Here is a 72,089-nt window from a genome sequence, read left to right on the forward strand (position 1 = left end):
GATTCAACCCCTAGCCTGGGAACCTCCATATGCCGCGGGAGCGGCCCAAGAAATAGCAACAATAACAACAACAACAAAAAAGACAAAAAATAAATAAATAAATAAAATAAAGAACTCTAATCCCTATTTCATACTTAAAGAAACTTACTGCACAGGACATCTCATTAATTTTCCCAAGGTCATACGTTTTTAAGTGGTAAAACCAAAATTGAATCTAAATTTGATTTATTTTAAAGTAATTTACTTTCTTACCACACATCTGAAGCATGATTTCCATGATTTATTCTTAGTCTTAGCTGTGGAGGTGTGTTCACAATCTGAAGAATGAGTTTTTAACTCACTCATATGGATATGGAATTATTTTATCCAGTTTGACAACAGAGAGCAAAAGACTGCTTTATGACCTGAGGAAATAGTTTAATTCATTTGTATGTCTGCTCATTTTCTCCATGGATTTTCTGATTACTCAGAAGATTGTTTTTACTGTCACTATATCTTATTTAAAAGAAATGTCATGGTGCACACACAAAAAGACAGAAAAAATTACCATTTTAAAGGATTATTTATCAAAAAGACCAGTAAATCATGATTACATAGGAAGACAGTGAGACAGAGTATTAACTCAGGTAGTTAGTGTAGGAGCATGGGCTCCTATAAATCCTTTTTTTTTTTTTTTTTTTTGTCTTTTGTCGTTTGTTGTTTGTCGTTTGTTGTTGTTGTTGTTGTTGTTGCTATTTCTTGGGCCGCTCCTGCGGCATATGGAGGTTCCCAGGCCAAGGGTTGAATCGGAGCTGTAGCACCGGCCTACGCCAGAGCCACAGCAACGCGGGATCCGAGCCGCGTCTGCAACCTACACCACAGCTCACGGGGCAACGCCGGATCGTTAACCCACTGAGCAAGGGCAGGGACCGAACCCGCAACCTCATGATTCCTAGTCGGATTCGTTAACCACTGCGCCACGACGGGAACTCTGCTCCTATAAATTCTTTTGATATGGATATTGATTAGCCTTTGTGGCTTAAGGGCTCCAGGGAGTAACACCGCCAGAGGCCTTGTTTTATTTTAGGAAATGAGAATTCCCCATAGTCTTTGTTTAATATAGGAAATGCATAATTCTAGCCCACTCCTCAACTGATAAAAAGTGAATGAGAGGAAAGGTGACTTAATCTAAGGAAAGAAAAGGACAAAGAAACCATAAAACTTTGGGGACATTTCCAACCCTAACAGCCCTATCAGACAAGGACTAATATAGGTAGTTGAACAAGGCCAATGGAAGAAAACCACATCATTCTTGTACCCCCCTATCTTTAAGCAATAAAAATTCCTAAAGTAAAATAGAGAAAGGGGGCTCTTCTCCGCTCCTCCCAGCTGTCCTAGAGCTATTTTCTTTTCTTTAAAGACTTGCTTTCTGCCTGTGTGTTCACAGAGTTCATTCTTTGACTGCCATGAACAAGAACCTGGATTCTAGTATCATCTTTATGGTATTAATAGCAAACAGCTATTTCCCAAGAAAATGTGTCTCTAGTACCTTACTGTCTTAATAACATCAAAATAGAAAAATACCTTTCAATTGTTTAGTCCTTCTCATTCTATCATGTTGATGGAACCAGCATAGTTGACTAGATATTTTGAGAGAAATTCTTGTGGTTTTCTTTTCTCCATGCTATACTTTAAACCTAACTAAGGACCTCCTGAAGGTTTTATACCAGTTCTTAAAAGAATTTCATTTTTTCCTGATATTGGCAAAGATCACTGGGCTTTTTTTAATCCCTTCTGAGCATATTTATCATTGAGTCTAATATTGGAATGTTTGTAAAACTGAGTCATTCTTAACTAAATTAACTGGGATTTACCAGAAAATGTTAAAAGTATGCATACATGTAATAATATCCCAACTAGGTTAAATCACATAACTAGGGTGGGAAATATGTAATGCAGAGAAAAACATTGTTTTAGAACCATGATGAGACCATTGTCAGTAAAGGATGAAATGTCAGCCCAGTCACTTTGTTCCAGGTAGGTAAATTATTCAGACATTTCCCAACCTGCCACAGCAAGTGTTTCTTTCCTTTTATTTGATACTGTATTTATTCTGCCTTCACATTTGGTTAGATATACAAAATTTTATCAACACTTTAGAAGTAATAACTAATAGTTTAAACTATTAAATTATTATTTTTAAATTTTAAGTACATGTTCAATGGCAGAAACACTGTTATGAGTTAGAACACAGCAATTAATAAATGGGAGGATGGGTGGGGGAAGGGAAGGGGAGCATATAAAAGTTCCATTCTGTGTGAATCTCATATTCTTATAGTAAAACAGTAAAGGAAAAATTTTAATTTGGTATGTATAGATTATTCACTCTTTATAAGATAGCAGATTTCTGTTACAGAAATTGGAGGAAGAATCCTACTCTGAATAATGTAATCAGAGAAGGCCTTTCTTAAAATGTGGTGATTAGGCTGAGATACAAAAGATAGGAAATGACTACTCTTAAAACACTGTTACAGACAGTAAAATGAAGTAAAATTAAATTAATTAAATAAAATTATTTCACTTTAGAGATGATATGATCTATATGAGTAAATTATAATAATTCAAAGGAATTTCTTTTAGTAATGTATTAACAGAAAAAGTTGTAAGAGTGTGCCCTCTTGTCTTGTTCCTGATTTTTAATATGAAAGATTTCAGCATTTCATTATGGAGATAAATGTGAGCTATAGAACCATTACCTATGACCTTTATTATATTCAGGTAATTCCTTCTGTACCCAATTTTTGGAGAGATTTTTATCATTAAAGAATGATGAATCTCTATGCCTCCAATGGACAACACAAAGAGGAAATTAAGAAAAACATTTCCATTTATAACAGCACCAAAAACAATAATTATCATGACATTGTAAATTAACTACAGTAATAAAAAATTTAAAAAAATAAAATAATTAAGAGTAAACTAAAGCAAGAGGCAATAGTCTTCTTCAGGGAAAACTACAACACATTGCTGAAAGACATTACAGAAAAATACCTAAATAAAAAGAACTTCATGTGCTGGAACACATTTTTTAATTTTATTTTTAAATTGTTTTAAATTATTTTTGTAGAGTCATAGCTGCAGTATATGGGAGTCCCCATGTTAGGGGTCAAATTGGAGCTGCAACTGCCATCCTACACCAGAGCCACAGCAGCACAATTCCCAAGCCGTATTTGCTACTTACACCACAACTTATGCCTGATCCTTAAACAACTGAGAGGGGCCAGGGAAACAACTGGCATTCTGATGCAGGTTTATAACAAACTGAGAAAATATGGAAACTACCTTGGATACTTAATATTATTAAGATGCCAACACTAGCTAAAATGATCTACATATTCAATCAAATCCTATCAAAATTCAAAAAAATGTGGGTTTTTTTTGCAGAAATAGAAACATCCATCTTAAAATTCTTATTAAATCTCAAGGGAACTCAAATGCACAAATCAATCTCAAAAAATAACAAATTTGGGGTTTCCAATTCCTGAAACGAAAACATACTATAAAACTGTAGGAAACTCAGCAGTATGGTTTTGGCCTAGAGGCAGACATATAGAAAAGAGTGATCAAGAGTGCAGAGTAGGAGGACCCTGAGCTCACTTCCTCCCATGGGGAAACCAAAATTACAACCACATACATGGCAAATACTGATAATAATGACCAAATATGGGCAAAAAAGTTCAACACAACTTATGACACTACTATTAAAAACTACAACACAAATATAAAGAAGGAACTACAACAAAACAGGGAGCAGCAGACAATAGAGCCAAGACTCATACTCCCAAGTGCTGGACACACAAACAGGAAGGTAATAACAATTACAAGGATTCTCTGCAAAATGGGAATGATCTGAGCCCCACTGGGAGATACCTAGCCAAGGAATCCCTCACCAGGAAGATGAGGATCCAGAATAATTTGCCTTTGAAGGAGACAGAAGATGGCTATGGGAAGTGGGCAGAAGCAGTCACTTGAAAAGGGCTTGGGTCAGACTCACATGCTAATATTGCAGAGCCTCCCAGAGAGGCAGAGAGCAATTTAGACTCACTCTGGACTTCTTGATGCAGGTAGCAGCCCTTTGGGGGAGTTATCCTAGGATGACACTGGTGCTGGCAAGCTCCATTTTGGAACACTCCTTCCAGCTTTGTAGTGATAGGACCCAGCCCTACCCACCAGCCTGTGTATACCATCCACAGGAAACCCTAGACAAGGCAGTCATTTGGGCAGGAACACAACCCCACCTAATAGCAGACTGGCTACTGGAGTAAGTACTCAAGCCCGAGCTTCACATGACCATCTATATCCACACTGAGTGGGCACAACATCCAGGATCTTTTGTCCCTTGCCTCACCTATGCACAGGCCACCATTACAGTCTAGGACCTGCTGGCCATGTCATCAGAGACCTACCTAGTGTGTGGATAAGAATGTGCAGTTCTCTAAACATACAAATTCTTTCACAAACAAAGCTTATGCAAAATACCAAATTGATGCAGTTTTTACCATATTAGCCTATTGAAATTTAATTTTGAACCATGAATATGAAAAAAATAGTAATAGATCTCATAATGAATAATAATGGAGTCCTAGGTTTATGAGATCTCAAGGTATATTTTAAATCAAATGTAATTATACCCTTTGTTAAATAGCACATGAATAAAGAGATACATGTAAGGTGACAAAGGCATAAAATGGCTCCAAACATATGCCATATATTAAAACATAAAGTTGGTATAGCAAAGCAATGGGGAAAAATAACCATGCATCTATAAAATATCATTCTAGAAAAATAGTTAACATGTAATCCATTCTTGACTTGATGCCTTGCATCAAAGTGAACTGTAGATGGATGATTTACAGTTTTTAAATATAAAATGTAAAGAAATGAAAAGACATTAAAATTAAATTTTGAGAACGTGGGTAATAATAAATTGATAATGTTGAGACAGGGAAATTCTAAGTGATATGCTAAAGCCATAAAATATTTATCAATTTAATTACATATAGGTAAAAATATTCTTCAGGGCCCAAAAATATTATGCACAGTAAAAAAATAAGAAAAAACAAATCACAAGATAGAAAAATAATTGCATGTATGAGGTAAATTAGATAATTTATTCATGATATAATTAAATAATAAAAATCAGGATGGAAAATTACCAGTGATCAAATATAATACATAAAATCATTAATAGCCAATTCATTAAAAAGGAACACAAATCACTTTAAACAGTTAAATATATGCCAAAATTCAACTGCATTTATTTATTTGTAATTAAAATATACAATTGAAATAATTTCTTTAATCAAAATTTCATATATTATGCAGGTTCATTATGCAGGTTCATTAAGCATGTGTTGTTCAGAATGTGGTCACAAAATTATTTTCTAGCCTGAAGGAAGTAGTCAGTTTGGTCATAGCCATGAATGGTATTTTAGCAATGCTATGAACATGGGCAATGACAATACTTATACCAATTGACTAAACAATTCCACTTCTAGGTACTCAAACTTAGAAAATTTCAAAAAGATTTACTTGCAGAATTTTTTTCTCATAGAAAATGACTGAGGACAACATGAAGACGACTGGATACACCAATTTTAATATGTCTTTGTAGAAGAGCTAAACAGATGATGAAACAGAAAACGTTAGATCTATGTAGACCAGCATGTAAAGATTTTCAGGAGGCTGAAGAGTAAAATGCAAAAAATAGACAGGGTCATAAAGGCAAACACATATATGCAAGTGTACTTATTTTTGCAAAAATTATTACTTGAAGAATTTTAGCAACAGACTAGAGTGACTGACTCTGAAATAAGTGGGAGACTCTGGTAGGGGATAGGTAAGAGGTTTATTTTACAATATTGCATTTTGCATAAATTCAATTTTAACTGCCCTATTACCCATTATACTTTCAACACATTATTTAAAAAATTAAATGTAATGGCCACAATATAAAATCTAATGCAAATAGAACTGAACAAAAATTATTACGTGTATAATATTAAATATTTTAAAAATTATGATAGAGTGAAAGAAGCTAAAATAATAGAATATGCCTAAAATAAAACAGAATTAGAAAGTATTAAAAGGAAATAAGTAATTAAGCAAAAATGAGTGTGACTGTACAAAAATTTAATAAATTATATATTATTTATTGACTTCCTGTTTTAAATGAATTTCATTTTTCTAGATGCAGTGATAAACAAAACATTATAAACTTTAAAAATGGAAACCATTAGTAGCATAAACCCATAGCTATTTTTTTAGGTTATAATCATCTCAAATCCTGTAGTGAAAAGAAAAGTTTGCATCAAAGTTGTGAAAATTTTTACATTCTAAGAAGACCGACCCTGTTTCTAAATTATCCTGTTTTTATTTGTATAGTGCACTTATTTACCACTTAATATAATATGATTTTCTCCAGAGCTTCTTCATAGCATTAGTCAACTCAGAATTTCTTAGACTGTAAATTAATGGGTTCAGCATGGGGGATATGACTGTATAAAATATGCTCAATGATTTGTCAATGGGGAAGGTCTTAGCAGGTCTTGCATTTATGAAAATACAGGGAACAAAGAAGCAGACAACCACAGTGATGTGGGAACCACAGGTCTGGATGGCTTTCTGTCTCCCTGCCTGACTCAGGTTCTTTAGAGAGTGCAAGATGACTCCATAGGAGATGAGTAAGAGCAGAAACAAAATAATGCACATCAATCCTCCATTAGCCACCACTAAGATGCCAGTGACATAGGTATCAGTGCAGACAAGTTTCAATAAGGGGAACATGTCACAAATAAAGTGATCAATGACATTGGGGCCGCAGAATGGGAGCCCATAAATAGTGCTCAGTTGAATAATTGAATGCAGAAAACCTCCAATACAGGACAGCACAAGTAGCACAACACATACTCTTTGCCTCATGATAACCAAATAATGCAAGGGCTTGCAGATGGCCACATAGCGGTCATAGGCCATCACCAACAGAAGGGAAATCTCTGATCCAGCAAAAAAGTGCTCAGTAAAGAGCTGGGTCATGCAAGATTCAAAGGATATGGTATTGTCCCTGAATAACAAGTCTAAAATCAATCTAGGGGTAATAGATGAAGAGTAAATTAGATCAATAAATGATAAGCTAGCAAGAAAAAAGTACATAGGTGAGTTCAGGGTCTTACTGACAGTTATAGTCACAACAATCAGCAGGTTGCCCACCACAGTCAAAATGTAAAAGAGCAAGAATATAAAAAAAAGGACTTTTTGCTCCTTTGGATTCTGCGTGAGGCCCAGGAGGATAAAGAAAGTCACATTGTTCCTTGGTTCCATCTAGTCTGTACGGAAGCTCACTTCACATATTAGAAGAAGTTTACCTACAAAACAGTGGAACGATTTTTTAATATGTTTTAAGTTTCATCTTTTACTTATTCATTCAATTATAAGAATATGCATGAAATATCTTCTAATGTCAATATGTCATAGACATTGTGATTACCAAGATGAATAAGCATAGTTCCCTGTTCTCAGTGACATGATACAAGAGAAGGGATCAGACAATTCCAGGCCCATGTAATAAGTGTGGCTGTGAGAATATTCATGCAATACTAGATTCACAGTGTAGTAACATATCAATCAAAATGGAATCAAAGAAAATGTTCCAGAGGAAGCTTTTTTGTGGAGTTTTAAAGGAAAAGTGATAATCAAGAGAGATGAGAAGGTAATTCCATGAAAAGTTGCACCATGTATAAAGTCAAAAAGTGTAATAATGAAGACACATATGAGCAAATACCATATTCAGTGTGAGTGCATGAAACTATGAATAGAACATTACTGTTGTGGATTGTCTGAAACCACAATGAGACTTCTTTCCTAGGGTCTTGTATTGGATATACCTCCTTTTCCCAAACAATACATGCTGAAGCACTTTCACTTTCTACCTCAGCCCCTGTCTTTCCACTTATTTTCATTCTTACCGAGGCAACATCTCCAACTCAAATCTCTATAGTTGTATATCAATTTGGTATATATAAAAACAAAATTTAAATTTTCCACAATAAAAAGGGAGTTCCCCATCTCATTAAATAGTACCAGCTGCCATAAATTTTTTCAGACAAAAAGGAAAAAAAAATCACAAATTTTTCTTCACTCCTAATTGTTCTCACATTAGTTATTGATGTCTTTATGGCAACCTCTTGTCTTTTATTTATTTATTTATTTATTTATGTATTTGTTTATTTTATTACTGAATGAATTTATTACATTTATAGTTGTACAATCATCATCACAATCCAATTTTATACTTTCAATATATATCCCAAGTTTGATCACCCCCCTGGTCCTACATTTCCATCCTGGCCCAAGGCAATAGCCTCCTGCCATGTCTCTCTACTTTTATTCTGGGCTCCAACAATGTGCCCTCCTGAAGCAGCCCAGATGATTTTCAGAATGTTTTACATTCTCTGATTTATCACTAGACTTCTCAAAATTCCTACAGCAGATTCCAACTATACACACATGATTTAATATATGACCTTGATATTTACACTAACAAGAAATTAAAGCCCCATTTCATAGTTGAAGAAAATTAATGCACAGAATATCTCAATTTTCCAAAGTCACACTTTTTTATGTGGTAAAAGTAGAATTAAATCTAAATTCTATTTATTTAAAGTAATTTAATTTCTTGCAAGGTTAAGTCACACAACTCTGTAGCATTATTCCCATTATCAATCTTACCTGTGGAAGCTTAATCGTAATCTGAAGTATGAGTTTTTAACCCACTCATAGGAGTGTGGAATTATTCTTTCATTCAGTTTGACAACATAAGGGAAAAGTCTGTACTATTACATGAGGAAATAGTTTATTTTATTTGCATATCTGCTCATTTTCTCCACTGATTTTTCTGATTACTCAGAAGATTGTTTTTACTTGCACCATATCTTCTTTAAAAGAAATTTCATGGTGCACACAAAAAGAGAGGCAAAAAATACTATGTTATAGGATAATTTAACAAAAAGACATGCAAGTCCTATGTTTATACGGAAAGACCGTAACCCATCATTTCCCAAGGAAATGTGTTTCTAGTACCTTATTGTCCTACTAACTTCAAAATAGAAAAATTCCTTTCAACAGTGCAATCTTTCTCATTCTACCTTGTTGGTAGGTCCAGCATAGTTGACTTGAGATATTGAAATAAATTCTTATGCTTTTATTTTCCTCATGATATATGTTAAACCTAACAAAGGACATCCTGAAAGTTTTATATCAGTTCTGAAAAGGATATCATCTTTTTTTCCTGACATTGGCAAAGATCACTGAACATTTTATTCCTTGAAACCATATTTATCATTGAGTCTTAAATTTGGAATATGTCCAAGATGCATGATTAATTAAATTCACTGGGACTTTCTAGAAAAATTCAAATGTACACATGTTAAAACACTACTCAGATATATCACATAATTAGGATGAGAAAGAGGTAACATGGAGAAAAAAAAATTGCTTTAGAACCATGATGAGATCATTGTCAGTCAAGAATAAACTATCAGCTCAGTCATTTGGTTCCAGTTATATTAAATAACCAGAGATTCCAAACTTGCCACAACGAGTGTTTTTCCTTTTATTTGATACTAAGTTTATTCTACCTTCAGGTTTGTTTAGATATACAAAAATTTTATCACCAATTTAGATGTAATAACTAATTTTCTATCTATTAATTATGATTTTTTAAAACTTAAGGTACATATTCAATGGCAGAAACTGTGTTTTGAGTGAGATAACAACAATAAATAAAATGGAGGTTGGTGTGGAATCATGTAAAAGTTCCTTCCTGAGTGGATCTCATATTCTTATAACAAAGTAAAACAGTAAGTCAAAATATTAATAAGGTAAGTATAGAATTATTCACTGTTTATAATATAACAAATAGAGTAATGTTACAGATATTAGAGGGAGAATCCTACTATGGATAATGTTTTTTTTTTTTTTTTTAAGGCCTTTTTAAAATACGATTAGGCTGAGATCCAAAGGATAGGAAATGGGGAGTTCCTGTCATAGTTCAGAAGTAAGTAACCTGACTAGCATCCATGAAGGTGGGGGTTTGATCCCTAGCCTTACTCACTGGGTTAAGGCCTTGGCATTGCCATGATCTGGGGTGTCACAGAAGCAGCTCAGGATCCTGAGTTACTGTGGCTGTGCTGTAGGCCAGAAGCTGTAGCTCAGATCCAACACTGATCCTGGGAACTTTCATATGCCAAGGGTGCACCCTAAAAAGACACACACACACACACACACACACACACACAAAACCACTTGAAGCACTCTTACAGAGAGTAAAATAGAGTAAAACTTATTTAAATAAAATCATCTCACTTTAGAGATAAGTATATTTATACTAGTAAATTAGTAAAATATACCTATAGTAGTAAATCCTAAAATTTTAGGAGTTCCCACCATGGCTCAATGGAAAATTAATCTGACAATTACCAATGAGAATGCAGGTTCGATCCTTGGCCTTGTTCAGTGGGTTAAGTGAGCTATGGTGTGAGTCTCATATGTGGCTTGGATCTGGTGTTGCTGTGGCTGTGGTGTAGACCAGCAGCTACAGATCTGATTCAACCCCTAGCCTGGGAACTTCCACATGCAAATAAAGACAAAAAAATAAAATCAGAGAAATTCTTTTAGTAATGTGTTTACAAAAAAGTAGTGAGAATTCCTGATTTTTAGCATGAAAGATTTCAGCACTTCTATATTGAATCCAATCTGAGCTGTGAAACTATCATATAAGGTCTTTATAATGTTCAGGTGCATTCCTTCTATATTCTCTTTTGGACATTATTTTATGATTAAAGAATAAAAAAAATTCTATAACATAAATAAAAAATTCAAAGAGGAAATTAAGAAAAAATCCATTTATAATAGCATCAAATAAAATAGAGAATTCCTGTGGTGGCTCAGTGGTAACAAATCCAACTAGTACCTATGAGGATGTGGGTTCAATAAATCCCTGGCCTTGCTCAGTAGGTTAAGGATCCAGCCTTGATGTGGGCTGTGCTCCAGATCATAGATATGGCTTGTATCACGTGTTGCTGTGGCTGTGGCATAAGTTGGCAGCTACAGTTTTGATTAGACCCATGGCCTTGGACCTTCCATATGCCATTGTTTGGGCCCTAAAAGACAAAAAATAATAATTAATTTAAAAGAATGAATTATCACACCATTGTAAATCAACTATACTTTAATTACAATTTTTAAGGAATAAAATATTTAAGGATAAATATAGGCAAGAGGCAAAATCCTCTACAATCGAACCTAAAAGATATCACTGATAGATGTTACAGAAACATACATAAAAAGACATTCATGAGCTGATATAATTAATACTATTAAGATGTCAACACTAGCTAAGATGATCTATGTATTCAACCAATCCCTATTAAAATCACAAAATGCTTTTTGTGCAGAAATAGAAATATCCATCCTAAAATTCATATGCAATCTCAAGGGAACTCAAATAGCCAAGTGGTCTTTAAAAAGAACAAATTCCAGGGTTTCTTGTTCCTGATTCTAAAACATACTTCATAACTATGGGAATAATCTCAACAGTATGGTTTAGATATAAAGGCAGACATATAAGAAGCAGTGGTCAACATGGCAGAGTAGGAAGACCCTAGCTCACTTCCTCACATAGGAACACCAAAATACAGGGCAGCTACTGAGGAGTATGACCTGAAGACTAGTAAAAATTTTCCCCACAACAAAAGTATAAAGAAGGAAATAGGTAGGAGGAGACAGAGTATAGAAAAATGCCAAACTCCCAAGTGGGTGACCCACCAAAAAAAAAAAAAAAAAAGGATAAGTACAATTGCAGAGATTCTCTACAAAATGGGAGGGGTCTGAGCCCCACATTGAGATCCCTAGCCAAGGAATCCTTGCACCAGGAGCATGAGGACTCAGAAAATTTTGCATTGAAGGCCAGTGGGGTGACTTCTGGAAGAGCCAGAAGATGGCTATGGGAAGAGGGCTGAAGCAGTCATTTGAAAAGGGCTTGTGTCAGACTCACATGCTAATATTACAGAGCCTCCCAGAGAAGCAGAGAACAATTTAGACTCACTCTGGGGGTGTAGATGCATGCAGAAGCCCTCTGTGGAACTATATTAGGATGACACTGGTGCTGGCAAGCTTCATTTTGGAACCCCCCTTCAACTTTTGTAATGATAAGACCCAGCCCTGCCCACCAGCCAGTGTGCACCCTCCCTAGGAAACCCTAGTCCAGGCAGCTATCTTGGCACCATATCTGGGATCCCTTGGTCCCTGGCCCCACCTATGTATGGGCAGACCAAGACAATACTCTGGACCTACTGGCCTTGCTAGTAGAGATTTACGCAGTTTTTGGATAAGAATTTGCATTTCTCTAAACATACAAATTCTTTCTCAGTAAAATATTCAAATACTCACTGGATCCATCCATGTCACTGCAAATTGCATTATTTTGTTCTTTTTATGACTGAGTTCTATTCCATTGTGTATATATATGACATGTTCTTAATCCATTCCTCTGTTGATGGACATTTAGATTGTTTCCATGTCTTGGATATTGTGAGTAGTGATGCAATGTATATCACAGGGAACAATATCTATCCACTTGTAATAGAACATGATGAAAGATAATGTGAGGAGAATAATATATGTGTATATATGTATGATGGGGTCACTTTGCTTATAGTAGAAGTTGACACAACATTGTAAATCAACTACAATGGAAAGAATTAAAATCTAAAAAAATAAAAACACAAAATACTCACTACTTGCAGTTTTTATCAATACTAGCTTATTGAAATTTAATTTTAAAACATCCATATGCAAGAATAGCAATAGTCCTGATAAGGAATAGCAATAGTCCTGATAAGTAATGAAATTGCCCTAGGCTTATGAGATATCAAAGTTTATTTTAAATCAAATGAAATGCTATCTTGTGTTAAATGTCACATGAGTAAAGAGATCCATGGAAGATGATACAGGCCTGAAATGGCTCCAAACATATGCCATACATTAGAACACAAAGTTGGGGTATCAAAGCCATGAGGAAAAATAATCATGCAATTATAAAATGGCAATCTAGAAAAATAATGAAAGTGTAATCCATACTTTCTCCTTGATCAAAATGAAGTGTACTTGTTTTAAAGTTTTTAAATATAAAATATAAAGAAACAAAAAACATTAAAGTTAAATGTTGAAAACATGTGGAAGAATATTTTGGTAACATTGAAATGGGGAAACTCTAAGCAAGATGTCAAAGCCATAAAATATTTATTGATTTAAATATTTAATTATATTTAAATATTATATAACTATATATATATTATATAATTATATTTAAATATTATATAATTACATAACTGTAAAAATAATTCTTCGTGGCCAAAAATATTAAGCACATTATAAAAAATAAGGAAAACAAATCACAAGCTAGAAAACTAACAATTATACATACAAGGTCAATGAGATAATTCATTTATTAAAGAATTAAATCATAAAAATCTGTATAGAAAAAGATCAATGATTAAATGTATAAATAAATTTTTAATAGATAATTCATGAAAAAGGAATACATATCATTTTAAACATGTAGGTAGATGGCAAAATTCAACTATATTTTTTATTTGTAGTTAAAATAACATATGAAATATTTTTTTTAATTAAAACTTCATAAATCATAAAATTTCATCAATCATGTGTTGTTCAGAATGTGGTCAAAAACTGTTTGGAAGGTTTAGACGTAGGGGAGTAGTAAGTTTGGCCAGGCTCATGAGTGGCAATTTGGCAATGCTATGAACATGGACAATTTCAATATGTACACCAATTGACTCAACAATTCCACTTCTAGCAACTCACACTGAGAAATTTTCAAGATTTCCTTGCAGAATTATTTCTCATAGAAATAGACTGAGGACAACATGAAGAAGATTTAATACATCAATTTTAATATATTTTTGTTGAAAAGTTAAGCAATATGAGAAAACAGAACGAGTTAGGTCTATATAGCCTGGCACATAAAGATGTTCAGGAGGCTGAGAAGTAAAATGCAAAAAATGAAGTCATAAAGGCAAATATCTCCATGAAAGTATACTTATTATTGAAAAGGTTATTACTTAAAAAAATTTTGGAAGCAAACTAGAGTGACTGCCTCCAGAAGAAATGGGAGAGCCTGGTAGGAGATGGGTAGGATATTTATTCTACAATAGTGCAGTTTGCATAAATTCAATTATACTTTCAACATTTTATTTTAAAAACTAAATATTATAGTCAAAATACCATATCTAATGCAAGTAAAAGTGGACAAAATATATAATCTACATAGTATTAAATATATTAACTGTTACAATAAAATGAATGAAGATAAAACATAAGAACATGCCTAAAATAAAATAAATTTAGAGGCGTTCCCATCGGCTCAGCAGTAACAAAATTGACTAGGTATCCATTAGGACTGGTGTTCAACCCCTGGCCTTGCTCAGTGTGTTAAGAATCCAGTGTTGCCTGAGCTGCCATGTAGGTCACAGATATTCCTCAGATCTCACATTGCTGTGGCTGCGGAATAGCCCAGCAGCTACAGCTCCAATTCGAACCATAGCCTGGGAGTTTCAATATACCATGGGTCTGGCCCTAAAAAGACAAATAAAAAATAACAAACATGAGTTCCCATCATGGCTCAGTGGTTATTGAATCTGACTAGGAACCATGAGGTTGCAGGTTCAATCCCTGGCCTTGCTCAGTGGGTTAATGATCTGGCATGTCCATGGGGTGTCATGTAGGTTGCAGATGTGGCTCAGATCCTGTATTGCTGTGGCTCTGGCATAGGCTGGTGGCTACAGCTCTGACTGGACCCCTAGCCTGGGAAACTCTATATGCCTTGGGAGTGGCCCTAGAAAAGGCTAAAATACAAAAAAAAAAAAAAAAAAAAAAAAAAAAAAAAATCAGAAATAGAAAGTATTAAAAGGAAATCAGAATTGAGTAAAAATTAGTGATTAGTGTAACTCTATAAAAATTTCATCAACTAATAAATTACATGTTATCTATTGACTCCCTAATTTAAATGCATATCATTAAAAAAGGTGTAGTGAGGAGTTCCTGGTGAGGTACAAAGAGATCCACACATCTTGGGAGCACTGGACATAGGTTCAGTCCCTGGCCTAACACATTGTATTATGGATCCAGCTTTCTGTCATGTGTATCTTAGGTGGCAACAGTGTTTGTATCTGATCCCTGGCTCCAGAACTCCATATGTCACAGAGCAGCAAGAACAAAACAAAAAGGTGCAGTGATAAACCAGACATTATAAATTGTACATTATAACAGGGAAATTACTATTAGTAGCACAAACCTATAATTCTTTTTAAATTGTAATTATCACAAATATTTTAAAGAAAAGGAAGTCTTACCTCATATTTGTAAAGACTTCTACAGTCCAAGATTTACTGAATATCTAATTTACTATCTTCATAATGGATAATGTACTTACTTACTACCTGATAGGATATGTTTTTCTACAGAGCTTCTTCATAGTATGGAAAGCAACCTAATGTCTTTTTCTATCAAAGGAAATCTTGGTAACTCCATTTTGTTCCAGTTTCAGCTGAAACGCCTTCCCGTGACCCCCCTCCTCTTTCCCTCTTCTCCCATCAACAATTTGTCTTGAATTAGCCAACAAAAAAATGTGGACCCTGACCTGACAAATGGGAAGGGGACAGGTACATCACCTGCATTAGGGATAAATAGAGAGGGTCTTTTCTTCATTGTGTGCACTGAGTACCTGTGCTGTTCTGCAGAAGTAAAGAGACTTGTCAAGATCTTGTGTTCATGTGTCTCATTTTCCAACACTGACAATCCAAGCCATGTCCCCCCCCCAAATTTGGGGGCTCATCTGGAATTTGGGGGCTCATCCAGGATTTGGGGTCTACTGAAGTGCAGATTCTGGAGGAGGGGAGATGCATCCCATGGCCTGATATAGTGGCCCTAAATTGAGAAGTCCATGCCTGTGAACTTCAAACCTGTGGAGGATTCTTTACAATACAGGACAACCAGGCAATTTCTGTTAATGGATCAAGGTAGGGAATATTGAGAGTGTGATCATGTATCTCCTTGATGGTAGGGCATGGAGGTCAGTAAGTCTCAAAGGTTCTTGGGTGTGACTGGCAGTTTCAGGTGAGACCAGTGATTTTGGGTGTAATCATAAAATCAGAGCATGACCATCAGAAGGTCTCAGGTGAGACCAGCGATTTTGGGTGAAATCAGAGGATCAGAACACGATCATGGGAAATGGGAAGTAAGAGACCAAATTCCTCCAGGCAGTTCTCTGGAAGTGATATTAAAATATTGGGGCAACAATTCATGGACGAAGGACAAAAAGAAGGGAAGAATTATTAAATATTGTTGTTCTATCTTGACACAGACACCTAACCTCCCTCCGTCCATCTTCTGGCCAAAATTTGGATGGAATGAGGATTGGATCTGTCAGCTGCTCATTCAGCTTGTCCAGGACAAGTCACTGGGGTCTCAGGAGGGAACTTAATATGCTCTCCATTGGTGGCAGGGACCAGTGGTCTTATTTTCCCTCAGAGCATGGGACCAAAAGGGAAATGAGGAGGAAACCCAAGAATATTCTGGGACCTCCTCCCCTCCATAGGACCCCCTTCACTCAGCCACCACCTTAAAATCCCCAAAATGGTGCCAGACCCCTCCAGCCACAACTCCTACAGCTGTCACTTCCAGGGGAGCATGGGAGGTGGAGGGATGGAGAGCCCACCACCCAGGTGCAAGGACACTGCCCCTGCTTGCAGAGTTAATACAGGATTGGTGGGAGCATGGGAGGTGGAGGGGTGCAGAGCCCCACACTGATGCCAGTGCACTGCCTCTGCTGGCAGAGTTAGAATGGGAGGGTTAGGCCAGAGGCTTAAGTGCACTGCCCTGGCCCATGGGATCAAATCCCACTGCCTCAACAAAACCAAAGGACATATATGGCAGGGCCTTATTACAGATTTAGGCGAGAGTTAAAATAATGTCAGGAGTTCCCATTGTGGTGCAGTGCAAATGAATCTGACTAGAAACCACGAGGTTGCAGGTTTGATCTCTGGCCTCACTCAGTGGGTTAAGAATCCTGGTTTTCCATGGACTGTGCTTTATGTCACAGACACGGCTCAGATCTGGCATTGCTGTGGCTGTGGTGGAGGCCAGTGGCTACAGTTCTGATTAGAACCCTAGCGTGGGAACCTCCATATGCCATGGATGCAGCCCTCAAAAGACAAAATAATAAGGAAATAAATAAATAAATAAATAAATAAATATATAAATAAATAAAGGATTGGAAAGATAAACCATCAGAGGACTTACTAAGAGAGATATAGAAGTTATATGTGAGAAGGAATGAGGAAAGGAATTCTATTTCATCAAGGGAAAAGAAGAGTAAGTCTGTCTTCTAGTTTGTTTTAAATGGAAAATAGGAGGTAAACTAATGGATACAGAAAGTGCTGGAAGATATGGAAAGTAGACATTGAGAGAAGGTTTATACATTATCAGGACTAAGTTCAAAATAAGTTTAATTGAGCAAATTAATTTTAAAATAAGCTGGTACAAACCTTGAACTTGGCTTTTCTTTGTTGAGAAAACAAATTTTCCTTGGAATGCTGCTTTAGTAAGAGATTATATAATTTTTTTTGTCTTTTTGCCTTTTCTAGGGCTGCTCTTGTGGCACATGGAGGTTCCCAGGCTAGGGGTCGAATCGGAGCTGTAGCCAATGGCCTACACCACAGCCACAGCAACGTGGGATCTGAGCCACGTCTTCAACCTACACCACAGCTCATGGCAACACCGGATTCTTTAACCCACTGAGCAAGGCCAGGGACCGAACCCTCAACCTCATGGTTCCTAGTCGGATTTATTAACCACTGAGCCACGACGGGAACTCCTATATAATGTTCTTTTAAGTGATCTACTGTATTTGCTTTTGAGGTCTCTTATAACTTTTGTTAAGACAAAAGTATTATCCACAGTGACCTATGATTCTATCTGACCAAATTAAAAAAAAATTATTCATAACACTTTCAAATTCTAATTAAAGTGCTTTTAACTCAGCTAACTTCAGAATGCTTCATGGGATACTTGAGGCATTCGAAAAACATTAAATTAACTAAAATTATTTGAAATGTTAAAATACATAGAGAGCATTATCAAATGAGTGATAAACCTCAGGTTATATAGAGGAATAGATTTTTTAAAAAATAAATATTCTAGAACTTTTACAGTTTCTGATATTTGTATATAAACTGGTACTATGTTATAATTCTTTTTTTTTCTAGTTAGTTCAAATTGTTATATGTCCCAACAGTTACCAAGATTCATTGTCAATTTGCATAATGATCAGGTTTAAAATGTGCCTTAAATCTTTTATCACTGGTAGTAATTGGCTTTACTCTGATACCTTTGCAAAAATGTTTCCTTTTCCAGAAGATCTATATAAAGAACTTAAGAAAATACAAGTTTCTGACTTCCAGACCTTAATAATGAGCTGAGTAAAAATATTAAAAAAAATTCTAAATGGGAAATTGATGATTTCATAAACAGTTAAACAAAAAGTATTGGTTACACTGGACTGTATGAACTGGTGATTATTGTTATAATTTTATGGTTCCTGTTTAAAATAATACTGACTTTTAATCTGTGTTTTCCAGATATAAAAAAAAAATTCTCCCCAACAAACAATTTGGTAAATTATACCTTTGTAAGTAGAACTTAAACATTTCTCTCTTCTCTAACTTACCCTCAGAGAATGGAAACTCTCAGGTTCCCAAGAGCTTTATCAGATAATTAGGAAGGCTACCTTGTATGTAGCCTGTAAAAACCTCAGGGTATCTGGGTTTTTAAAAGGGAAGGAATTCACTGAGATCTTTAAGATAAAAATCTTTAAGACAAATACTTGGCATGACTTTCCTAGCTCTGAGGTGCCTTTTAAAAGCTTAGTCTAAGATTGCTCATAAAGTTCTAACAGAGCCAATTAAAAAACCCTATATGATCAATTTTATTCATGTAAATCATCAGGCCAAGGTTGTTGACACCAAACTTAATTGGCAAATACATTAGTCTTTGTTTGGTTAATATTTGATAAAAATGAGAGTAATTTTAGAGGGAAAGAGATGTTCCTTTGAAAACCTGCTGCATCTGTTAATCTCATTCTTTTAATTGTGGTCAGTATCACTAAGACTTACTTCCTAGATAGTTCTTTGATATTATGTTATATTGCTGTAAAGTTTAACTGAGCTTCTAAAATAACATTCTAAGCTTGTTTCTAAAGTAGTTTATCTCAGTAATCTATTTTTGGATAAAAATCAGATGCCCTAAAACCTACAACAAGGGGACTAAAAAGGGCATAATATAAAAGGACTATTTCCAAGCTTGTAGAGGAAGACCCTGATCACTTACTATGGAGCCAGGAGGAGGTACAACAATTTAGGGATTTAAGAGAGGCAATGACATGTGCCCCTCTTCTGGCTCTACCATCCTTTTTAAAAACCTTTTCAATTATTTGTAATGGGCTGGGGAATGGCTCTATGGGTCCTCACACAGAAGCATGGGGGAAGCCACCAGCTGGTGGCCTTCCTTTCCTGCCTCCTGGACCCTGTCACCAGAGGATGGCTGAGTACATACAGTTGGTAGCCACCACTGCCCTATTAACTGAAGGAAACAGAAAACTCACCTTTGGAGGAAGGCTGACTATGAGTTTAAAAATAGCAAATAGGGACACAAATGCCTGGTTGAAATAGATAAAATATTCTGTGGACACACTACACAAAGGCAGCTGTTATGCTTGTGCCACAGGGAGACAGAGGCCCAAGTGGTTCCCTTTCCTCTGGGATGGACGTCAGACCCACAGGGTCTTGAGTGTGTGATGGCCCTCTTTCAGGACAAAATGGCTGGAAATAGTGAGTCCAGTTGGACTTTGTCATTGCTATTCCCTGAGGTCAAAAGTTCTGCCAGTCAGCCCCTGAGAACTGTTCAGCGGCCAAATGAAAACATCAACTTCTCCTCATGTCTAAAATAACAAGAGGCAAAGGTGACTTTCTGAGGAAACCTGACCAGGTACAGCAAAAGCTGGTCCTACATCACCCCTGCAATAAATCCTAGTTCCAAGTGCCCAGGGCAGCTGTCTGGTGGTATTGTGGGAGTCCACTAATGGGCATCCTTGTGGAAAATCAAAGTGACACCTGTACTTTGGTGCAATTGGCCATCCCTTTCACCCTGGAATTTAGGCCCCAACCTCAAACTCAGCCAATCCCGAGGAAATGAGACATCTCCCCACCCCGGGGGGGGGGTTCTTTGACTTCCAGGTCTATATTGACTCAATAGCTGTTTCAAACAAATTTAAGGTAAGAAATAAGGTGGCTGCTGGTTTTGAATCTGCTCTCGTTTGGTGCTAAACCATAAAAAAAAATGTTGATTAGATAAACTGCATCTATTACAATCAACAAAGATTCATTAATTACACTAAAGATGCCATTTAAAATAACTAAACAGCTAAGGCCTACTAGTCAAATGGCATGGGAAAATATACTTGCTTTAGACATGATGCTGGCAGCAAAGGGTGGAGTCTGTGTAATTATTGATATCCAGAGCTGTACATTCATTCCCAACAACACTGCCCCCAGACAGCACCATCACTAAGGCCCTACACTGATTAACAACCTTAGCATATGAGTTTTCAGAGAATTCTGATATTAAGGACCACTTCACAGAACTTTTAGAAAATTGGTAAGAAAAAAAAAAAATGGAAGGGACTAATAGCTTCTATCTGTAACCCTCTAATTGCTGTAGTTAGTGTCTGTGTCTTAGTTGCATATTGTATAATTCCTTGTGCCAGGAGACTTATTCAAAAATTAATAGAATCTGCCCTAACAAAGCAACTGGGACCCCCCCTCCACCAAGAAAATATACTCCTGATGGGCACAGTAGAATATGAGAGCCAAAACCATGCTCAAAAATTTGAAGAAAAGAACATTTGATAAAAAATTAAAGGGGAAATTGTATAAAGTTAACATAATGTCTTTTCTATCAAAGGAAATCTTGGTTACTCCATTTTGCTCTAGTTTCAGTTGAAATGCCTTCCTGTGTCACCCCCCCATCTTTCCCTCTTCTCCCAGCAACAATTTGTCTCAAATTAGCCAACTGAGAAGAATGGGCACCCTTTCCTGACCAATGGGAAGGGGACAGGTATATCACCTGCATTAGCGATAAACAGGGAGGGTCTTTTCTTCTTTGTGTGTGCTTTTTGAGTACACATGCCATTCTGAAAAAGTAAAGAGCCTTGTCAAGATCTCCCAGTGTTCATGTGCCTCATTTTCTGACACTGATGATCTGAGCCATGTCCCCAAAAATAACATTAGTCAACTCAGAATATCTTTTTTTTTGTCCTTTTTGCCATTTTCTTGGGCTGCTCCCATGGCATATGGAGGTTCCCAGGCTAGGGATAAAATCACAGCTGTAGCTGCCAGCCTATGCCAGAGCCACAGCAATGTGGGATCTGAGACATGTGTCTCATGGCAATGCTGAATCCTTAACCCACTGAGCAAGGCCAGGGATCAAACACACAACCTCATGGTTCCTAGTCGGATTTGTTTACCACTGACCATGATGGGAACTCCCAACTCAGAATTTCTTAGACTGTAAATTAATGGGTTCATCAAGGGTGGTATGATTGTATAAAACACACACAATGATTTGTCAATGGGGAAGGGTTTTGCATACATGAAAATACGTGTAACAAAGAAGAAGACACACAATGACTTATCAATGGGGAAGGGATTTGCATACATGAAAATACATGTAACAAAGAAGAAGAGAGTGTGATGAGGGAACCACAGGTCTGGAGGGCTTTCAGCCTGCCTGCCTGACTCAGTTTTGCAGAGAGTGAAAGATAATTCCATAAGAAATGAGTAAGTGCAGAAACAACATAATTCACATCAGTCTTCCATTGGCCACCACTAGGATGCCAATGACATGTGTGTCAGTACAAATGAGTTTTTTTTTTTTTTTTGGTCTTTTTTGTCTTTTTCAGGGCCGCATATGGAGGTTCCAAGGCTAGGGGTCTAGTTGGAGCTGTAGCTGCTGGCCTAAGCCAGAGCCACAGCAACTCCAGATCCAAGCCACATCTGTGACCTACACCACAGCTCACAGCAATGCTGCATCTTTAGCTGAGCAAGGTCAGGGATAGAATCTGCAACCTCATAGTTCCTAGTCATACTCATTAACCACTGAGCCATGAAGGGAACTCGCAGATAAATTTAATAAAGGGAATGTGTTACACATAAAGTGATCACTGGAATTAGGGCCACAATATCTAAGCCCATGAATAGTTCTCAGTTGAATAATTGAGCGCAGAAAACCTCCCATATAGGACAGCAGCAGTAATACAACACATACCATTTTTCTCATGATAACCAAATAATGCAAGGGCTTACAAATTGCAACATAGTGGTCATGCCATCACCAACAGGAGGGAGATCTCTGATCCACAAATATGTTGTTCTGTAGCAAATGGGGTCATGCAAGATTCAAAAGATATATTATTGGGAGTTTCTGTTGTGGCTCAGTGGTTAACGATTCCAACTAGGAACCATGAGGTTGCGGGTTTGATCCCTGGACTTGCTCAGTGGGTTAAGGATCTGGTATTGCTGTGAGCTGTGGTGTAGGTTGCAGAGGAGTCTTGGATCCCACGTTGCTGTGGCTGTGGCTTAGGCCAGCAGCTACAGCTCTGATTTGACTTCTAGCCTGGGAACATCCATATGCCAGAGGTGTGGCCCTAGAAAAACAAAAAAATAAAAAAAGATATATTATTGTCCCCAGAGATTAGGTCTGAAATCAATCTAGAGATAATAGAAGAAGATTAAATTGGATCTATAAATGATAAGCTAGCAAGAAAGAAGTACATAGGACTTATAATCTTGATTCAGGTGCTATTATACATTGCATGATACATTAATATTTAGTAAGTATTATTAATTAGTAATTTAGTAATATTAAAAGTAAGTAATAATTTTAATTACTTTAGACATTTAAATTTGTGATTTTTAAATTGCATACTGTAATGTGGGTTAAAACATAAAATGTTATATGTCTATTCTGGCAAATTGATATGGACATTTTTCATAAATCTTTTAATATTATCAAAGCAACGTTGTTTGTATATTGATAAAAAATTCATGTTCAATGAAGTACCTTGCTTACTGTTATTTAAGGAGACATAAAACTGTAATTGTAAAGAACAATAGTACTTTTATATTCTAATGTATCTTTTAAAAAAGCCATATTGTTAAGAAATTGTTAATATATATTTTTAAAAATAGGGATATGTTAACTTAGTTGTTTAAGTTGAAAGCCTAGCAGTGTTATCAGATTTCACACTATCATATTTTTGATGATTTAAATTATGGAAAAAGATAATACACCTAATTTCTACATACAAATATATAATGATATAATAGATTTATCCTGGTGAATTTAAACATTGATGGTTAATATGTGTAAGGATACAAGAGGCTGTAGAACGTAAGGAGTGAAAAAATATTGTATACAGACTATGTTATGCCCCTCTGTTCTCCAAGAGGTTTGCCTAATCAGTCTATAGCTTCACCAATGATAGAACTCCCAAATTTAATGGGAGAAGTTATGTGAATAAGTCATGTTGAATATTTATTACAGCTAGCTTTTAAAGAAAGCATGAATTTTTTTCTGCACAGTTCCCACTCCACCAAATATATTTGGATGGAACTGACTAGTCTGCATTTGAGGTTTGGTGATTTTGTAATTTTCTTGAGCAGTGAATAACCCCAAAATTTGGGTTTATCAATAGGTGTATGATTGTCTATTGCATAATTTTTTCCTTACCATTAGATGTAGGATCTCTGTGGAATCAAAGCTTTTTTTTCCTTTTTGAATTTTCTTGTCTTTACTAAGATGTGGTCTGTGCTTATTTGTTATGATATCTGAGGAAGCCTCCTGAGAAACCCATGGAACTCTAATGGGATTAGGCTTCCAGTACTTCCTCTCTAAAAAAAAATTCTGAAGATTTTTAAAAAATGAATATAACCTTAATTATAACATTAATATTCTTATGAGTTGTGTGTATCCATTTCCTAAATAGAGTTTTTCTTCCTGATGTGAGTCTTCTTTTTTATATCCTATTTTTTCTCTATGATTCTACTTGTTTTTAGTCAAAATATATTATATCACATCTAAATATTATACTAGTATATAATAGTAAAGTTAATTCCTAAGGCTTACAATCTTATCCTATGCCCAATAGGGGTTTGTGAGTTATAAGCATAATGTTCCCTTAATCCTGGACTTTGCCTATAATTCTTATCAAATTGACAAAATCCATATGATTTGTTCTAATGCAATGCTCACATTAGGAATCCTTATCCTTTATTAAGCTATTATAAGTGCTAGGGAGAGGTCCAGATATTTTACCTACAATAAAAGAACAACCCTAAATGGAAGGCATTATTTATATCCTCATTCTAAACATGAGATGTGGTTTATTAAGTTGCTCAAGGTCACCTAGATAGTAAGTGATGAGGGTGGAATTTCCAACACAGGCAGTGCAGCTCCAGATCCCACATGATTCAGCAATGAACTCTACTCTTTTCCAAGGATGTTGGGATTTTAAATTGGAATACCCTAAATGAGAACCTTTTAGCCATTATTTGGTTTCTGTATTTAACAAATCCCTTTAACCCCTGCTAGATTTTTTCAAGTACTAATGAAAAATGTGAAAAGTTTTATTTAATTAGAAAAAAATATGGATGGAGAATAAAGTGTTATCAGAATATAATAAGCTGGAACTCTATAAGCTGGAACAGTTAGATTGAAAAGTATTCTACCTTCACCTACTTCAATCTCTTCATTTTTTTAATGAGTGAACTGAGACAGCCTTGCAATTACACTTAGGAAAGAACTCAAGTCCATGCTTTCTTACACTGAGCTTGGCTTTTTCTCTTAATTATGCTGCTATCTGAAATCTGGGCACTGAAATCCTATTTTTTTTTTTGTCTTTTTGCCTTTTCTAGGGCCACTCCCATGGCATATGGAGGTTCCCAGGCTAGCGGTCTAATTGGAGCTCTAGCCACCGGCCTATGCCAGAGCCACAGCAACGCAGGATCTGAGCCTTGTCTGCAACCTACACCACATCTCACAGCAATGCCAGATCCTTAACCCACTGAGCAAGGGCAGGGATTGAACCCTCAAGCTCATGGTTCCTAGTCAGATTTGTTAACCACTGCACCATGATGGGAATTCCCCGATGTCCTATTTTTGAGCACTCTTAGTGTCTAAGCAGTTTAAATAAAACCATGTTCCATTGTCATTTGCCTCTTTCTTTAGTGTGTATTTTCTCTTCCCTCACTACCTACCTCACCCCAAGAGTTTTGAAAATAAATACTAGCTGCTAATCTGTTAATGTAATAGTTGGTGATAATCATGAGTTAGTTCAATTCAAAAATATATCCTGATGTGTGCTATGTACTTACTGTATTGTGTGTTAAGAGTTAAGGAAAAAAAATAAAAATCACTAAAAAAGAGTTGTTGGACAGGTAAAAATTAAATGAATAGAACTACAACTTCTTAAAAATCTGATAGTCAGAACAAGTAATTGCTATAGGAAAGAGTGTGCAAAATAAATTTGTAGTTATTTGATACAGCTAAAATTTCAATGTCTTGAAATTTAATGAGAAATTCACGAAGACCAAACAGCTTTGAGATATTAAAGACTGAGTATCTAATAGTGGGCTGTCATAGTTTTAATGGAGTTATTCCAGAAGAGATGTTATTTCTGTTGCTACATATGTTCATATTATAAAGGTACTCACTAAATGCTACCAACTTGAAGGACTGACTCTACACCAATTTTGAGTTTATCATCACCATAAGAGTATGCTTCTGGTGGCTTCTCTACCAAGAACTGATATAGATTCAGTAAGTTTCTAGTAAATGTATGACTTCCTGTTGGCCCTTTGATTATGAGTCTCTATAGAAGGTTCACTAAAACATAGAGATATAACCTTTTGCTTGTGGCTCCAATGAAACCACTGGGGGAGAAATAGAGTGACAAAATCTTTTTTTTTTCAGGGTCATCTCTGTGGCATACAGAAGTTCCCAGATTAAGTAGGCTGGGGGTAAAATTGCAGTTGCTGATGCTGCTAGCTCATGCCACAACCACAACAATGTGGGATCTAAGTTTAGTCTGTGACTTACACCACAGCTCACAGCAATGCCATATCCTTAAACCACTGAATAGGGCCACAGACTGAACCTGCATCCTAATGGATACTACTCAGGTTCATTTCTGCTGCACTGCAAAGGGAATTTCCATCTTGTTCTCAGATCTTTACCTTTATCTTAATCGTAACTAAATTTAGTGAGTATGATTTAAGGGAAATTAGGTACAATATATCATGTGGAAAGGAGGAGACTCAGTGCAAATCATCCTATGGTCAGCCAGTATCCACAAGTTGAAGAGGTCACAGATACAAGAATTTGGCATTCACAAATCTTGTTTTTAGACTGGTGCTTATCATTAAAGTGTTATGGCACGGAGATAGTGTAAGAAAATATAAACCAATTTAACTAGCTATCACTTAAAAGCTTCTATAACTCATAGCTAGGTGTCTTTTGGTCATGAATAATATATATTTAACTTCTATGGACCTCATTAAAATCCCAACTCTAAAGTTGACTGTATAACTAGTTAGTAGATAAACACTATGTTTTAATTAAGTTGGATTTAAATAGGGGAAAGGCCTTCATGATGAAATTCTTATTATATTATTGTTGTAATTTTATTAAATCACAAATAACCACAGGAAAATAGGAATGGAAAATAAGAATAATAAGCAAATAATCAGGAACATCTGAGGAAAAAAAACTGAATAACAAATAAAACAACAGGAAAGACTAGGTCACCTGAGAAACAATCTATATTCTCTGGTGCAAACATGGAAATTGTTTTCCCAGGAAAGCCCCAATTCTTCCACATCAACATCAAAATGAGAACTGTATAACCTGAGGCCTGCCCTCAGCTTGTACCAAACAAGTAGGCTTCAGTCTGACCAGAAGCCCACCTTCGGCATGCACCATTCAGGCAGGCTTTTATCCTGACCAGAAGCCCACCTTTGGATTGTACATTTCAGGTGAGCTCCCTTCCTTGGTTAGGAACCTGCCTTTGGGTTTTTCTGCCATCAGGCAAGGTCCTTTCCTTGAGACCCTGCATCTCCTCAGCTCCCCACAATACATAAAGGTTAAAAATCACATTTTTGTGAGACATATTCTGGAGAAATCAGCTTTCTTGTCATTTGGTAGATCATCTTACAGACATGGCCACCCACATACACCACCCAGTTAGAATACCAAGGTATCATCATTCTAGTTGAAGCAAGAAATTTGAGAAAATGATGGCCATACTTGTGAAAGTAGATACCAACGTCTCATTTTCTAAAGAGCTACACTGTGTGAGGTCCTGTGGAGTAAACACTGTTGAGTAAGGCATAACATTGTTGACACAAATCTTGCAATCTTTTCAAATTCATTATCAACCCTTTTCCATGTAGCCTCTGACCCCTGATCAACACCTTAAAGCTAACACATGGAAAATAGGAACAATGTGACCGAGTTTGTCCTCATGGGGCGCACACAATATCCTGAGAAGCAAAAAGTTATATTTGTCACATTCTTGCTCATCTGCATTGTGACCATAGTAGGCAATCTCCTTATTGTTGTGACCATCATGGCCAGCTGATCACTGGGCTCCCCCATGTACTTTTATCTGGCCTCTTTACCATTTGTAGATACTATTCCACTACCATTGCTCCCAAAATCATCATTGACTTACTTCATGAGAAAAAGATATTTTCCTTTCAGGCTTGTCTAACTCAATTGTTTATAGATCATTTATTTGCTGGTGCTGAAGTCATTCTCCTGGTGGTGAGGGCCTACGACTAATATGCAGCCATCTTAAATGTCTCCATTATTTGATCACCATGAATTGGTGGGTATGTGTTCTCATGCTGCTGGTGGCCTGGACTGGAGGCTTTCTACTTTCCTAGGTTCAGCTTGTCTTTGTTTATCAGCTCCCGTTCTGTTGGCCCAAAATCATTGATAACTTTGTCTGTGACATGCTCACCTTACTGAAACTTGCTAGCACCAATACCCACCTCATTTGACTTTCAAATTTAGCTAATTGTGGGGAAAATTGAACTGTCATCTTCTTCATTCTCCTAATTTCTTATGGGGTCGTATTATATTCACTTAAAACTCATGGTTTGGAAGTGAATCACAAAGCTTCTATAACTGTGCATCTCATGTAACTGTATCATATTATTCTTTATTCCATGCATATTCCTGTATGCCAGGCCTACTTTTACTCTTCCTGTTCATAAATTTCATGACTGTGGTTTTAACTTTCATCACTTCAATGTTAAACCCCTTAATCTACACCCTGAGATATACAGAAATGAAAAATACCATGAGAAAACTTTGGGAATAGAAACATGACCTTAGGTGGAAAATGGGTGCATCCTTCATACAAAACATGATATTCACTCTTTCACAGAATCAATAAATAATTTTCCTATAAGTTATGACATTTAAAAATTATTTCTGTTGGTTTATTTATACTTCATATTCCTGAAACACCTATATAAATTATTCTTTATCTAAATGGAATTTTTTTGTAGTATTTAGAGACCAGGAGAATTATATGGTGTTTATACATGTAATCATACTGCTTTAAGATTCTTTAGTGGATAATGACTTTTGGTTTTACTTAAAGTTATGTTTTGGGATATGGCACCTTCCTGGCAGAGAAAAGCATGACCTTATGGAATGTTTTCCATTTTACTCAGTGAGACTTTAAAATTTAAATTCTGATGGTTGTAAAATGTTAATCTAATGGTAAAAACAAATGTCTTCGTCAAATTAATTATTTTAAAATTTTGCAGCATACGATCACCACTGAGTACAAATCCATGAGGAACGAACTTTGTTAACTTTTACAAAGTAATGGTAGCATACGCTTGATTTTGTGTATCTTATAATGTTTTTGAGCATGTCACAGACAAAGTTATCAATGATATTGGGCCAACAGAAAGGGAGCTTATAAACAAAGACAAGCTGAACCTAAATTCTTCAATACCATTCTGTTCAACCAGATCAAATGATCAATTCCTCCGATAGTTGAAATACATGTTTAAGTCATTGTATCATACATAGTCCCAGAGTCTGCCTACATTAAATTAAACTATCTAGGTAGGGTTTTTTAAAATGCAGTGAATGTTTAACATTTTGGGAACAGAACATTTTGTTTTACATAATGGATATCTTTCTGATTCTCCATAAACTATATGATCTTGTTAACTTATGAATCAAATGTGTATTTCTGTTTCCAATTGATCTAAGCGGTTTGGGGAATGAAATATTGTACACAAAGTTCATTTTTAAGGCTCTAGTATAATGTGCTTCTGTTTAGACTCAATCTGCAAAATAGAAACTAAGGCATAAAATATGTTTTCATCCATTTCTCAATTTGTACTTAGAATCACTTAGTGTGCTTAGCAATACTAATGCCTCCACCTATTTGACAAATGTTGAATAAATGCCAGGCACATATTGAATAAAGTTTCATTTATTCTTCAGTGAAGGGAATAAAAAGTACTCTAGATTTTTTTTAACTCAGAAAGGAATCTGATATTGTGAATTAAATCTTCAAAATTATCACAATTGAAAAAGCTGGCATCTGCATACTTGAGTGAATGTGGTTGAGATCAAGCATTCACCACCTATGCTGTGATGCAGAGGAGAGGCATCTTGACTCAGTGTGAAAGATGCCTGCATGTACTTCTTGAAATCCTTCCCTGCCCTGAATTTCAAAATTTCTTTAAAGTTTTAAAATTTTTCTATTCACATATCAAACTTTAACCCACATGGGATGTAAATTTTCAGTACAGTGTGAGATGGATGTATTCTTTCCTTTCTTATCATAAGAATATATACTAAATAAACATTCTGTTTCCCAGAACCCTATGATATCATTAGTTTATTTAAAAATTCTATAGATCTATTATTCTCTCTCTTATCTTTCCATTTTTTCAGTCAAGGCACCAATTAGTCAAAACTCAAATGTTTAAATTGCTGCAGATTCAGATACTAGAGACCTCACTATGACTGAATATCCTCCAGCAAAGGCCCAGAGACCAATCATCAGAAGTTCTTGATGAAGAATTTAAACATACTTGTAACAATCAGAAATAAACAGTCTCCAAAATTACTTTTTATAAACAGAAAAATTAACATGTTTCTTCTCTTGCACACCATGAAGGAAAATAACTTATAGAATTAAAATGATTTGGGCTTATCTGGAAACCAAAATATTAATTTCTCATCACCTTGCCATTGATATTGTCTTTACCTGTTAATTCCCCACTTCAGAATTCATCATCAGCATGGAAATGAAGGAAGACAGGATGAATGTGACTAAATTCATTCTAATGAGATTTACACAGAAACTAAGATACAAATAACTCTATTTTTGGAATTAAATTTTATTTCCATTTTTACTGTCACTGGAACATGTTCATTGGGGTTATTAAGATCTGCAGCCAGACTTTGGACTCCCCAGTGTATTTCTTCCTGGCCCTCATGCTTTGATAGATGCTGCTACTCCACTTCCATAGTCCCAAATTTCTAGCTAATTTGTCTATTATTCAAAACTGTCTCCTTCATTGGTTGTGTGACACAGCTTTTTACTGAACATTTATTTGGAGCTTGAGAGATTTGCCTCCTTGTGACCATGGCCTGTGACCACTATGTGGCCATCTGTTGACATCTGCACTATGTGACCCTCTTGAACCACCACATAAACTGCTTCCCAGTGAGGATGTGTTGGGTAGTGAGTTGTTTCCACTCAAAAGGACAGATCCTGGTCACTTTCTGCCTTCCATTCTGTGGTTCCAATATCATGATGACTTCATATGTGACATTCTTCCCATGATACAATTGCCTGCACTGACTCTTTCCTTGTTGTTCTCTTGGTTGCTGCCAATGGGGGAATGACACATGTGATCATTTTCATAATGTTATTAGTTATGTGGTCAGCCTGTGCTTCTTGAGGACTCACCACTCTGCAGGGAGGAAAAATACTTGACTACCTGTAGTTCTGACATCACAGTTGGCTTGATCTTTGTGCCTGTATTTTAATGTATCTGTGACCAGTAGCAACTTATCCCATGAATAAATAGCAGGATTCTAGACTCTTGTCACTTCTATGTTAAACTCTGTCATCTACATAGTGTTATATACAGAGTTTCAAAAATGCCAATAGAATATTATTAAATAAGATATAATTACAGATAACAATTGGTCTAATATAGAAATTTCATTTCTATTATGGCATGAATTAATTTTGACTCTAATGAAAAATGTAATCTGTTACCAAAATAGAAAAATGTATGTATGTCACAGATGTATTTGTAGTAAATATCCAGCCTCCCTCTGTTATATGTTCATTGAAGAAATCAATGGGCTCCACAATATAACAACATTTAGTCAGCATATTCTGGTTATGAAAATGTGATGGAGAGTAAAAGCACTAGCTTCAGGATCAGGTAACATGGGTTTTATTTTTCACTATACCATCATCTTATTCCAACCTTAAACAGATTTCCCTATTTCTACAAGAAGTTTGCTTTAGGTGATTTGGAAAGTGTTTCCAAGTTCTGTGATTCTTCCCATGCCAAAATTTTACTGTCATAAATATTATTATATATTCTTCTATTTCATTAGAATTAAAATTGGAAGTTATGAGACCATTGCTCACTTCCAAAAACTTTTACATTCCTAGTAATCCACTTAGGGGATGTCCTTATGGGAAAATATGTCTTTGGATTGGACTAGTAAAATATGAAAATTTCTCTTCAGTGCTTTATTACTCCAAGATCACTTTCCTCTACCTATTAAAATGCATGAAGCAGAGTTCCCGTCGTGGTGCAGTGGTTAAGGAATCCGACTAAAAACCATGAGGTTGCGGGTTCAATCCCTGGCCTTGCTCAGTGGGTTAATGATCCAGCATTGCCATGAGCTGTGGTGTGGGCCATAGAGGCGGCTCGGATCCTGTGTTGCTGTGGCTCTGGCATAGGCCAGTGGCTACAGCTCTGATTTGACCCCTAGCCTGGGAACCTCCATATGCCACAGGAGCAGCCGAAGAAGTGTCAAAAAGACAGAAAAAACAAACAAACAAACAAAAAAAACAAGTGGAAACTACAGAAGAATAAAAATCTTAGGGCCTAAAAAAAAAAAAAAATGCATGAAGCTGCCCATAACAACATTTCAGCAGGTACCTGGTTTTTGTGAAATTGGTCCCTGAATATATCAGATGTCAAACAATATTTCAAATTTTTTCTGATTAGCTGTGAGGTGATCCATAAAGAATTTCTTCTGTTTCAATTCAGGTTTACCCTTCAAGTTTGAACATCTGTATTGCTGTATCTCCAACATTTTAGACCACTTTTTATTTTGGGGAGAGATTTTCCTTGTAGAGCTCTAGGAACTCCTATAAAAAAATATTGAAAAAAAATTTCTTGGACAATGTTCATGTATTTAGACCTGACTCTGTTCTATTTCCATTTTGTGCTACTCTAGGGTTTTGGGAGCAGGACAAGAGAGACGCGGTGGTTTTAAAGCAGTCTCTCCACACAGCACTGTGGCTATTTATATAAACCTGAAAGAACACTCAATTGGCCATTATGAATGGATTGCAGTATTTTATGAGGTTGGGAATGATGACTTTTTCAACTCTCTGATCTGAATCTGTCTTTCATTCCAGAGTTTAGAGACAAGTTCAAGACATTTTTGTGATGACACTTCAGTAAAATATAGATATTTAGATAGTTTCAAATCCTTTTTCACACTGTCTTTGGCATCTGCCATCACTAGTGTTATTACAGCACTATAATATTGACATGCCTAGTCAAACTTGGTTTAGTTATATGGTTTCAGTTTCCTTAAACTCTTTTTCCTTCATGACATATGTTGCTCACAGTGACCACATTCTCTGGAGCTAATCCTGAGTTTTGTATAGTTTATTTTCTTCTTATTCAAGCAAGCACATTTGAACATGGTGAGTAAGTATGGTTCTATATGGGGACACTAACAAATTTAATTGAATTAAATTTATTAACATAATTTCAAATATTGGTATTTATTTCTTTTAGTAAATTATTATAATATGCCACACATTTGGTGGGAGCATACATGTGTAATCCCACTTTAGTCGTAAAACAGTAACTTAAAGATATGGTTCCTATCCAAAATCTAGGGGATGGTGTTCTTATTTTACCTTGGCAAATGGTATTTTGAGACTCTATTATATTTCCTTGTTACAAGCTGTGGATATTGATGCTTATTTTTTTATATTCCATATGGATATTATGAGATTAAATTTAAATGGCTGAAATAAAGGCTTTTACCAACTCTTAATATAAATGAAGAATAGAATTTTTTTTTGTCTTTTTGCTATTTCTTTTGGGCCGCTTCAGCGGTGTATGGAGGTTCCCAGGCTAGGGGTCTAATTAGAGCTCTAGCCGCTGGCCTATGCCAGGGCCACAGCAACACGGGATACGAGCCGCATCTGCAACCTACACCACAGCTCACGGCAATGCCAGATCATTAACCCACTGAGCAAGGGCAGGGACTTAACCCACAACCTCACGGTTCCTAGTCGGATTCGTTAACCACTGTGCCACGACGGGAACACCTAGAATTATTTTTTAAATTTATTTTTTATTATTTCCCGCAACACAATTTTTTCCACTCTTCATCATTATCATATTAACCTAAGTCCAGAATTGGCATAGGAAAAAACTACTTTGTCAAAGTACTGTAAATTTTATCTGGTGTTAAGTTCCACTGTTATAATAAGGTTCATATTTATCACTTAATGTACATCTGAAAGTAATATTTAAAAATTATTATTACCATGGATGGTGGATCAAATTAAAAATGAAATATTATAATAACTATTTAAAAGTCAGAATGTTATCTATTTAAGTGTTTAATTTATACAATACCAAATATTTTACTCCCTATTTACACTCACTGTCAAAAATCCAATTTTATATGTGGTCTTTTTTTTTGTCTTCTCATGGGGTTTTGTTTTCATATTGACTTAAAGATGATGTTCAAAATTATAAAGGATTGCTATAAAAATCCTCCTCTAATGTTCAGTTACCTTGAGATAATAGAGTTGTTGGCAAGATCTCTATTAATTTTGCTGAAATACCCCTGAGGCCCAATTAGCTAAAGCTGAGTAACTTCATAATTTGTGGACAAATGGGATACATGGTAACACTCTTAAGATTCCAGAGAAAGGACTTATCCAAATGTACCATTTTATATCTCAACAAAGAAAATTGTTGTAGCTGAGCTAGATGGCATTTTTAATCTTAAAACTTTACTTATCTCTTGGTGGATTGGTGGACTAGCAACTGCCTGAGGCCCTGGCCATGGAGCTATATCAAGCAAGTTCATATGTGAGATTTTTTTTCTAGGAAATCATAAATCATAGACAACTAGGTTTAAATGGATCTTACAAATCCCTTAATTACCCTTCACTCCCACTAATATAAAACTTAAATGTCCTTTCAGCATGTCAAGCTTCAAGAAAGAGATAGTAAACTTCAATAATTTAGGAATAAAAATATTTTGAAGTATTTTTTCTTAGCGATATATATTTAGCAACACTGTTAAAAACTCACATTATTCAAAGAGATAAACTACATCTTAATGACCCATTTCTCCAATGAACATTCTGTGTAGTTTCTAAATTTTCCCCAGCTCTTAATAATTGTGCTGAACATATTCGAACATACTGATTTTTCCCTTTTAAAAATATTTTCTTTTAGGATTTCTTCCTAGAAAGAGCATTGTGTACTCAAAAAAAAGAACAAAGTTATTTCCATGTTCATAGTTATTTCTAAATGACATTTATTAATTATCTCTGATTCTTACTTTATGTATACTGTACTCTTTTCTGATCTGTTGGGGAACTCCATCTCAGCATAACAGAATGCAATGAAGCTACTGTGTTTTGTTTCCATATATATATAGAATTTTCATCTTGTATCATTAAAAAATAAAACTCTTATTCACTTATTTTTCAAAAGAATAGTTTTTGCAGTATGTATTTTATTATATTTATGTTTTCTCTTCTTTGGGAGATATGTATACCTCCAAATTTCCTCATTCAATTAGAAATGTAGTAGTCTGTCACCAGAAATGATGGATTATGGATCTGTAGTAAGAAGGGAGAAGAAGGCATGAGAATGCATATAGCAGAAATATAAAGGAATGGATGATTATTCACATCTTGGATAGAGGGGTCAGTGTTATTTTGTAATAAAATATCAGGGGAATAATACTAAAGACATTTAATAGGGACACTTTTATATGAAATTATGTGAACAAACATGTATTACTTAATATATACAGTCAGTGTTCAATAAATATTTGTTCAAAGAATGAACTTGTAATAGTATTTACATTAAATAATAAATTTTATATGTGTTTGTGTATGTAAGTATAATACTTTGCTTATCTTACCCAGCAGATTATTTCTGTTCTCCACATTAAATTTCTATTTTTTAATCTTCGAAAATAAGGACATCCTTGGCTTAATAGATTCTATTGTATTGAACACCTATTGAAGACTTTCTTTAACCGAATCTATGGACACTATAAGTTTAATAAATATGGCTATGTTAAATTGAATATAGAAGAGAATTTTGAAGTATAAAAATGTTAAATAACAAATACTATAATTATTTTGAAAGTCAAATGACCCAGTATTACTCTTTCCTATAGGCAATTAACATTTGTCTATTTACCCTGTAAGGTGTGTCAGAAATTATTAAAATGAAAGTCAGCTTCCTTTCAAGTGTTTATTTATGTTTTCCACAAATAGAGAATAATAATAAGCAGAGCAGCAGCAGGAGAATATTTGAATTCACCCTCAGTTTATGGTCTAGAAAGTAGTCTTATTCTTACTCATGGAGAAGGGCAATTCACTAAGCATTTACTCATCACCTAATAGGTTTCAGGCACTGCAGACATCAGGCCAGGCACTACAGCAAGTGAGGAAACACAGTTAAATAGCATATGTGTTCAGGTGAGCACAAGGGAGGGGGAGTTGCCAATGACTTATATACATTTCCCTAAACTGCTCGTCTATGATATTTATTGATGGTATCTTTCTTTCTGCAGTAAGAGCTGAGTGTTCAAATGTAAATTTTCATGGTAGAGTGAGTAACTTTTACCTGCATATGGCAACTCTCAGCTTACAAGATACCTCTGATATTTACAATGTATAAGCTCACAGACACAGAAGAGTACTCAGAAATGTGGGACTCTGAGATGACATAATAGGGTCATTTGGTGTTGGCACCAGGAGAAAAATTCAGATCTCACTTAGATAACCCAATGTTTTCTCAGTAAATTATACATACAATTTTACCCTGTAGGGTTTTATAGGTAACAGGTACTAAGTGTCTGGAGAGATGTAAATCATCATGGAGAAAAAAGGAAGGGACTGAAATAAATACTGAAGCAAAAGTGCAAAATACATGCTTAATAGTTATAGTCACTACTCTATTTTTGATCTAAGAAATTCAGACAACAATCCTTTCCTGATTAATGAGTATCATTCTTTACTCCTTTGTAGATACTTCAGGCCCCAGGAAGGTATTCCTTACTGAATAGAGCTCAGACTCCCAACAATGTGACTGAATTTGTTCTCATGGGACTCACACAGATTCTACACCTTCAGAAAATACTTTTCTTTGTGTTTTTGTTTATTTTCCTATTTACCTTGCTGGCCAATTTGTTCATTGTCATCACCATCTCACTCAGCCCCACACTCAGGGCTCACATGTAATTTTCTTACTTACTTGTCCTTCATATATGCCTCTTACACATCTGTCACCACCCCCAAAGTAATCAATGAGCTGCTGTATCAGAGGAGAACTTTAGGTGGCTTCTTGACTCAGCTCTTTGTGGAATATTACCTGGGAGGATCAGAAATCATCATCTTTATCATCATGGCCTATGACCACTATGTTGTCATCTGTAAACCTCTGTACTACATGACCATAATGCAACATTGGCTCTGCCAGCTCCTAGAGGTGGTATCCTGGACTGGGGGGATCCAGTCCTGCCACTGTGCAGATTCTTTTCATGGTCAGCTTGCCCTTCTGTGGTCCTAAATCATTGACGACTTCATGTGGTCATCTCTTTGCTCTGTTGAAACTTGCCAGCAGCAACACCTACAGGATTAGAATTATGGTGGCAGCCAACAGTGTGGCCACATGCTTGCTTATTTTCTTTATGATACTCATCTCCAAAAAGTCATCTTGAGCTCCTTGAAATCCCATGGCTCTGAAGAACATTGCAAACCCTTTCTATATGTGAATCCCAGTTTACAGTAGTGGTACTATTATTTTTGTGCTTTGTGTATTCAGCTACATGCATCCTATGGCCACATATACTGTGGACAAGTTGGTGACTTTTCCCTCCAATCATCATTCCCATGTTAAATCCTATCATTTATACAATGAGAAACATGGGGGTGAAAAATGCCATGAAGAGCTTATTGAAGAGGAGAGTAATCAGGCTGTATATGAAGCCTAAAAAGTGATAAATTATACACACAATGAGGAATGTATATATCATAAAAATATCAAAGGAAATTAATAAATCCTGCAGAATTTCAACAGAATAAAAAGCTTGTAATCTAGCATTTTTTGAGTAGTCAGTGTTGAGGATGATAAATTTTAATATAACTTAAGAAGGCTTCAACATTCATGTGCATAGATTCAGGATATACAATGGAAAGAACACCTATAAATCCCTAGTTTGATGATTGTAGAATATGTTTGTCTCCTGTCTCACTGTTGCTTTGGTAAGTTCTTAATATATATGTTTCTTGAATGAAATTGGCTTTTCCATAGGACCTTGATTTCCTAACTTCTTTTATTTTTCCTTAGCCTGTGGTAAAGCAAGAAATATGATAGAAATTCATATACATGGGGAAGAAAGATTTGTGGAGTGAAAGAATTACTGCTGAATTTCATTTTTGGCAAGATGAATTTACCAAAATCAGAAAGTGAGATACCCATAAAAGGAGGAAAGAAGAACTCACAGCCTATTTCTAATTCATTTTGTGGCACAAAATGTAAGGCAGAAACTTAAAAATTATTCTTCATTTGGTCTTATTCTCTTAGACATCCTATGGCTTGTTATTTTTTCTTGAATTTCTTGAGAAATCTCTCACCTTTTTTGTTATTAAATCTTGAGGAAATATTTGAAACAAGATAGGTAAACATTCTTTTATCAAATTTCAGTATAAAGTCATAGTTAAGAGCTACAAAATTTGATTTCAGGTTTTACAAAATTCAATGCTGCATTATTTCAAATAAAACATAGTTGTCTTTGGTACATTTATGTCTTTAGATAAGACATGTATCCATAGGATTAATGGTGCACTTTGTCCTTCAAAAAGACAGTGTCATTTTTGTTGTAGCCTTGTCTCCTCTGTAGCAATATATTTCAGCAATACAGGATTCTCCTTTTCTCCAAAAGTTGCTCCACTTTGCTTTATGAAAGATTTACATTTGGGCCTGTTTTCCCTAATGGAAAGAATTCTGGAAAGGATTTTTGCTTTTATGAAAAAGTCATTCTTGTGCTAATGTTAGCTGTTTTGTAAAAGTAAACTTATACAAAAGTTTGAATAATACAAACTTTAGGAAATTAGGTGATACCCATGATGTTCCTCAAAGCATGTGGAGAATACCAGGTCATTATATATTATTAAATCACTGTTTATAAGTCAAAGCTTCTCTGACTACAACACTCCAACTTGTGATACTACAAATAAATGGTCAAACACACTGGTCATCTGGTGACATTTCTTCCATAATTTGACCATATAATTATGCTAGAGCACTGTACACCTGTCCTTTGGGGTGACGGTTTATTCAGCTTACACATACGGTCTCAATGCAACAGAAATAGAAACTTTCCCACACACTGTCCAGCCTTGGAAGATAATATAATTATCACTTAATCTATTAGATTATCAAGTTTGCAGTTTATGGATAGAGTCCAACATTTCAACAGTATCTAGACTGATATATAGCTCATTTTGCCTTATGACTTTTCAATAGGAGTTGGAGTAATCCAGGGATACAGATAAGAAATATATTAAGTAAATTCCATTTTTATTCTAATATAAAAAGAAGATTTGAAGAGGGAAACTAAAGCCAAAAGTTGAGTTTTAGGGATTATAATAAGGGCTCAGTGGAGGAGTGAGGAGATTAATGATGTACAAACAGTAAATTGTCAAAAGCAAACTTTCAGGGCATGAGAACTGCAGAAGGAAATGTAAAGCAGTTTGGCATTCCCAGGGGATGGATTTTGTTTGATTGTGAATAATTTTAAGTAATGTTAAGATATTCCTTTGCATTCATAGTCAGGAATTTCCCAAGGGCCAGTTTCCACCTAATCATTTGTGATTCTCAAAAAAAGGAAACATATCTGTCATAAAAATTAATGAGATAAATAATGTTTGTACCTCTTGTATAAAGGTATTTTGGTTTAATCAAGATTAATTCAGTGAAAATATTAGGCATAAGTGAGTGATATGAGCTAGCTCTTGAAGTCCAACTGTGAGGCATATATTTTTTTTTAATTTTTATTGTTATTTCCCCAATATATTTTTTTATACTATACAGCATGGTGACCCAGTTACACATACATGTATACACTTTTGCATAGATTTTGATACATTACTTTCATACCTTAACTCTTTTTAATGTAGGAGCAATCAGATAGATATTTTACCCAATTAAAAAGGAAGACAATGAGATTCAAAAAGCTAAGCAACAATATCAAGTCTCTTAAACTCTTCTTACCTCTACTTCACCCATTTCACAATATTCCTTATATCATGATGTGAAAAGTACCAAAAGACAGATCTGATCATTGGCACAGTGTGGATATTGTCATTGAAGCATTCTTCTCATTATTATTTATTTGATGAGTGTGGGGTTTTCCTCTTCAACTGTCCATTAACCTCCATATTACTTGCAGTCTCTTGATTCCTCTTGTATCATGGAAAGGTCATCTAATGATCTCATTTCAGCAGGTGTAATACCCTTCATGGGCATGATGAAAAGTGAAATGTAATGGGCTCAAGAAGTAAAATTCAAATGGTTAAATTTCAAAGAATGTGACACAGATGAAAGAGATATTTGGAGAAAAAATAAGCAACTCAATCTCAGGAGATTGATACTCTGTTTTGGCATGAGTTTAGTATCCTGAAAAGCTAAGTAGATCCTATTTCCATAGGACATTTCCTTTTATTATCCCAGAGTGATAACATTTATTACTGGAAGAATGCCTTAATGGTCAGTTCAGTCTAGGAAATTTTGACTTATTTACTTTATCCAAAAGAAACTTTGTGAGACGGGATTAAGATGGCAGAATAGAAGGACTGGAGCTCAACTTCTCTCCTAAAAACAACAAAATTCACAACCAAAGACTGAGCACACTTCACCAAAATGGACCGGAAACCTTAAAAAAGATACCCTACTCAAGAAGAAAAAGAGGAGGCCACATCAAGAGGTAGAAGGGGCAATTTTGTGATATAAACAACCCCACACCACCTGGGTGGGAAACTCCACAGACTGGAAACTAACTGGTTCACAGAGATTCACCTACAGGAGTGAGAGTTCTGAGCCACACATTAAACTCTCAAGTGTGGGGTTCTGGCACGGGGAGAAAAATCCCCAGAGCATCTGGCATTGAAGGCCAGTGGGGCTTGTGCACAAGAGCTCCACAGGACTGGGGGAAATGGAGACCCCATTCTTAAAAGGTGCACACATACTTTTACATGCACTGAGTCCCAGGGCAAAGCAAAGTCTCCAAGGGAATCTGAGTCAAACCTGACTGCCATTCTTGGAGGTCATCCTGGGAAAACAGGGGTGAATGTGGCTTATTGTGAGGGAAGGATATTGGAAGCAAAGCTCTTGGAAATATTCAGCAGCATGCCTTTCTCTGGAGGGGACCATTTTAGGAAAATCTGGCCCCACCCAGCAGCCAGCCACTGAGAAGCCCCAGGGCAAACCCAGGTGGGATCACAGCCCCACCTCTCAGTAAACAGGCTACCTAAAGACCCCTCAGGCTCACAGCCACCTCTAATCCCATCCAGAGACTAAGCCCCACCCACCAGAGGGATTAGATTTGGCTCCTCCTATCAGGGGGCAGGCATCAGCCCCTCCCATCAGGAAGCCTACACCAAGCCCTCATACTGACTTCAGCTGCAGGGGGGCAAACTTCAGAAGTAAGAGAGGCTACAACTCTATTATCTGTTTAAAGGACACCACACCAAAAACCTATAAAAATGAAAAGACAGAGAACTATAACACAGATGAGGGAGAAAGAAAAAACCCCAGAAAAACAGCTAAGCCATGAGGAGATTCTCAGCCTCCAGGAAAAAGACTTTAGACTGTTGATGCTGAAGATGATGCAAGACATTGGAAAGAAACTGGAGGCAAAAATGGATAACTTACAGGAAACACTGAGCAAAGAGATACAAGATATAAAACTTAAACAAGAAGAGATGCAAAATACAATAACTGAAATAAAAAATTCACTAGAAGCAGCTAACAGCAAACAATAGGAGGCAGAAGAATGAGTAAGTGAGGTGGAGGACAGATTACTGGAAATTACGATTGCAGAGCAGAAAAGAGAAAAAAGAATGAAAACAAATGAAGAGAGTCTCAGAGAACTCTGGGACCACATAAAATGCACCAACATCCATATTATAAGGGTGCCAGAAGGAGAAGAGAGAGAGAAGGTGACAGAAAAAAATGTTCCAAGAGAAAATAGCCGAAAACTTCCCTAACATGGGGAAGGAGTCACTCACTCAAATCCGGGAAGCACAACGAGTACCATATAAAATAAACCCAAGGAGGAACACCCAAAGACACATACTAATCAAACTGACCAAAATTAAAGACAAAGAGAAAATCTTGAAAGCAGCTAGGGAAAAGAAACACATAACATACAAGGTAACCCCGATAAGGTTATCAGCAGATTTTTGAAGAGAAACTCTGCAGGCCAGAAGGGAGTGTCATGATATACTTAATGTGATGAAAGGAAAAAACCTCCAACCAAGATGACTCTACCCAGCAAGGCTCTCATTCAGATTTGAAGGAGAAATCAAAACCTTCTCAGATAAGCAAAAGCTGAGAGAATTCAGCAACACTAAACCAGCCTTACAACAAATACTAAAGGAACTTCTATAGGCAGAAAAGAACAAGAGAAGAAGGAAAGGAAAAAGAGCAGCAAAAACAAATCCAAAGTGATTAATAAAAAGGCAATAAGAACATACATATCAATAATTACCTTAAATGTTAATGGACTAAGTGCCCCAATGAAAAGACATAGCCTGGTTGAATGGATACAAAAACAAGACCCATATATATATGCTGTCTTCAAGAGACCCACTTCACTTCTAGGGACACATACAAATTGAAAGTGAGAGGATGGAAAAAAATATTTCATGCAAACGAGGATCAAAAGAAAGCTGGAGTAGCAATACTAATATCAGACAAAATAGACTTTAAAATGAAGAATATTTTCAGGGACAAAAATGGACATTACATAATGATCAAAGGATCAATCCAAGAAGAAGATATAACAATTTTAAATATCTATGCACCCAACATAGGTTCACCACAATATATAAGGCAACTGCTAACAACCATAAATGGACAAATTGACAATAACACAATCATAGTGGGGGACTTTAACACCCCACGTACAGCAATGGACAGATCAACCAGACAGAAAATCAATAAGGAAACAAAGGCGCTGAATGAAGCATTAAACTAGATGGACTTAATAGATATTTATAGGACATTCCATCCAAAACACCAGAATACACATTCTTCTCAAGTGCACATGGAACACTCTCTAAGATTGATCATATCCTGGGCTACAAATCCAACCTTGGTAACTTTAAGAAAATTGAAGTCATATCAAGCATCTTTTCTGACCAAAATGCTATGTGACTGGAAATCAACAAAAAGAAAAAAACTTCAAAAAACACAAACACGTGGATACTAAACACCATGCTACTAAACAACAAATAGATCACTGAAGCTATGAAAGAGGAAATTAAAAAATACCTAGCAGCAAATGACAACGAAGATACGACACTCCAAAACCTATGGGATGCAGCAAAAGCCATTCTAAGAGGAAAGTTTATAGCAATACAAGCCCACCTCAGGAAACAAGAAAAAGCCCAAATAAACTAGCTAACATTACAGCTAAAGCAACTTGAGCGAGAAGAACAGACAAGACCTAAAGTTAGTAGAAGGAAAGAAATCATAAAGATCAGAGTAAAAATCAATGAAATAGAAACAAAGAAAACCATAGAAAAGATCAATGAAATGAAAAGCTGGTTCTTTGAAAAGCCAACAAAATTGATAAACCCCTAGCCAGACTTATCAAGCAAAAAAGAGAGAGGACTCTAGTCAATAAAATTAGAAATGAAAAAGGAGAAGTAACAACGGACACCACAGAAATACAAAGGATCATAAGAGACTACTATATGCAAATATATGCCAATAAAACAGAAAACATAAAAGAAATGGACAAATTCTTAGAAAAGTACAATCTTCCAAGACTAAACCAAGATGAAATAGACAAGATGAATGGACCCATCACAACAACTGAAATTGAAACTGTGATTAAAAAACTTCCAACCAAAAAAAAGTCTATGGCCAGATGGCTTCACAGGCAAATTCTATCAAACATTTAGAGAAGAGGTAACACCTCTCCTTCTGAAACTATTTCGAAAAATTGCAGAGGAAGGGATACTCCCAAACACATTCTATGAGGCCACCATCACCCTGGTACCAAAGTCAGACAAAGATACCACAAAAAAAGAAAACTACAGGCCAATATCACTGATGAACATCGATGGAAAAATCCTCAACAAAACACTATCAAACCACATCCAACAATACATTAAAAGGAATGTACATCTTGATCAAGTGGGATTTATCCCAGGGATGCAAGAGTTCTTCAATATCTGCAAATCCATCAGTGTGATATACCACATTAACAAACTGAAGAATAAATATCATATGATCCTCTCAATAGATGCAGAAAAAGCCTTTGACAAAATCCAACACCTATTTCTGATAAAAACCCTTCAGAAAGTGGGCATAACGGGAACGTACCTGAACATGATAAAGGCCATATATGTCAAACCCACAGTGAACATCATTCTCAATGGCGAAAAGCTGAAAGAATTCCCACTGAAATCAAGAACAAGAAAAGGATGTCCACTCCTGCCACTACTCTTCAACATAGTTCTGGAAGTCCTAGCCACAGCAACCAGAGAAGTAAAAGAAATAAAAGGAATCCAAATTGGAAAGGAAGAAGTAAAACTATTGCTATTTGCAGATGACATGATAATATACCTAGAGAATCCCAAAGACTCTACCAGAAAACTGTTAGAGTTATCCACGAATTTGGCAAAGTCACAGGATACAAAGTCAATACACAGAAATTGATAGCATTTCTATATACTAACAATGAAAAAGCAGAAAAGGAAATTAGGGAAGCAATCCCGTTTACCATCTCATCAAAAAGAATAAAATACCTAGGAGTAAACCTACCTAAAGAAACAAAAGGCCTGTACTCTGAAAACTACAAGCCACTGATGAAAGAAACCAAAGATGACACAAGTAAATGGAAAGATATACCATGCTCATGGATTGGAAGAGTCAATATTATCAAAATGACTACACTACCTAAGGCAATCTACAGAGTCAATGCAATTCCTATCAAATTACCAAGGTCATTTTTCACAGAACTTGAACAGAATATTTTAAAGTTTGTTTGGAAGTACAAAGACCCAGAATAGCCAAAGACATCCCGATAAAGAAAAATGAAGCTGGAGGAATCAGGCTCCCGGACTTCAAATTATACTACAAAGCAACAGTCGTAAAAACTGTATGGTACTGGCACAAAGACAGACATATAGATCAGTGGAACAGGATAGAAAGCCCAGAATTAAACCCATGCACTTACAGCCAACTAATCTAGTACAATGGAGGCAAGGATATACAATGGAGAAAGGACAGACCCTTCAATAAGTGGTGCTGGGAAAACTGGACAACCACATGGAAAAGAATGAAATGAGAACACTCCCTAACACCATACACAAAAATCAACTCCAAATGGATTAAAGACCTAGATGTAAGACCAGACACTATCAAACTCCTAGAGGAAAACATGGGCCAAACACTCTCTGACATAAATGACAGCAACATCTTCTCAGATCCACCTATCAGAGTATTGACAGTAAAAAAGAAAAATGAGCAAATGGGACCTACTCAAACTTCAAAGTTTCTGTACAGCAAAGGAAACCCTAAACAACACAAAAAGACAACCCACAGAATGGGAGAAAATCTGCAAGTGAATTCACTGACAAGGGATTAATCTCCGAAATTTATAAAGAAGTTTTGCAGCTCCATACCAAAAAAACAAACAACTGCATACAAAAATGGGCAGAAGATCTAAACAGACAATTCTCCAAAGAAGACATACAGATGGCTGAAAAAACACATGAAAAGATGTTCACCGTCACTCATTATTAGAGAAATGCAAATCCAAACCACTATGAGGTACCACCTTACACCAGCCAGAATGGCCATCATCCAAAAGTCTACAAATAGTAAGTGCTGGAGAGGGTGTGGAGAAAAAGGAACCCTAGTACACTGTTGGTGGGATTGTGAATTGGTGCAACCACTGTGGAATGCAGTATGGAGATGCCTCAGAAAACTAAACATAGAACTACCATTTGATCCAGCAATCCCACTCCTGGGCATCTATCCAGAGAAAACCATGACTCGCAAAGACACATGTACTCCGATGTTCATTGCAGCATTATTTAAAATAGCCAAGACATGGAAACAGCCTAAATGTCCATCGACAGAGGAGTGGATCCAGCAGAAGTGGTAAATATACACAATGGAATATTACTCAGCCATTAAAAAGAACGAAATACCGGCATTTTTAGCCACATGGATGGACCTAGAAACTATCATGCTAAGTGAAGACACCAACATCCAATGCTTTCACTGACATGTGGAATCTGAAAAAAGGACAGACGGAACTTCTTTTCAGAACAAATGCTGACTCACAGACATTGAAAATCTTATGGTCTCTGGAGGAGACATTTTTGCGGGTGGGGGGCTGTGCTTGGACTATGGGATGGAAATCCTGTGAAATCAGATTGTTAGGATCATTATACAACTACAGATGTGATAAATTCATTTGTGTAATAAAAAATGAAGGAAAAAATAAATAAATAAAATAAAATATAAAACAAAACAAAACAAAAAAAAAGAAACTTTGCAGGGCCTACAGTGGTCCAGAGAGTTGTGGGAACAAAATGCTCAACTCTGAATGAAAATGACACAAATTTAATTCTAATGGAATTAACTAGAACTTAACTAAAATTAGTGGGTTATAGGTGGATAATAAAGAAATAATCAAATAAAAATATAATTTTTTTAGCAACGGGTCTGATGGAAAACATCTTATAAGAGGTTGATCAGGAGAGAATTATATACAGATGTGTGTAGTTGTTTGAAGCACAGCAAGAATTTCAGTTAGGGCTGAGTTTAATTAACTATATTGTGCCACCTTCCCTTTTTAACAAATAAGTAGGTTGCTCTAGCACATGTATTTGAAATGAGAACAGGAGTTCTCATCCTGGCTCAGAGGAAATGAATCCAACTAGAAGCCATGAGGTTGAAGGTTTGATCCCTGGCCTCATTCAGTGGGTTAAGGATCCAGCATTTCCATGAGCTATGGTGTAGCAGACATGGCTTGGATCTGGCATTGCTGTGGTTCTGGCATAGGCTGGCAGCAACAGCTCCGACTTGACTCCTAGCCTGGGAACATCCATATGCCATTGGTGTGGCCCTAAAAAGACAAAAGATAAAAAAAATAATGGGCACATATTTCCCCAAGTAGGAAAATTGGTTTTTCAGAATATCAAAATAAATATCTGTTTTTATATATAAACCATAGATATACACAAGTCACATAATCAGGCAGTATATTTCTGGTATCAATATTTTAAGGGGCAAGAATAAAGGGTCTGAGTGTCTAAAAAATCACTAGATGTGGGCAATAGTGCAAAGAAGATTGAGGAATACTGCCCTAACTCATGTATGAATGGTTAGAAAAGAACATGGAGTGAATGGACTGTTAGTAATGGTAATCTAAGCACAGAGGTCAGCCCATCACCTAGGAATATCACATTCAATAAAACTGAGAGACACTGGCTTCTCAGGAGACTTCCCTGAGTGTATGCTCAACTATGTTTATGAACCAGTTGTAAACCATGATGTGTGTGAGAATTGCAGAACATTGATATTTCTAACTATCAAAAATTGAAAAAGATTGGAATTTATGACCTAAAATATTTCTACATCAAAAACATGTCATTTGAGAATACTGTTATGCAGTGAGAAAAAAAAATTGTCCTTTTTTTTCTGCCTGAGGAACATTTAAAAATCCTTTCTAATGACAGTTATCCTGCAGTTAGAGGTGCTATTATTTTAACAACAGTCTTAAAAAAGGTAGAGAGCACCAGATTAAGTGATAGAAAATTTCAGTCTGGTGCTGGGTGGTTGGCCAAGAACAGGTCCTCTTGACTTTTCTTCATCTGTATTTTCATACAGATGAGTCATTTTGTGATCATTCTAACAAAGAAGAAAGATTAATTTTTGAACAATAATTGAATGGTTGGGGATCCAGCATTGTCACATCCGCAGCATGGATTCAATCCCTGGCTAGAAAAATATCACATGCCCTGGGTGCCATGGGGAAAAAAAGAAGAAATGAATGGTTAATACTATGATATGGTTTTGTGTTTGTTGAGCCTCAATTTGGCCTGAATCCAGTGAATTTCTTCTCCTGGGAAAAGTGGATCATTGCAGAGCTGGATGTTAATTCAGTGGTAAGGTGGTTAGAGCCTCAGTCAGTAGAGACACAGCCTCAAAGAGATGCAAATGAAATGATGCAAGTCTACACATTTTGAAGTCCTGTGTTATTTTAAAATGACTCTCTGCCCTATTTGAGTCCAGGTCTATTGCCAAAAGGAGTACATTTTTGTAATGGTGTTTCTTCTAAGATGTTGATTTGAAAATTTTTACAAATTAAACTCAAATACAGCTAAAAGACAGGCACAGTTACCCAAATGATTTTATAAGCAGCTTATCTGGCTGCCTTTTTTCTCTTCCTTTTTTCCCTTTTTATTTTCCTTTATCTCTTTATTTATTTTTTTGGCAAGTTTTCTTATTTAGATGAACCTTGAATCCCTCTGCCATCTGCAAGTATTGTTTTCTATATAAGTCCTTGTACAATTAAGACATCTGTTTTAAATCCTTCTTTAAAATCATTAGAAACTCTAGTATATCAAAATAACTCCCCATTGTGATTAGATAATTTTAATCCAAGTGAAGGTCCTGATTTTCTTGCCTCCATGCTTAGATTTGCTAAGTTGAAACTCTAATGTGTCATGGTTCTTAGCTCTTTTACAGATAAAAGTTTCTGTAAGTACATCCTGGGTGGAGCCCGAACTTTGCATATCCTGACACATCTCTGCCTTATATTTAGAGGGACTGTCAGATAACTTTCTTTTAGAGGTCACAGAGGTGGCATGAGACTGAGTTTTGGAGATGATTTTAACAACTTTTTGAGTATTAAACATGGTCTTATTAATTAGAACTACTATTTTGAAATCATTGAAATAACTGAATACATGAATGCACAATTATATTGGCAATGTGTCGGTAGTTCATCTGTTTGGTCTGTATAAACAAATCATAACCTCAGGATGGAGAGCATTGAGCTATCTAGTATTTTTAGTTTAATTTACTTTGATCTCTTTTGGCAAATTATCAATACTTAAGTGTCTACATTTTTTCTCTATTCAGATCATGAGGTTAATGAGTAAAAGAATATGTTTATGTTTCAGAGATGTGTCTTAGAACTTGAGGAAAAGGAGTTGCTGATGTAAGCGTAGTTTTAAACTTGTTTTCCCCTTTTTGGCTTTGTAGGGGCACACCTACAGCATATGGAAGTTCCCAGGCTAGAGGTCAAATCCAAGCTGCAACTGTCAGCCTATGCCATAGCCACAGCAATGCCAGGTCTGAGCTGTATCTGTGACCTATGCCATAGGTCATGGCAGTGCCAGATCCTTAACCCACTGAATTAAGCCAGGGATCAAACCCACATCTTCATAGATGCCACTGAGCCACAATGGGATCTTCCTAGTTTTAGACAATCTTAAGTTTTCCTTCTTGTATGCCATTTTCTGTGTGCATGTGTGTGATTGTTTGTAGTATAAACATGTTATATATATATATATATATATATATATATATATATATATATATATATATATATTTCTGCTTTCTTCTTGTACCACTTTCCTTAAATTTTATTTTTGTACTAACCACCTTTAAGAAAGACTTTACATCATGATTTTCTTTCTATTTTAATCAGCCAATGATTCTAACTTTTCAAAGATGATTAAAAGTTGGCTTTAAAAAGACATCTCTCTCTCTATGCAAAAACACAATTTATTTGTGAGATGCTCTGCTCACAGGTGTTTCTGTTGGTGCTGAAGTGATGCTGATTATTTGCTCAAGGATGGGGTGGTGAAACCAAGAAAGCTGTTCAGGGTATAAGCCTCCTCCATCTGGAAACATTCAAAGAATGCATAGACTTTTTTATATACAATGGCATAATAATTTCCATTCTAAAAATGTGCTACTCTCCCACTCATTTTCAAGGAAATAAGAGTGAGTTAAGAAGACTAATGAACAGAAATAACACTTTAAAAGCCCTTCATTAGAGACATAGTCTGTTGATGATGCATGGGCCCTGGGCATATGTCTTCTCAGAAGGCATTGTTGCTCCTTAAAAATGTCAAGCTCGAGGCTCTATCTGAAGACATAACTCTCACTTTACTGTTATGCATGATTTTATTGACTAAATCAGAAAATCAAATACAAGAAAAACATGTCAGATCTAGAGTTGGCTTCTTAGATTCATATCCAAGCTTTATTAATTAGTAACTGTACAGTCTTAAGCAAATTACTTATTAGAAATATAAAGCAGTTATCTCAATGATAAAGTATGTTTTATCACAACTAGATATTAGGAGTAAGTGAGAAAACATGTATAAGTATTAACAAAATATTTGGCTCATAATACATACTGAATGATGTATTATTATTAGTTTGATTTGTATATATGTATAGTTTATATATCTCTATATAGACATTATATTGAGTTTAACTTTATCTTGAAACCCATGATACATTAATTTATGTCATTAGTAAAGTTCTATTAATGAATAATTGAATGACGTCAAGTTAACATGAGATGTTGGTTCACATTACTGTTTGGTTAACATATTCAAGAATGATAATATTTAATATTGGTAAGGCTGTAGGGAAAATTACTCTTTAATACACCATGGCAATGAAATGTGCTTCAGAATTTCAAGAGATAATTTACCAAATGTTAAAATATACATATTTTTGATTTCATGATGTCATATATTTCCTTGTCTTATGTGTAGTAAGTGACTTGATCGCAGTGAAAAGCAAGTTTTCACACTTTTGAACCCATGGCCTTTCCTACTCTACAAAAGAGACTGAAGTGTGTCCTGGTAGTAAGTGGTGGGCCTGACTAAAGTGAGAGGGAATCATAGAAAAATATAAGGATGACACTTATGTGGGACTGTCTTGAATCTCTGACTGGGAAATTGAGATATGAACCAGCAGTCAAGAGATATTTGCAGTGAACTCATAGATTTTAAGATAAAAATGGCACTGTTATATATTCTGGGGTACTTTGTTTTGAAATAGTTTAAGTCATGAAAGGGCACAAAGGAGATCTTACTTGGAAATGTGAGCATTTAATGGAGATAAAAGCTGAGCTGCTGTCTTTATGAAGGATAGGGTCCCTAACATGTCTCCTTTGAAATCCTAGTTTTTCTACTCATCAACCACAACTGCCTTGTTCTCCAGATGAAGGAACTGAGATCCAGAGTGGTGAGCAATGTAAAACACACATTCCAGGAGTTAGAAAGACAACATGGAATAAGACACAACTGTCCTGATTTCCAAGACTATTGTCCTTCCTACTTCACTTAGATTGTTCAAGACATTTTTTTTATTTTTATTTTTTATTTTTTTATTTTTTTATTTTTAGTTTCTTGGGCTGGATATGGGAAATGTTGCAGTTAATCCATATTGTAAATTTGCAAAAATTGTCCTGGAAGTTGGATGCTTTGCTTAGTAAGAGGGATGATTCAAAGAATGAGTTTGTGGGTATTTAAGGAGGGTTTAGAGAATGCATAGTTTACCTCTCTATTTAAAGCAATGGTCTCTACATATTCCCATCAAGGGACAGGCAGCCTCTGCTTAAGTATTCCTGGAAGAGGAGAGTTTTCTATTAAAGTGGTTATTTTACCATATCATTTGACTATAGTAAAACATTATATTTAGCAAATAGGGGCCACTGATCACTTCCTCAGTGGTATAGTTCAACAGTCAGGAATTTGTGTTTCTTTCTTTTCTTTTTTTCTTTTTTTTTTGTTAGAACAACACAGCAAAACAAAACTCTGTTTTTTTATTGGACAACATTGTTTCACACACACATCAAACAGGCCAAAATATAAATAAAGAGCAACTTCATAGACAAAAAAATGAAAAAAGAAATATTTTATTTTTGGCCTTTTTAAAGCATCTCATCTTATGGTACAACTAAGTACATACACAAAAAAAGTTATTGGGATATCAGAATAAGATTGTTTTGTTGTGGTTTTGTTTGCTTTTTTTTTTTTTTACATTTTTTTTTCTCCTTTGAGATTATAAGGAACATGATCACACCACAAGTAAAGTCAGAAGTAGTACAGAGAATGCTCCAAAATCTGATCTGGTCACCTGAGATCATTAAAAATGGCTGACCCCTAAATATGTACAAAAATATGAAATGTAAATAAAAACATCAACAAATTTTCCTTACTAAAGTAGTTTAAGAAGAAAAAGGAGGGCCCTGGAAGTTTGGATACATTTTTCTTCCCCCATTGCAAATTCATGTTGTGGTTTTGGTTGTGTGGTGGAGAGATCATGTCATCTGCTGGTAGGGCAGCCCCCAGCTGGCAGGCAGGCAGTCGAGGCTCTCTCCTAGAAGGTAACCATGTTTAGGATTCTTCTGAGAAGGGAAGCACAGGGTGAATAGGTCAAGGTGGCCTTTTTAATTAAGTTTAACTTTTCCTTTTTTAACTGTCTAGTCATCCTCATCAGTCTTCTGCTTCTTGGTTTCAACACAATCATCCTCATCATCTTCAGCTGCCCATTTACCTGTAGCTGCCTCAAGCTCCTCATCTTCATTTCCATCCACTTCATCAGCATCACCTTCCTCCTCCTCCTCTTCCTCCCCACCTTCTTCCTCCATTTCCTCTCCCTCATTGTCAGCATCCAGCTCCCTAATTTTCTCATTAGCTTTCCCATTAGCAGGTGCCCCACTTCCATTCTCCAATTCTTCCCCAACTTCCTTCTTTTAAGACTTTCATGGTGATCTTGGAGCTGTTGTCCACAGCTATATCCAACATGATGGGCAACCCAGTGATCCAATGCCCTGGATTTAAAAAAAATGTGGGAGTCCAAGGACTCTGATCATAAGAGAAACAAGATAGCTTGCTATAGGTAATGGTTTCATTCAGAAAAACCTGGATTTCCAATGTTTACTAGCCATGACAACTTGGTGTCATTCTTTTTTTAACCCTTCTAGACATTAGTGTCATATCTAAAATGAAGAAAATATCTCTTAGAATACTCCATTGGCTGAAATGTAGTAGATATTCATTGACTAGTCACGGTGTGTGATAACAATCCAATTTGAGAGGAAGAAATGTAGATGGAAAGAGCGTAGTGTTTTTTGGTGTGTGCTTTTTTTTGGTCTTTTCTGGGGCCATACACATGGCATATGGAGGTTTCAAGGATAGGGGTCTAATTGTAGATGCAGCTACAGGCTTACAGCGGAGCCACAGCAACACAGGATATGAGCTGTGTCTGTGACCTACACCACAGTTTACAGCAACACCAGATCCTTAACCAACTGTGGGAGGCCAGGGATCAAACCCACAACCTCATGGATCCTAGTTGTATTGTTAACCACTGAACCATGATAGCAACTCCAAAGAGTATAGTTTTTAATAAGCAGAGAGTCATTGGAATATAACCTATCTGCCTTTTAGATGCTTCAACTAGCACAGCCTAAGGGCTCAATAAATATATGGAAAAAATAGATGAGAAATTATATGAAATGTTCTGAGTTCTTTGTTATTAGATCTATGTAGTGATAAATTAAAGTGATCTTCCCAGCTTGATGTTCCTAAAAGACAGCAGCTGAGGGAAGGGCTTTTGTTTAGGTAGTTTATTTTGAAAAACAAGAGAGGCAAAAATGAGAGAATGAAAAAAGGAAGGAAAAAAGTGAACCTAAGTTTGTGTTAAGCTGGATAGCATTCATCCACTGGCTCCTATTTATTATTCCTTAATTTATGTTAATTATTTCATATTACCATTTTGAGTGATGAAATAATGTCTTCTAAGTGTCTATAGCAGCAAGGTTCAGGAAATTAAGCAAGAGACACACTGGTGGAAGATGGTGTTGTTGGGGGTATTAGCAGGATCAAGCTGTTGTAAGGGAATAATCATTAGCAGTTAGTTGCTCTACTGATGGACAGAGGAAAAGTTATGTCAAGAGTATGTGAGACAGAATGCAAAAAAATGTCCAAAATACTCAATGATTACTAATTAAAAATAATATTATTTTGTAGGTTTTCCAGCTCAGAGAGAGACCCTTACATCAGACCACAGTAAAGAGAAGCCAAACAATGTGACAGAATTCATCCTTTGGGGCATTACAAAGAATCCAGAGCTAAGGGAAATACTCTCTGCTGTGTTTCTAATCATGTATGTGTCTACCATCTTGGGAAACCTTCTCATGGTCGCAAGTCAGAGTCTGAGATGTCCTATGTGTTCTTTCCTTACCTTTTGTCCTTCATCAATGTGACCTACTCTTCTGTCATTGCCCACAAGAAGATTATGGACTCCTTCTGTGAGAGCGCTGCTATTTCGCTGGAAGGTTGTACAGGCCAGCACTTCACTGAGCACTTATTTGATGGGGTGGGGCTCATTCTTTCATTGTGATGGCCTATGACAGCTCTGCAGCCATCTCTAAGCCCCTGCACTACATGACAATCATGAGGCTTCAGGTGTTCTGCCTGTTGCTGGGAGGATCCTGGGTGGGGGTATCCATGCATGCAACAATACACCTTCTCTTCATGTATCAAATACTCTTCTGTGGCCCTAATGTCATTGATAACTTTATGTGTGATTTGCTTCCACTATTAAAACTGGCCTGCATGGACACACACCTCCTGGGCCTCTTAGTCATCCTCAACAGTGTGGTGATGTGTGTGGCCATCTTCCTTATCTGCATCACCTCTTATATGGTCGTCCTCTGCTCTCTCATGTCTTAGAGCTCTGAAGAGCAGCATAAAATCGTCTCCACCTGTGGCTCCCACCTCATTGTGGTTGTCTTGTTCTTTGTGCCATGTATTTTCTTGTATGTGAGTCCTGTTGGTACTTATCCTATAGACAAGGCAATGGCTGTGTCCTTTACCATTGTTGCACCCATGTTAAACCCCTTGATCTATACTTTGATGAATTCAGAGGTGAAAAATGCCATGAGGAAACTGTGGATGAAAGAAAGACCATGTGTTATCATTAACTTACATGCTAAGAGCAAATCTTTCCTAAAGGACAATGAGGGCTCACCATCCCCATTCATTCTAATCCACTGGGACACAGCAACCAATAACACAAATCTGATTAAGACTGCAAATCAAGTTAAGACAGTAAAATCAGGTTACTGCCTACTTCTTAATACATTTTGTATTTCATTCCTTTTCTAGAGGCTTCTGTCTTTCTTTCTCACTTTTCTCTCCCTCCTTCCATTTTTAACCTGTCTTTTGTATAATTTAAGTCTTTCTCATTTCAGGGATTTTATTTTTCTTATTCTGCTCACTGCTGGAATTTCTTTTCCAGAGTTTTGGCTTGGCTGGCTCCATCTCATTTCTTCCACTTTCAGATGAACTCTCAACTCTTTAGACAAGTTTCCCTGATGACTTTCCCTAGACATTCCCCTCAGTTATACTCTAACCCTTCATCTGGTTAAACCCTTAGCATCAATAATCACAAGCTAGACTTTAAAAAATATATCTTAATTTTTATTTTCTCTGTTTTCCCTTGACAAGCTTGTAGTCCTTAGAAGGGCAGGGATTATTTTTATTTTCTCTTGCTGTTCCAGTCACTCAGAAGTTGCTAAATACATATTATTGAATGAATAGAAGTCTAACAGAAAGTTTTTAAAAAATATTTACAAATTCACAAATTGGGTTAAAGTTGGGATAGAAAAATAAACTGTTTAGGAAATAGAATTTTTCCAGTTTTCATGCTGCCAAATATTCTTTTTGAAAGCTTTGGAAGAAAATACAATTTCAATTTAGTGGTTTACTATTTAATATGGTAGACAACATTGCCAAAATTCTCTACTAATTTTTTTCTACCTTTAGAGAAGCAGAATAAGAATCACTCATGTCAACACACTTTAGAATTTGATGTCTATATCCTGAAGTTATATATCTTTTCTGAGAAAAGAGCAACTCTCCCTATCTATATGTAGATATAGCTATAGATGATATAGATATAGATAGATATAACATTTGACACACTTACAGGATTAAGGTAGACAGAGATGAATTAGACAATACTTTTCACTTTCATCTTGGAGCTGCTTTCTAATGGAGAAGACTATATATATACACAGAGAGAGAGACTATATATATGTAGTCTTTTTATGGCCAGCAACATAAGGAGATTCCCAGGCTAGGGGTCAGATCAGAGCTCTACCTGCCAGCCTATGCCAGAGCCACAGCAACACAGGATCTGAGCTGTGTCTGTGACCTACACCACAGTTTATAGCAATGCCAAATCCTTAACCCACTGTGGGAGGCCAGGGATCAAACCTTCATCCTCATGGATACTAGTCATATTTGTTTCCACTGAGTCATGTTGGGAACTCCTATATTGTTTTCAACTATGGGATAAATGATTCTTTTTGTTATATCCTAGATTAGAGTTTCTAAATCCAATATATGTTTATTTTCTTCCCCTTCTTGCTTTCACTAGAGAGACATTAATGCTTTTTAGACCTGTGTCCCTTAACTAGGTATATGGGAATACTAAGGATTTATGCTAATTTTGTATTTGTTATGATTTTCTTATTTAAAATGATATAATATTACTGTATCAGTTACAGTATTTGAAACAGGCATAACATTTAAAACACTAATTTTATTTTTACATATAAGGCATGTGTGCAATAGGAAATTCACATTAATTATCATCAATTGTTTTCCCTTTTTCTTTAGTTTTTCTTTTTTTGATTTTTTATTATAGTTGGTTTACTTCAACAACTATGAGGTATATTGATTTTTTGAAGACTATTTGCTGATTTGTATGAAGAATTGGATACTCTTACAGGATTAAGGTATAAATAGATGAATTAGATTATACTTTTCACTTTTGTCATGGAGCTGCTTTCAATGGAGAAGACAGTATATAAAAAGGAAGCTGAGGTCATAGAGTGATAACTGATATCCAGAAAATTGTAGTGCAGTGGTGTGTGTGTGACTAGCTCTACTTAGGATGATAAGGAGGCTACACCGAGACCTGAAAGATGAGATAGAACCATCATTAAGCACATCAGTAGGAAGAGCATAGAAGGCAAGAGAAGGAGTCCCATTGTGGCTCAGTGGGTTAAGAACCCAATTAGTATCTGTGAGGATTCATGTTTGATCCCCAGTCTTTTTAAGTGGATTATGGATCTTGTGTTACTGCAAGCTGTGGTTATGTCATAGATGGGGCTCGGAAGTGGCATTACTGTGGCTGTGGCATAAGCCTATGGCTGTAGTTCCAACTCAGCCCCAAGCCTGGGAACTTCCGTATGCTGTGGGTACAGCTCTAAAATAAAGGGGGAAAAAAGGGGAAAAAAAGCTCGTATAGAAACATAAGAGTAGGACCCAGCCTGAAGTGGAAAAGGACAAGCTAATCAGTGCAAATTGGACAAGAGGGAAGCTGGTAGAGTGTGAGAGGGAAGCTAGTAGGATGAGAACAGGGATCTGATAAAGGAATGCTATTATTTTTTTAACTCTAGTCTTCACAATCTATACTGACATCAACATAACTTCATTAGAATAATAACTAAAAACCAAATCATTCATAAGCTTATAGATGACAGAGAAAATTGCTGTCAAACATCTTTGCACATAGCTTCCATTTAACTTTTGCTATGTGAATAGCAGAGCATAATGTTTACAGCCTGCTGATAATATCTAAAAATTGAATTTCTGGATTCACATTACAACACTTCACCCTGCCTCATGGCAAAAAAGAAGAAAAAGCCCATGACAGTGTAATAACTTTGATGTCTATAAGAACCTTATGATGACAATTTTTTCTATTTTAAATATTAAATTAAAGAACTCGGAGGATCATCATGAGATCCCTAAACTTAAGTATTTTTTATTATAGTTGATTTACAAGGTTGTGTGAATTTCTGCTGTACAGTATAGTGACCCAGGCACATATATATATTTTTTCTCAGATTATTTTCCATTATGTTTTACTCCAAGAGATTGGATATAGTTTCCTGTGCTGTAGAGTAGGACCACATTGCTTATCTATTCTAAGTGTAATAGTTTACCAACCTCAATCTCCCTATTCATCCTACTTCCTCCCCCTCCCTCCTGGCAACCACAACTTTGCTCTCCATGTCCACGACTTATTTCTGTTGTGTACATAATCATTTGTGCCATATTTTAGGTATTACATATAAGTGATGTCATATGGTATTTATGCTTCTCTTTCTGATTTACTTCATTTAGTATTAGGCATCTAGTTGCATCCATGTTGCTATAAATGACATTATTTTGTCAACTTTATTGTTGAATAATATTCTATTGTGCATATGTACCACATCTTCTTAATCTGTTGATGGAAATTTAGCTTGTTTCCATGTTTTGGCTATTGTGAATAGTGCTGCAATGTACATACATAGTTTTGTCTAGATATATGCTCAGGAGTAGGACTGCTAAATCATATGGCAGTTCCATATTTAGTTTTCTGAGGAATCTCCATACTGTTTTCCACAGTAGTTGTACTAATTTTTAATATTTTGGTAATTTTCCATCATTAAAATTAGATACAGATTTTGTCTTTACTAATAATTAGGTAAGAGCTGTTCTGGCCATTCATGCAGAAATTATTACCTGTCAGCTAGATTCCATAATTTTTTTCTCTGATCTCTTTTATAGGTTTCCCTAATTACTTCAAATGAAATAGATCTACTCATTAAACATATTATTTAGCAATTCAATGCCTGTTTTTTTTTTTTCATCTCTAACACAGACTTGAAATAAATCTTGGTCTTAGTGGCTTTTTATAGGAACTTGCTGTTGCCAATATTAGATTGTAAATCATAAGATCTATATATCAAAATTGAAAAAATAAATACTATTTATAATCCAAAGACATTTCTAGAAATGCAGAAATCCAATGGTGATTTAATTTGAAGGAGAGTGTTGGTCAAAAAAAATTGCTGCAAATATCAAACTTATTGGGAAACATTAGGTGAACTTGCTTCCAGTTTCACTCAGAAAATTTATGTCACCAGAAAACTTCCTCAGATTTTTACAACCCTATGAATTTGGCAGCACCCAATCTATTATATGCTACCTTCTTGAATCTTATAAATGTGTTTTCTGTGCTACTATTCAAACCTCAAAACCAACCTTACAGACACTGACCTCATCTGCTAATATTTTACACTGGTAAAAAATCTTTTCTATGGATTGAATAAGTCATGAGGTCCTATTGTACAGCATAGGGAACTATATCCAACCTCTTGATAGAACATGATGGAAAATAGTAGGAGAAACAGAATGTGTGTGTGTGTGGGGGGGGTGTGAGTGTGTGTATGACTGCATCAGTATGCTGCACAATACCATAAATCAACAATGCTATAATAAAAAGAGAGAGAAAAACATACCATATAAAAAACCCTCTCTGAAGTTCCTGTCGTGGCTCAGTGGTTGATGAATCTGACTAGGAACCATGAGGTTGCGGGTTCGATCCTTGGTCTTGCTCATTGGGGTAAAGATCTGGTATTGCTGTGAGCTGTGGTATAGGTTGTGGATGTGGCTCAGATCCTGCATTGCTGTGGCTGTGGTGTAGGCTGGCAGCTACAGCTCTGATTCAACCCCTAGCCTGGGAACCTCCGTATGCCATGGGAGCGGCCCAAGAAATGGCAAAAGACAAAAAAGAAAAAAAAAAAAAACCTCTCTGTAGCTTTTTTTTCTTTTTTTGATTACCTCAATGGCATATGGATTTTCTCAGGCTAGAGAGAAAATCTGAGGCACAGCTGTGACTTATGTAGCTTGTCAACACCAGAGGCTTAACCCAATGTGCCAGGCTGGGGATAAAATTGGTGCCTCCACAGAGACTAGCTGGATCTAGACTAGGATGTAGGATGCCTGCCTATACTTAAGCCCACTGTGCCACAAGGGAAACTCTCTCTTCCATATATTTTATTTCATCTACATTTCCATTGTTCTCAATAATTTTGTATCAACAAAGTGATATGTTATCTCATGCATCTTTAAAATAAAATTTTCTCTAGATTCCATTTCACTTTTCATTTATGAATTCATTTTATTCTCTCCCCTTTGTAACAAAAATAAAGAGATTCTATAATAACCACTCCCCCAATGATAAAGTGTATTTTCCTTCAAATTGATAAATCAGTTCTAAAATGTATGTGATAAGTGTCTGTGTTGGGATATGAAAATACAGATAGATGACTAGATATACTATATGTCACAAAATATAATAAAGCCTTTGTTTGTAAACACCTTTATATTGTCTTTTTTTGTGGCTGCACCTGAAAAATATGAAAGTTCCTGGGCCAGTGGTTAAATTAGAGCTCCAACTGTCATCTACTCCAGATCCTTAACCTACTGAGTGAGGCCAGAGATCCAATTTGCATCCTCCCTAGGATGGCAACTTTTATCTCTGATCAAAGGCAACTCCAGGTCCTTAACCCACTCAGCCATGATATGAATTCCTATAAATATTTTTCTATGCACTCAGCAAAAAAAAAAAAAAAAAAAAAGGAATTGTAATTGGCCTCAAATTGAGCTATCTATATTTGGAGACAGTATACATTTTATAATCTAATCAATGATGAAGGTTTAATATTAATCTTTTGGAAAGAATGACTGCTGGATAAATTCCAGAAGGGCAAATTTTTTTTATCTCCCCTCTGCCTCATCTTCTTATTTCACAAAATCTTTGCACTTGTCTCTATCTCTATCATTCTCTCCCTCTCTCTCTTTGTGTGTAATGTTTTTCTGAACTTGATGTATTTTTGCACAAATTATGTTATTATTTTATGCCATCCTTGTACTGGCACTGTTATTTCAGTTTCCTCCCACTCACTTCCTCTAATGGAAGGAAATAATAAAGGATTAAGCAAAGCAGGGCATGGAATGAAATAGAAATTACTAGGTGTTGTTCAAAGTAGTTATCAGGATTCCAGGATTAATTGCTAGGATCCTGCTGTTGAGTCATAATTTTGAAATATCATCCCCTCCGGGAGGGAGTGTGGTCTGTGTCAGATGGTTATTCTGTGTCAGGAAAAATATTTAAATTTCAATTAAAATAAAATAACACATTCCATAACATCATAATTAAATAAAATCTAGGAATTTATGGGCTTTCTATTTTCTGATGAATCACTTTAATACTGCTTCCTTCCACGGGATGTGAACACAGTTAGGATATAAGAAACAGAAACACAGTTAGGATATAAGATGATATACAGTGGCAAACTCATTAGAATAGACTCTCTTTGCAGCACCTGAGCTAAACCTGGATTTTCCTTCAAACTTCAATTTAATGCTATATTCCATTAGAGTAAATAGACCTCTTCTCCCTTCATAAAAAAAAGAAAGAGATAAATTCCTTTAATCTCCAAAATTGTGCTTTTATGCATGATATGTCAAGACATTACATGATAAGGTTCTGAGAGGGGAAAAAAGAGCATTTTGAATTAATCTATACATTTTGTACATTTATACATAAAAGTTGTTCTTTAATAAGCATGGACTGATACTCTGCTTCCTAAATAGTACACATCTTTATGGACAGATATGGTGCCTTATCCCAGAAATCATCTTTTGCATTTAAAAAGTAGAGAGGCATTTCACCCCAATTATTCAAGAGACATTATATTTCATCCATGTTTACAGTTTTCTATTTCTGAATATGAAGAGAAATGAAAGCATCTTCAAGTAGAAACTGAAAAATATTTAAAAAGAGGGAAAAGAAAAACCCTTGAATTGGTTGAGGACATGACAGTTTTGGAAACACTTGAGCAAGTCAAACCACAGATAACTGTGTCATGAAAAATCATATGGAAATTTCCAAGCCCTAAGGGAAACTGAGAGGCAATTCTACAGGTTCATGACCTCTCACAGAAACCTCTTTAAATTCTATTTGGGAGACAAGGAGGAAATTCTCCTGATTTTTTTTTAAGACAGTGCTTGAGAAGAAGTAGGGAAAATTCTCTACCAGAGTTGCCCTTCCTCTCTCTCTTAGACATAGAAGTAAGACATGGAATCCTAATTCACATTTTGGCAAGTTATTGAATTGACTTTTCTCCATAGAAAAGAGGAGCTTGTCATTACCAGAAATTTCAAGGATCTGTCACATGGTGAAATTTATAATTCACATTTCTGTATTTTCACAATTCAATTTTAAATTATAATGGAGTACTTAAAAGCATGGATATGGTAGTCTAGGCTACCAATTTTAAGGCAACTTAGTGTCTATCACTTAACTGTGTACCCTTGAGCTAGTTATGTAACCATCTTTGGCCACAGAATCTTTGTTTCTAAAAAGGGATATATATTAAAATCAAAGAATTTTGAAACAAAATAATAATGTGAATTGGATTGAACAGCACTTAGCACATATTAGGTCCTCAATAAATGGCCACTATTTGAATGGAAACATATTTTGGAGGACTAGGCATACATAATTTCTTCAAGTCTAATGAGATTAGACCTATCTTAAGGTTTTCTTCTTCATGTTAAATCCAAATAACTGAAATGCAACAAGTGAATATTTTTGTCATAGCTACTCAATAGCATTTTATTTATCCTCTCAATATATTCCTATTTATTGTTCATTCTCTAATGCTGTCCCTCATCCTGGTGTTTTAGATTAAAAAGTGGATTTTTTGAGTGATATGATTCACTTAGGAACATGGTAATTCAAGTCCTGTTTACCATTTATGTTGTTATTGATTTATCATATAGAACTTAATATTCCCACAGAAAGAAAATGCTAAGGGATGGGCCAGGGAAGGACAGGATGGGTAAGAAGGAGTTTCTTACTCAAGCCGCAGAGCAGAGCCTTCTGAATTTACATTTGCCCAGTTAGTTTTCCCTAAGTTCACTTGATGTCATAAATAGCATTATACTTCTGCCAGAATTGTCCAACAATATTTAAATGGGTGAAGATGCGAACATCCTTCATGCTAGTTGTGGTTTTATTTCTCTGTTAAAATCGCTAAATTTCTAAGAAAACAGAAGGAAAGAAGAATAAGACATCCATCAGGAAAGACACAGGTGGGAATATTGTTTATTTATTTTTTCATAATTTCAGAAACAGTACCTGTGGAAAGAGTTGAGACATTTAGGGAAATCAGCAGAGAAATACTGAGGGGAGAGAAAGAGTGAAATCTGAAAAGGACATATTTCTCAGGTTGTCAAAGGAAGGAATATACTTAACTAGACAGAAAAAGAGTCCAAAGAATCAATCTTTTATTGCTGAAGTAAATAATAATCTTGGATGAAAAATACAGTGAATTTAAGGAATTTAAGAGAGAGAGCAATTCAATCAGGATTTTAATCTCATAAAATATTAATATATAATTATAAAATGCTAGTTATACAAACTATTACTTTCTTATATAGTTTTGAATATTATATATATATTTCAAAGTTGAAGCAGGGATTTATATTATTTTCCTAATGACTAGAATAATATTGTTGCCATAATGAATGGAAAGGAAGTGTGGGAAATGGAAATAGTGGAGAGGAAAAATTTCTAATGTCACAGCCCCAGAAGAGCCCACAGTTCATGTTTTGAGGGGCCTTGAACAATATCTGATGTTTCTCCAGCATTTAAAGAACATGACTATAAAAAAGACCTGGAGTTCCCAGTTGGCAAAGTAGGTTAAGGATCTGTCATTGTCACTACTGAGGCTCTGGTAACTGCTGAGGCTCAGATTTGGTCCTCTGATCCAGAACTTCTGCATGCCATGGGTGTTGGCACATAAAAAATAAATAAATTATAAAAGTAAGGGAGAAAAAAGAAAAGGAAGAACATGAAATCTTCTAGGAGAAATAAGAACAGAATAAGATGTCTCCTATAGGATTATATGCAGTTAAAAATGACATCAGAGTGAGTATAGAGGATAGGGAGGGCTGGCCCCATAATTCAGCTATATCTGGATGATTTAGCATAGTTAAATATATTTTTTAAAAAAATTATTGCAATGTAGTTGATTTACAATTTTGGGGTAGTTTCAAGTTTACAACAAAGTGATTCAGTTACACACACACACACACATTCTTTTGTTAACATTCTCCTCCATTATAGGTTATTACAAAATATTGAGTACAGTTCCCTCGGTAATATAGTAGGTCCTTGTTGGTTGCATATTTTGTACATATTAGTGTGCATATGTTTTATTTTATTTTTTTAAATTCTATTTTGATTAGCATATAGTTGATTTACAGTATTGTGTCAATTTCTGCTGTACAGTATAGTGACCCGGTCATATATATTTATATCCATATATCTATATATATCTATATATTATTTTCCTCATATTATCTCACATCATATTTTACCCCAAGAGACTGGATATAATTCCCTGTGTTGTACTATATGACCTCATTGCTTATTTATTCTAAATGTAATAGTTTTCGTCTATTAAACCTGACCTCCCCACCCATCCCACTTCCTCCCTTCTCCCCCTTGGCAACCACAAGTCTGTTCTCTATATTTTAGCTTTTTTGTTCCACATTTGAAAATTAACTATACTGAATAGATAATAAAATTAAACTTAAATCCTATCTTCTTTTACTGAACTGTTAAATGATGGAGAAAATTGTGTTGCGGGGTTTTAAACTTGATTTTTGATGTTATAAACTCTTATAATTACATCACATAGATATTAAAAATAAAAACTCTACTATTTTAATATGTTGTCTTCTTGATTTTAAAATTATATTAAAATGGGAGTTCCTGTTGTGGTGCAGTTGGAACAAATCTGACTAGGAACCATGAGGTTTCAGGTTTGATTCTTGGCCTTGCTCAGTGGGTTAATGATTTGGCATTGCCATGAGCTATGGTGTAGGTTGCAGACATGGCTCAGATCCTGTGTCAATGTGGCTGTGGTGTATGCTGGCAGCTGTATCTCCAATTCAACCCCTAGCCTAGAAACTTCCATATGCTCCAAGTGCAGTCCTAAAAAGCAATATAGTAAATATATTAAATGTCTGCAATATGAGCAGTAAAATATTCTTTTTTTTTATTTAACATGTAATATTGTTTCACCCTCTATATCCTTTCTTTATTAATTAACATTTTATTTTTAAAATACTGTGCTATATTAACTTACAGTGGCTTGATTTATATAATCATCTTAATATTGCACATTTTGGATATTTCTAAATTTTCACTAGAGCAAATGACATGGTGTCATCTTCCATTATAAAACTTACACCACCTCATTTTACTTTTAGAAAAATTTTCAGGGATGGTTTCAGTAGTATAGGGAATACAAATGTGTTTATGATTCTAAAATATTTGCCATTAGTTTTCCTGATAATTTTCACCTAATATCACCAGGAGTATTTGTCAAACCTTGGAAATTAACATTTTTATATTGTTCTTAATGAAGCACCATATTTTATTTGCATTTCACTATTTTCACACTAAAGTCCATTTTCTATTCTATGATTTAATCAAGTACAACATGCTGCATTTAGGACAACCGTGATGATACTGTTCTCTCAAATGTCACAGTTTTCACACTAATTTTAGAATTCCTCTTCACCAATAAAAAGATGGTGGTACTTTGTTTATGTTTAATGAGTATTTCAGTTCTAAAATACTACTTATCTTAGAAGCTCCACAAATAAGGTAAATAAAAAGCCTAAGAATTATTTAATTTTTAGATTAATATAAACTCCTGTTCTTTCTCTCCACCACTTTCCCTATTTGATTTTAATTGTGTACCAAAGTTACCTGAAAAAGAAGTGGGCAAATGTGGGCCTGGAGGCCACAATAATTTACTCAGGGATTATCAGAGTAGTTTAAAAATGTTCCACATTTAAACAAGACCATATCTACACTGTGACCAACATGAAAATTTTATATTTGTGAATAAGTAGAAGAATAAATAACAATATTTACCAGCCTTGGTCATGGGAAATCAGACATCAGGAGTAAAAACATTGTCATTTCTGTTTGGTGCCACTGGTTCTGAGAACTTGTTTTTACCATTTATTGTGGTTTTCTCCTGTGTAAATGTTTTTCTTTTAATCAGTATTGCCTTATCTGATTCTCACAAGAGCCTTATCAATAGGCATTGTCATTACACTATCATCAACTTATAATCCAAGTCTGAGAATTTTAAGTAAATTTCCCATGACATAATACAACTAAGTAGGAGAGCATGGTTTTGACTTTAGTTCTAGTTTTTATTCTTATTAAGAGTCTGTAGCTGGTTATGGAGTTTGCAATGCATACATTGTTTGGAAACATAATAGAAATAGTTATTTGGAGTAAGCAAAAGCAAATATTAGTTAACATGCAACTGTATATGCATTAGTCTTACCAAGACTGTAAATTGGTTTTGTTAACTGTGACATTCACAAAAATCAGCTTATTTTTAATTCTCACAGTAACTTTTATTTTTCTTTCCTTCTATTTATAAACATAGATTTTATGTATTCATACACTCACATGCCATTTGAATGACAAATTTCTGATACACACACACACACACACACATATAGGTGAGGACACAATAATTCTTCAAAACAGTGACTTGCTATGGAAGATGAAGTCAAAAGTTGGAATAATCTGGATGGCCCATGGAAAAAATTTCTGTGGGTAAGATGTCTTTCTTTTTAAATGAGAGAAGAGTAACTAAAATTGGTAAGGACATTTTATCATCAGCAACTTTTCGTATTTTCTTATTTGACCATTATTATAATCCTGTGAGTGGGGAGGTTATATACAAATATCCTACATTACTATAAAGTCATATGTACATTTGAAACATAATATCCTTGTTACATGATCAGATTGGGCCACATTATATAAACCATTAGAAAATAATTAGTAAATCATCAAGCCTCTGGCTATATTGAACATTGAACATTCTGTTTTCTTCCTTATCAGTGTGGTTGTTGACAATTTGTACCTGTAACTGGTCTATTACCTTCTGATTCTACATCATTTGTTGTGTCCTTCTTCAAGAGACATCATTCAAATATGAACAAAGGAATCAGAAGATTTTAGCCTCTGTGGGTAGATAGAGATTGTAGAAAGGCCACCCCTGCTCTCAAGTTCTTGCTAGAAAATTTTTCACTTCAGTCCCTATAGACCCAGTGGTAAGGACATGGATGCAGAATCCAGTATTTGGGGGCTAAAATTCCAGATCCAGGAGTTCCCTTTGTGGCTCAGCAGTTAATGAACACAACTAGGATCTATGAGGATGTGGATTTGATCCCTGGCCTCTCTCAGTTGATTGAAGATCTGGCATCACCATGAGCTGTGGTGTAGTTGTAGACAAGGCTTGGATCTGGCATTGCTGTGGTTGTGGTATAGGCCGGCAGCTGTACCTCATAGTAGTCTCCTAGCCTGAGAACTTTCATACCCAGCCCTAAAAAGCAAAAAAAAAAAAAAAAAGAAAAATCCAGATCCAGCATCTCTAATTTGTTATATTTTATCCCTTAAGTATGTTTTCCTACCTAGAGGATATTAAGCTCTAACATGGATAGTTTCATATCCATGAGGCCCTGAATAGACTGACTTAACTCAATCATTAATAGGTATTATTATTCTTTTATAAACTTCTCTTCTTGCTTTCCAATGGTGAATTAAGAAAGAAAATTCACTACATGCATATTTATTATGTTAGTCTATAGCCAGGTGCTCTCCCAATGAGAGTTCTCTTTTATAATAAATGAATTATTAAAATTAAAGGCTCAATTCATTTCATACTTTTAAAGAAATAATTGGGAGAGGGAGGAACCATGGGTTTCAAGTACTTCTTAAACTCTGTTTTGTTTCTTCTTCTCTTTGTAAGTAAGAAAGTCTCTTGGTCAGGAATGCCTGTAAGTCACCCTTGCTCCCATTCCATGCACATGGCAGGCATGACTAATAAACTACAGTCCTTTCCTCAGAACTTGTATATGACTTCAGAATCATTTTCACAGTTCTGATAGTTGGAAAACACTACTAAGTGATCAGAGCTGACAATTAAGATTAAAAAATAATGTTTCACATCCCTATCACATGTGGATATCTACTGCATGTGGATACATACATTTTGCCTATAATTATTTTCTGGTTATCTTAGCAAGAACTTACAAGTACTTCATTTCTTTCTGACATCACACTATCACCTTCAACAATTTCCTCATTGTGTATTCACAAAGGACAGAGAAGCATAAGCATATAAGGTAGTTTTTCATGTATATGCACAAACTTGTTGGCTATGACAATAATACAAACTGTGATGAGACAGATTTATCTTTCTCATGGTTATAGATTCTACTTGCTCATCATGGTAGCATTCACTATCTCCTTGGAAAAATGCAAATCCACAGTTTTTAACTGAGTTTGTCCTCCTGGGTCTTTTAAAGAATCCAAGTGTTCAGAATAATTTGTTGCATTTTTGTTTATTTGGATTACAACTGTTGGGAGCAACTTTCTGATTGTGGCAACCCTTCTGGGGTCCATGTACTTCTTGGTTTTTCAGTCCTTGCTGGATATAAACTTCTTTCTCCATCATTGCACCAAAAATGACAGTGGACTCTATATGAGAAGGAAACCATTTCCTCTGAAGCCTGAATGACCTGGCTACTTGCTGAACACTTCTTTGATGAGGTAGAGGTGATTGTCCTCACTTCAATGGTCTGTGACCACTATGTGGCAATCTACAAACACTTGCACTACTCATTGGCATGAACCAAAGACTGTGGCATTCTAATGGGGGTGGCCTGGGCAGGGGCTTTCTACATTCCACTATAAATATTCTCTTCACTTTCCAACTGCCCTTCTGTGGCCCCAATGTCATTGACCACTTCATATGTGACTTGTACCTGTTACTGGAGCTTGTCTGCACTGACACTCACATTTTTGGCCTCTTGGGGGTCAACAGTGGGTTTATCTGCATCCTAATATTCTCCTTGTTGCTTGTCTCCTATGGCATCATCTTGCTGTCTTTGAGAACCCACAATACTGTGGGGCAGTGGAAAGCCCCCTCCACCTATGGAGCTCTTGTTTCCATTGTGGTTTCATTCTTTGCCCTGTCCATATTTGTGTAAGCACAACCTCCATCTGCTTTCTCCTTTGACAAGATGGAAGCTATATTTTAAGCCATTCTGATTCCCTTGCTCAATCCTTTGATTCACATTTTCAGGAATAAGGAAGTGAAAAAATTCAATGAAGAATATGTACCACAGAATAACGCTGGTTTCTAATGAGAAATACAATGTTACAAATTGAAAAAAATTAAGAGGATAAAATGTCAAATTTTCTTAGAGAAAAACTTTCCATGGATGGACCTTGTTTGACCAATGGTGACATACTGCAACAGCATTAACATGGGGCCCTGAAAATAATGCTTTCAACTTTAGATCACATATGCACTCTGATTTGGCAACTCAGCATTTTCTCAGTATTTTATATCTAAGTTAAATGTTTGAATTTTATGCTTACTTAGAATCTGAAAATTTCTTAAAAAGAGACGTTATTAAATCCCTTGCTACTTATTCAATGATTTGACAAAACTTTGTGGAAGTAAGAAATTAGAAACAGGAGCTTACTCAAACTGTTACACCTGAAAATAAGTTTATATTTAGGATGCTGATTTCAGTGACCAATGAAAAAGTCAATCAGGACTCAGGAATGGATGAGGTCAGAGCATTCACCTAACTTCCTCTGTAGGTGTTCCTGTATCATATGCTGATAAATAGAAAATCACACTTTAGATTTCAAGAAAAAATTCACCATCTACTCATTATTTTTAGAGAACACATAACTTTCTTATGCACTACATAATTTATTTGTTATTATTGTCATCAACATTATTATTGCTAATATTTTTGTCTTTTTTTCCAAAGACTGTATGCTATGAGACAGGAAATTTTTTTCTTTTGTTTGATGTGTCATTAGCATCTATAAAAGCCTAATGTAGAAAATCAGTAAATATCTGTTGAATAAATGAATAAGTGAGATATCTTCTCATTTCAAATTTACACCTATCCCATTAACACACTAAAATGTCAATTGGTAAAGGAATGTAATTATTATAGCTGATATTAATCTTAGACCTTGACTATAACTGTAATGCATGCTTTGACAAAACACAGTGCAGGATATTTTAAAGACTATATTCTAGTTTATTTTCTCATATCTAAGTCTAATTATAATGTATAGAAATTCAAAGAGAATATAAAGTTGATTCTATATCTGCTCTTCTTTTTTCTTTTTCCAACTCTTTATTCTCCATCCCTATTTCTGTTCTTCACAAAATTAAATATGAGTTTTGTTCTTAAAGTATTTCTGATCCCAATAAAATAATATATAGCCTCAAATTGGAATTAAACTAGCGGATTTAATCTGGCCAGAGTTTCCAAATTATTCACTGGAAACCATACTGAAGTGAGAGAATACCATAAATAAACAGTTTAAATTAGGGCTGCAGTTCATCACATGAGACAGAGATTGACAAACACAAAATAGTACAAAACTCAGTGTCACCAATCCCATTTCCAATTTCCATGATAAAATGATCATAATCAACTTCATTCAATAGAACCCTGGCCTTGAACTGACAGAACCTGGTTTCCAGTTGAGTGATCTGATCATTCAATCTACAGTGAATTTTAATTCACACAGTTAGTTCACTCAGAGATATAAGGGACTTCTGGAGATCATTGACTCAGCTTGCCTTTTGTCATTTAAATGGTCAGTCTCCTTTGAAAATGCCTTTTGCAAAAATTATCACTGGAACTGGAAAACTTAACTATTCACTCAAAGGTAGGGAGTTAATTTAGGGTTCTGTGACTGGGATGTTTAATATGTTTAATGCAGGGACTCATTTATTGGCTGTTCTTTTTATTTCCAGTCAAGGAAATCTTATAATGCTACTACACATTTCATATTAAAATTAGTTATTTAGTCTTCAAAAAATTAAATTCTAGGCTCAGTTCTTTCGCTAATTAAGCTGTGTGACATTTGTAGTTTATTATGCTTTCCTCAATTCCTCATATTTAAGGAAGATTAATAAAATTTTATTATTTCTTCTGCACTGCTTCTAAGGAGGAGAAAGGGATTCTTTCTTTTCATGTGTTCTATATATTTTCGTATTTACAGAAAAAAATTTGGCAGTAGGTCTTCATATTCCCATTCAATTGATGGGAAGACTGAGGCTCAAAGACTTTAAGTGACACACCACCAACCTCCCTCTGAATTTGTCCAGTCCATTTGTATCAAAAAGGGCAGGTCTCATGATGTGATTTTTCTTTATAATGTTTCTCTGAGAAATTAGGCTTAGCTGCTTTCCAATAGACCCTTTAGCAAAAGTGCAGAGCATGTTGCAATCTATTTGTGACATTCTCTCACTGAAATTTCTGCCTTCACCTCTTTCCTTTCACCTCTACCCTCGACATCTCACTTCATCTTCATTGAAGGTACCTCATTGAATCATGCATTATGGGCAATTCTTACTCTACAGTGCTGGTTGTAACATGGTCTCCCTGGTATGAAAGTAACATTGTAACATAATCTATCCCATCATAAATACCTTTCAACCATTTGAAAGCAAAGGTCTCTTTCCTGTAAGCAGAAGGATATGTATTGTTAGACACAAACAATAAACTCTGATATGAGAATTCAAGAATTTCTTTCCTGTACTCCTCCCTAAATTGATTTAAAAACATAGATAGGATTAGAAATGTAAGACCTTAGGGTTAACAATGTTAAATTAAATAAATATGGATTATTGAGCTCCATTTTATTTTATTTTTTCATGTTCTTATTCTTTATTTTTTGTTATTTCTCCAATACAATTTTTTCTACTGTGCATAATGGTGACCCAGTTACACATATATGTATACATTCTTTTTTCTTACAGTATCATGCTCCATCATAAGTGATTAGACATACTTACCAGTTCTACACAGCAGTACTTTATCACTAATCCTTTCCAAAGGCAATAGTTTGCATCTATTAGCCCTAAGGTCCCAATCCACCCCACTCCCTCACCATACCCCTTGGCAACCACAAGTCTATTCACCA

The 72,089-nt window shown here is 35.6% G+C and overlaps 1 protein-coding gene and 3 pseudogenes across 1 annotated transcript; 2 read left to right on the forward strand and 2 right to left on the reverse strand.

Moving 5' to 3' along the window:
• Positions 1 to 6,432: 6,432 nt before the first annotated feature.
• On the reverse strand, positions 6,433 to 7,359 carry LOC110258636 (olfactory receptor 4A47-like). The gene has a single exon (XM_084980681.1). The coding sequence runs from the start codon at positions 7,357 to 7,359 to the stop codon at positions 6,433 to 6,435; it is 927 nt and encodes a 308-aa protein (XP_084836807.1).
• A 20,356-nt stretch (positions 7,360 to 27,715) lies between these two features.
• LOC110258633 (olfactory receptor 4A15-like) lies at positions 27,716 to 28,615 on the forward strand (annotated as a pseudogene).
• Positions 28,616 to 52,575: 23,960 nt separating this feature from the next.
• LOC146399005 (prothymosin alpha pseudogene) lies at positions 52,576 to 52,900 on the reverse strand (annotated as a pseudogene).
• A 1,052-nt stretch (positions 52,901 to 53,952) lies between these two features.
• LOC106505232 (olfactory receptor 4C6-like) lies at positions 53,953 to 55,267 on the forward strand (annotated as a pseudogene).
• Positions 55,268 to 72,089: the final 16,822 nt, after the last annotated feature.

The sequence above is a fragment of the Sus scrofa genome, chromosome 10 (assembly GCF_054392235.1).
Source record: "Sus scrofa isolate SSC_HxYL_T2T_F1_AM1 chromosome 10, Sscrofa_HxYL_maternal_Yorkshire_Landrace_v2.0, whole genome shotgun sequence".
NCBI classification, from domain to species: domain Eukaryota; kingdom Metazoa; phylum Chordata; class Mammalia; order Artiodactyla; family Suidae; genus Sus; species Sus scrofa.

Coding starts and splice junctions, on each gene's coding strand:
- LOC110258636 (XM_084980681.1), bottom strand. CDS start 7,359: ATGGAACCAAGGAACAATGTGACTTTCTTTATCCTCCTGGGCCTCACG.